The sequence below is a fragment of the Lytechinus variegatus genome, chromosome 9 (assembly GCF_018143015.1).
Source record: "Lytechinus variegatus isolate NC3 chromosome 9, Lvar_3.0, whole genome shotgun sequence".
NCBI lineage: Eukaryota > Metazoa > Echinodermata > Echinoidea > Temnopleuroida > Toxopneustidae > Lytechinus > Lytechinus variegatus.
Window position 1 is genome coordinate 24,526,376 of NC_054748.1, and position 72,089 is coordinate 24,598,464.

The 72,089-nt window shown below is 36.6% G+C and overlaps 3 protein-coding genes across 3 annotated transcripts; 2 read left to right on the top strand and 1 right to left on the bottom strand.

The window, feature by feature from the left end:
- Nucleotides 1–7,391: 7,391 nt before the first annotated feature.
- On the bottom strand, nucleotides 7,392–21,189 carry LOC121421504 (protein SPT2 homolog). The gene is made up of 6 exons (XM_041616235.1): nucleotides 21,000–21,189; nucleotides 18,565–18,688; nucleotides 16,005–17,381; nucleotides 13,279–13,444; nucleotides 10,244–10,321; nucleotides 7,392–7,697 (listed from the first exon to the last, which is right to left on the bottom strand). Exons 1-6 carry the CDS (start codon nucleotides 21,057–21,059, stop codon nucleotides 7,604–7,606), a joined length of 1,899 nt encoding a protein of 632 aa, XP_041472169.1. The 5' UTR covers nucleotides 21,060–21,189; the 3' UTR covers nucleotides 7,392–7,603.
- Nucleotides 21,190–23,665: 2,476 nt separating this feature from the next.
- LOC121421898 (tetratricopeptide repeat protein 17-like) lies at nucleotides 23,666–54,013 on the top strand. The gene is made up of 22 exons (XM_041616699.1): nucleotides 23,666–23,806; nucleotides 24,626–24,885; nucleotides 26,859–26,970; nucleotides 29,254–29,370; nucleotides 29,984–30,093; nucleotides 30,556–30,703; nucleotides 31,808–31,947; nucleotides 33,544–33,701; nucleotides 36,180–36,355; nucleotides 36,892–37,229; nucleotides 37,461–37,635; nucleotides 38,761–38,844; nucleotides 39,253–39,477; nucleotides 41,900–42,064; nucleotides 43,370–43,537; nucleotides 44,584–44,668; nucleotides 45,304–45,430; nucleotides 46,506–46,671; nucleotides 48,361–48,435; nucleotides 49,355–49,474; nucleotides 50,708–50,851; nucleotides 53,746–54,013. Exons 1-22 carry the CDS (start codon nucleotides 23,693–23,695, stop codon nucleotides 53,878–53,880), a joined length of 3,342 nt encoding a protein of 1,113 aa, XP_041472633.1. The 5' UTR covers nucleotides 23,666–23,692; the 3' UTR covers nucleotides 53,881–54,013.
- Nucleotides 54,014–58,828: 4,815 nt separating this feature from the next.
- Nucleotides 58,829–66,259, top strand: LOC121421621 (choline/ethanolaminephosphotransferase 1-like). The gene is made up of 6 exons (XM_041616382.1): nucleotides 58,829–59,090; nucleotides 60,071–60,218; nucleotides 61,226–61,367; nucleotides 63,359–63,443; nucleotides 63,911–64,042; nucleotides 66,047–66,259. Exons 1-6 carry the CDS (start codon nucleotides 58,833–58,835, stop codon nucleotides 66,242–66,244), a joined length of 963 nt encoding a protein of 320 aa, XP_041472316.1. The 5' UTR covers nucleotides 58,829–58,832; the 3' UTR covers nucleotides 66,245–66,259.
- Nucleotides 66,260–72,089: the final 5,830 nt, after the last annotated feature.

Genomic DNA, 72,089 nt, shown 5'->3' on the forward strand with positions numbered 1-72,089 from the left:
TCACTGCGTTAGTCTAACGTTACTTTGATATATATAGATCAAGATCTAATGTTAGATCTACTAAACCAGTTCAATCGATCACTTTGAATATCATAAACATGCTGCACGCATCGTAGGCCTAACTTTATCTTCATCATTAGAGGCTATCTAATATAACAGATATTGACTGATGGGATGTGTAAAAAAAATTCTTTGGACCACCTAAAGGATTAATGTTTTCCCTCATGATCATATTTTCCCTCAGCGCTGCGCGCTTCGGGAAAATATAACCCCTCGGGAAAATACAAATCTGGCGGTCCAAAGAATGTTTATATTACACACCCCATTAGTCAATATCTGTATAATATTTAGATTACTGCCCCAGGGGAATGGGTACTTAGGGAAAAAACACAAATCACTGATAACAAAGTACATGGCCTGTGGGAAAGTTGCCCTTGCCCCTTGTCATAATTTACATACCCAGTTGCCAATTTGAAATCTACATAGTCTTAGGGATTTCAATTTTGAAGCAGCCATAACTTTCTTATTGGTTGTCCGATTGCTTTCAAACTTTCACAATTCTGTTTTATTTATTTTTTGTCCTTTCAAACACAACACTTTATGACCAAGGCTGGATTCCCTGTTAATAGCCAACTCATTCCAGTTTTAAATTAGAAGACATTTTAATTCCAGTTGGAAGACATTTCCAGTTACTCAACTGGTTCCAGATACTAAGTAGTATTTCCAGTTGCTCGACAGGGTCCAATTGGTTTAAATTGTACATTGTTATTTTCCAGTTAAAACAGATTGAAACCAGTTGGAAATCCAACTAGTTTTAATTGGATTTTGGACCTGGGGATATTTATCTTTTTAAGACGAGTGCTATTAACACAGTATAAATTATGCTTGAGTCTCACTTTTACCAAATTATGTATGTACCGATCAGGACTAAAGCATTATGGAATCATGAAGTATGATTTTGTCATTAAACCACTCAAATGATTTTTTTAAATTAACAGACTTGTACAGAAACCTCTAGATCAGCGCTTCTCAAATATGGTGGGCCGCGAAGCTCTCTCAGGTGGGCCCGCGAGAAGCCCCGTAGAAGAAAAATAGTAGGGGGAAATTGTGGTATATTTAACATGTTCTATTGAACATGTTTAATGTCCGAAAATGGTATGTTTGATCGGTCTCCGTGGGTCAAACAAAGCTAAAGGCAGGCCTATATAGGTAGCATGTTGTGATATACATAATTTATACATTGTATTTTTTGTATGATGGTTTCGATCTAACGTTGATGTGAACCTCGGGCCTGATGTATGTATATTGTGTATGTAGTTAATTATCGCCCATTCACTGGACCTTTGTAATTGCATTTATTTCTCAAACTGATTGCTTCGAATGTGCTTAAGAGCTTTATTTTCAAATTTCACGAAACATACTTTCATCACAATGGCCCTTGTTTTAAAGCTAAAGGGTGAATATATGATATTTTTTTAATATTATGTCAAAGTCTATCACGAACTTGGATTTTTATAATAAAAATGTCGATTTTTTTTTTATTTCTCGCCATGCTTGCTCGCAACATTTTATCATTGATGTCAGTTGTACGGCGATACGCCATATCAAGCCCCCTCAGTTTTTGGCTCATTACGCCACTGCAGCAGAAGATCATAAAGTTACGCACTAATATGCTCTTTATAATTGTCGAGACAAGTAGTCATATCCTTTTTTTTAAGTTAAGTAGGTGGGCCTCGAAAAAAAATATGTGAGTCAAAGTGGTCCTCGAGTAAAAAAAAAGTTCGAGAAGCAGTGCTCTAGATCATGTGTAAATGTATAGTGAAATCAAAATATCGAACATTGTCATATAACTCGATCGGTGTCTTCTTTCAAAACAAATTGGAAAGTAAGTCTACCGGCTTGAAAATGATAACTAATGATATTCTTGGTTTGCATTTAGACAGTTTATCAGCCTGGTATTCACATTTTTTATATTCATTTTTATATGAAATCTGCTGTATACATATCATTTTGTATCAATAAAGTACAAATTGTAAGAGTATTGAAAACTGTGCGCATGTCTTCCAGTAAATTCAATATAAAGTAAAGACATGCAAACTACAAGGAGGCACTGATGTAGGCATATTGTTAAAATGTCAGTTTTAGCCGTGATGTACAACTTGCAGTAATGTTGTTTGAAATTATTCAGAAGTGTGTAAAAAGAAATGAACATCCATGAGAAGGCTGTCCTATGATAGTTTAGTTTTTGTTCAAAGTTTGGAAATTCAAAGTATTCCCGTTTATCAATATAGAAAATTGAAAGTCGTGTTTAACATTTTATTTGTAAAAAAGCAGAAAAATATTTTTACTAGCAAAATGCGTTGTGATACCAGGATGAACAATCATTCCCTGATATGATTAGATGAGTTATTTATGAACCAAATTTCCATTTTGAAAAAGTGTGGAATAATTAGTAGGCAAAGTGGAAATTGGACCATCTAGACAATAGACTAGTCTTCAGATACAGACCCTTGTTAGTGAGACTAGATTCACTGTGCAGTCTGAATCGGTGAGACTAGATTCACTACGTACTGTGGTTGGTGCTTGTTTGATACAGTCTTTGGAGTCTAGTCTTCACTTTAGACCTGTTATTGGTTGAAGTATCGAATATGTTTGCAGACTAGCACAAACTAGCAAAGTGAAAAATCTAATGGTGGTTGGACTAGAAGGAAATCAGATCAAATATAATAGACCAAATAGGTTAAGCCATGATCGTGTTAGACCATTTACTTTGAGACCAAGTAGATACAAACTCCAGCATTGTCCAGGGGCTCATTTCATAAAAAGCTACAACTGTTGTAACTTTGCCATTATTGCAACTACCATGGCAACCTTGATTCTGATTTGCTGCTGAGCCCTGTTACCATGCTAGTTGCCATAATGTTCTTTATGAAACAGTCCCCTATACATTTATAACTCCCCAATTTGAAAAGTGCCTCCAGTATTTTTTTATTATTTCCTGCCCCATTGGAAGTTGGAAGCAGGTGAATCGAGTCCATTTACAGCAAGTGCAAATTTCACCCATTTATATTGCATCTAATAAAACTTATTTTTAAGAGAAATTATGTGCTTTTTTGCTTTCCTTACACTGTATGGTTTTTTTTTCAAATCTTAAAATCACCCCCCCCCCCCGACACACACACGCATGATGTATGAAATCCGGGATCCAAAGTTAAATATATTAAATGAAACATATTGGCATCCAGATATTTGAGAGAAGTTTTACATGGTGGCATTGGATACGGTTTACCGTACAAAATGCGGTAACTATGCGGAGTGGACAAAGAAAAGTGAATATTGGGAGACATAAAATGAAGAGGCAAGAAAGTGGAAGTTAGGAAGGAAGAGTACATGCTTTTCTGAAATAAGTGCGGTCCTTAAAAATGACTGTAACATACTAATAAGAAGAAAAGTTGAGAAACTTGAGTCATTGGAAAATATGAGAGAAGCTATAGGCCGACTCGAGTCGGCAATTGGTGAGGTGTATTTTGACAGAGAGGAAGCAAGTACTACGAAGTGTTATTTCCTGAAAGAAGAAGCAAAATGTATCTGCCATTGACTTGCAAGAAACTTGCGATCAATTACAAGTCTATTTTTGGTCCCTAAATCAATCATATGTCTTTTAAGCAATTGAAAATTAGGGATTGTTAATCTGCTCCTTGAAAGAAGAAGTTTAATCTGATTTGCTACAGCTAACGTTGATCTATCATTTGTAAAATTGCAACATGATATTTGCAATGGATCGCAATAATTTTCTTGCAACACCCCCCAAGTCATATTAGTTCACAGCACGATCAGTGTTGGGTTTTTTTCAGGATCAGTGTCTTTTGATAAGTCTCCCTCAAGAAGAAATTAATTTGTTAATTGTCAACACGTGATGCAACTTTGATTTATGTGTCACTTCTTTTCTTTTGCCAAAGTAGGGCAGCATGTAATTTAAGTACACCTGATCTCTGACCTTGCAAAACCATCAAGAAAAAAGACTGTGAGATTCTAAATATAATAATTCTGAAAATTTAATTGCACAAAATGATAATTGGTTTACAGCAGGAAAATAATGAGCAAAAAACAAGAGAACTAGAATAACCAAAAAATATCTGCATTCCAACAGAAATTGCCTAAAAAATGAAAAAAAAAATGCAAACAAAAATGTTGAGTGAAACAATGCAAATAAGAGCAATATGTTTTGTTATTAGGTTCCTTTAGGACAGTCTATTGCAAGACTTCATTATGTTTTGACACAAGAAACATTCACACACAAAAAAAAGTGTTTACAAAACAGTGGGGGAAAAACCCTGTTTTTTATAAAGTATGGCTGATGACCTGTTCTTATGTTAAATAAGGTAACTAAATTTCCAAGTGCTACACAAAAAGGGATATTATTGAGAAAAAAACTTATAAATAGCTTTATGAAACACCATTCTATCTTCCATTAGGTTTTACTTTCAGATTAGGATAAAGCAATGGCATCAAGAATACTATCATTCATAGATTTTGCAAAATACACTATACCACAGTACTCATTTGAGCTAGGTAAATTTCAAAGCATTTACAATTCAATGAGCATGTGCAATATAATCATAACAAAATGAAAATAGTAAATACAAAATGCACTTCTAAATGGAAAGATTATAATAAGGATGTGTTAAAAAAAACAATAAAAGGGGAAAGTTAAGAAAAACATCATGGAATGGCAACTTTATTACCCTTTTCTCACTTTGATCACATTTTCAGTTCTTTAATTTTAACCTGCATACTTTTGCAGGACTGTTCCTACATAATCGTGACTTGGGTATAACGATATTCCCATTTATAAAGCGCCTTTTGCCTGAGGATACAAAGCACTGCTACATGTATTATTACCCCGGCTTTAGCTCGAGCTACCACCACCGGCGCTCAGTGCATGCAAGGAATTACAAAGATCAGCATAAAACAACTGCTTGTTGTTCATAATGACAAATAAAGGAAAAAGGAAAATACTCTATTTTCACTTTTCAATCGACAATGTAGTAAACGGTCAGATTTTTCTTTTTAAAAACCCTGACGAAAAATTGTAAATGTATCGCTTACCCAGAATCAAAGACAACTGCTAAGCTGGGGTTTTTTTTTGTTCTCCAATTTTTGGCAAAGACTTCCTAGTTGCTTTTTTGGTCATGTGACATTACATTAGTCTTCTTTTTACTTCTTCTTTTTTACGTCACTGAGCACAAAATCCATAATGCCAAGTAGATAACATGTTAACTACATGACTGTACAGTAGATATTAAATATCAAAATTAATTGACATAATTTGTAAGTACACATGTAGATAAGTATGAACTTAAATGTAACCCTTCTAATTTTCAGGATAATTCTTTAGTCATTTTTTCCTATATTTTCTGTCATCTTGCTTAACATTGATGTTACAATATATTTGCTTTTTCATCACAATCCAAACTATTTATTATCTTTTAATAAACTCCTCAAGTCTTACAGCAAAATATATTAAAATAACATTAAATGAAAATAACCATAAATGAATTGTTTGTTAGATCACATAACTTGAGAGGAATAATGCGAAATACTTCACAATAGGTATATGAAAATGACATTTTACACCAAAGGCAATCGATATCCTTTTAACTTAAAATATGCATGTTAAAGCAAGCCATACAGCGCATAAGGCACCCTCATTTCCAGAGTTAAAACAGTTCACAACAAAAAGACATAAAAGAGCACCAAAGTGAATGAATTTCAATATTTTTCCTGTAAACATGATTTCTTTGACAAAATGAAATGTTATTTTCAAGAATGAACAAGGCATGCTTTATGCTTGCCTGCATATCTAAAATGCAGAAATAAATATTAAAGATAGTGCTTTACATTGGATGATTTCATGTTTGGTGTTGGTGTTGAGAGCGTGAAAATGCTGCTGAAACGAGCTCCAACACGGAGCTGGGTTCAGAGGAACGCTACCGCCTGGCTAATAGTATGCAGCGCTTACAAACATTGTATTAAGCACCATATAAATGTTACATATTATTATTACCACTTCATCTTTGACATATCTATCCTGGTGGGTGTTTCATAAAGCTGTTCGTACGATACGAAAGATTTTACGCATGACTGGTGATCCTTTCTTGTGCTATGTGATATCCCTCTGTAATTGAGTTATGACCTAAGAACATGTTCCAGTCGTGCGTAAATTCGTTCGTAACTTTACGAACAGCTTTATGAAACACCCACCTGTTCAAGTGCCCTAGCATGCAACAAATTCCTTACTACCGGGCACCCATTTACTACCCCTGGGTGGAGAGTGGCAAACACAAGTGTATTCATCTAGTTCATACAGCTACTAAAAAGCACATTAATTACTCTTGTCAACAAATTGTTTTGTTCTTCCTGATACATTTAAATTCATGCAATAGATAATCATAAGATCATATAGACAACAGAAAAAAAAAGCTAAACATTGTCCACTAAACGAGATGAAACACATATATATATTAAATCAAAATGTAAAATAGTATTTTTTTGGCAAGATGAATATATTACTCTGGCAAATAGGATCAAGAAAATCAAAAATTATTATCATAATATCACAAATGAAATACACATACTTCAAAACCACATGAGAACTCTCAATTATAAATTAACATTAACTCAATTTTTTCTACAAAACCTACTGGGTAGCTTCCAAACTGTTTACACGCTTTTATGTCCAGATTAAACAAAAAAGTTTGATCACACTTGCATTAAATGCTACGTTTTATCTGAGATTGTCATACATAGATTAAACAAAAAAGTTTGATCACACTTGCATTAAATGCTACGTTTTATCTGAGATTGTCATACATGTTTTTAATGGAGACATCTTTTTAGATTCTTTGATTTTTAGAGGTATACATTCCAAGGATTCAAGAGGGCGCTGTTTCATAAAAGCTATTATCATCGGCTTTAATTCACCATCCAATGGTATCTACCACGGTAACGAAGCCCATTAGCCAATCAAAAACAGTGGCAACATATCATGCATTGTTGAAACAGATAGTGTTGTCAATCATAACTTGCAATCAATACATATATCTACAAGACCTTGGCATGCCTTATACACCAGCTCATAGCCCAAGATCATCGCACCAGTAACTTCTTAAGACTCCCAAGACACGTGTAGCATATGGTGCGCGACCTTTCTCTGACTCAGCACCTTCTCTCTGGAATAATTTGAATTTCAGAATTATACCATCAGTGGAGACCTTCAAATCTAAACTGAAGTCTTATCTTTTCTAACAGTATTAGTTATTGGCACTTTGACACTCAGCCAAACTTTCTCATCCTTTCTTTTCTTGTGCACCTCGGAATAGAATATTTCTAGATAGATGGCGCTATATAAATGCCTATTACTATTATTATTATTGGCAACGGGTCTCCCATCCCTCAAACACCTGAAAATGACATGAAATAACAAGTTACCGATTGCTTGTAGCAATTTATCGCAAGTGATGTCGTTGGCGACCAACAGCACTATCCATAGCCAGTGGTGACAACGCGTGAAAAGACCGCAATTGTTTTTCTCTTCCCTCTATCACCTCTTCTTTCCTTTCTTCATTGCTTTCCTCTTCATCTCTTCTTTTTCCTTCCTCATGTCCTCTAGATCTTCTAACATCCCAAGACGGGTGCTGCAGAAAGAGACAAAATTGAAAGTAAAAATAGAAATAATATTTTTGCATTTACATTGAGATCTGGGGCCAGTTGCAGATAGAGTTGCGTTTAAACGCAAGTCAAAAAAATCAATCGTAAGTCCCAAATGCCCGCTGTTGATTGGTTGAAAATCAAGTTGCGCAGAGTTTTAGAGAATTTGCGATTGGTTGCAACTCTTTCTGCAATGGGTCCCTGGGCCCATCTTATAAAGAGTTACGATTGATCCAATCAATTGTAACTCTATGGAAATCCATCAATGTCAAAATTTTTTCTGCAGGAAATTTGCCCAATGTCCATTGTCAACAAAGGAGAACACACATAATTGTCAAGAAATCAATCAATTTGTGGATATTCACTGATATCTAGAAAAGTTTTTGAACATCCATGCATTTTCTATGTTGACTTTGCTGGCTTTCCATAGATGTGATTGATTGGATCAATCGCAATTCTTTGTAAGATAGGGCCCTGTCGTAACTCTATGGAAATCCATCAGTGTCATAATTTTTTCTACAAGAAATATGCACAATGTCCTTTGTAAACAAAGAGAAGCACAGTGAATTTTCCAGGAAACAATGAATGCATGTATATACATCATAGTTAGAAAATATTTTGAAGAAACATGCATAATAGATGTTGACATTGCTGGCTTTCCATATGTGTGGTTGATCGGATCAATGGAAACTATTTGTAAGACGGGCCCAGATTTCTAATTGCTTTGCAAACACATTATTAATCCAGTCATCGGATCCTTGCTTGCCTTCACAAAATGTAAGCGCTTTATCCACTCCCTGGGAAGCATTCTAAAAAGAAGTTTTCAAACTCAACTGCAAGCATACTTCAAAGACTTTCTTATCCTGCTGGGTAACCATTTAACACCTGGGTAGAGAGTGGCAAAGGATGCATTGCTATTAAAAGAGCTTTAGGATTTAGTGTGATTTAAAATCATGACCCTCTGATAAGTAGTCAGAACAACTACACCACGGCATTTCCATTTAATGATCATCTCGAGATTCCATGACATTTGCTCCTACGGAAAATCCACACACTAGGTTGTTTCAGACCGCCTCGAAGATCGTCAGTTCCAGGTATTTTCTGATCAGGAAATTTACCCGATCAGAAAATACCAGGCAATATTGGCAATGTGAAAGCAAATAACGCGTAATATCCTGAAAGAAAATACCCACTAAATAGTAGGTACTTGGCAAGAACTTGACGAGAACTTTTGCGGGGATTTTTCCAAGGTCGCAGGTATAAAGCAATTTACGGGAACTATTAGCCCAGTATTTGGGCGCGGGCGCCGTGGGTGGCTGCTGAGCTAGTGGTTTTAAATCTCACGCCTTGCCTGCTTATCACACCGTACTGCGCATGCTCCTAATTTAAGGAATTTATCCCGAAGGGTATGTATCGGGGCGGTGAGAATGCAAGAAAAATTAATGGGTATTTTTTAGCCTAAAAAAGTTCTCGTAATTTAACTGAGATTCTTGTGATCGAGGCTGTTTGAAACCACCTATAGAGCCAAATATAACCCAAACCTCAAGCCTAATCCTGACCTTCATCCTAATCCTCACTTGATTGTGAACTTAAAACCCTATCACAACTAGTCTGCTGGGCAAACCCTTCACTTGAGTACAGGGTCTGAACAGTGCAGCCTACTCATGCCTTGTGTACTGAAGGCCCTCTCGCTCAGGTATTGGAAGGGGAAGTTTTGTATGTGGTAGTCTTTGCGTGGAGGCACACTTTTTATTGATCAAAGTTCCAATCAGGGTCTATATCACAACCCTCACTCTCAACCAATATCATCAGAGAGATTAGCAGAGGAACAACTGTCACAGGAGCAAATGCTGCATCACCGTACACGAATGGAGTTTCAATGCGATGATGAAAATTTACTTTTGAAAAATAAATTTTGTTAATGCTCAAAATGAGATCTGAAATACTCCTAAAATTCTTCTTGCCCAATTTATCGTGGGCCAGGCAGCCACTGCATAGCACCAGATCCACATACACTGCAATAACTCCGGTGTTGATTTAACACCAGCCCGAAATCTATATATATCCACACCAGAGAAGTATTGATTGTATTATTGGTATTGTATAAACACCTATCTGGGGAGCATTTCATCAACATTTTTATCTGGCAAGTTGTCAGATCTGACATCTTTCCTTGATTCTGATTGGCTGAGGGGCACTGTTACTAAAGTAACTGTTGGATAAAATGGGACTTGTCGGATAAAATGTCTGACAAGTCCTTTCATGAAACGCTCCCCAGGTGTTACACCAAAACGAAACTGGTGTCGTTTAACACTTCTCTGGTGTTCACATATACAGATTCCGGGCTGGTGTTAAATCAACACCAGACTTTTTGCAGTGTCAATCTGTCCCGTGAATCGTTGAGCACTAAACAGACTAGCAATAACTTCCATCATTAACGTCTTTTGGTCTGACGCAGCCAGGGCTTGAACTCCCGACCTTCTGGTTTCGAGACGGACGCCCTACCTACTGAGCCAACACACAAGTTACTTACCTCCTGGCCTCCTCCCTTTGGATATCTTTGTAGCTGGCATCCATAGAACGAAGAGCAAAGTCACTCTCATACCCGTACCTGTTATGAAAAATTGAAATAAAAAATTGTGAAGACAGAAAAAAAGAATTAAAGACTATCTAGCAATAATAATAATAACAAAAAGGATGATGATGATGATCAAGGTGCTACATAAGCACTTGCCAGATTGCCAGGAGTAATTTAAAGTTAGAGTCAGGTAAGTGTTTTGAAGTAAAGACCAACACTACTTGCCCAAATTGGGCAAGCAAAATTCTCACAGTACAATGACCAAAATTTGGGTCAATATGATATATTGACCCTAATTTTGGTCATGGAAGGCAAGATAAAAATCACTTTGGAAAGAGAAATGCAATAACAAAGTAGATCAGTTCATGTCAAAAGAGAGAAAATGGTCAATGGTTTATAAAACCGCAAAACTTCCTTTTGAAGAGGTAAAACTTTTTTTTCAATGATTTTTTGGGGCAGATAAAAACAGATTTTTGGGCAAGCCCAGTATATTCCAACTATTTAAAAATTTACTTGCCCGACTGGGCAAGTGCTTCTAAAAAGATATGTAGCACCCTGATGATAGTTTTAATACCGGTAATGAAAAAACATAAAGTTAATTCCTGTAGTGCCTCTTACAGACAATGCAAGAAAATGTTTCAGGCAGGAGAAAATATTTTGAACAAACATGCATAATAGATGATGACGTTGCTGGCCGTCCATAGTTGCGATCGATCAGATCAATCACAACTCATTGTAAGATGGGGCCCTGAATGTCTTTTTAATTTAGGGCAAGTCCAAGAAAAGGTCACCCTGGAAGGCAAAATTTCATCTTTAATTTAAGAAGTTATCTTTGGTGGGGTAAGAAAGCCCAAATGTTGAATTTTAAAATTTCATTTAAAAAAATTTGATAATATGCATATTTATGCTAATTTGGGGCACCTAATTTGCATAATCAGTAAAATGGGCGTTACGTATGGGACAATTATAAAAACTCATAGAAAATGAAAACAAAACTTCTGAGATTTAGTCATAGGTGGGACATGGACCCCCTTACATCTTATTACTTTTGGCAGAAAAAAGTGGTGTCATCTAATTAATTATGCAAATTAGGTCTTGTCCAAGGATGGAATGTCCCATACGTAACATTTTGAGGATGTTTTTTTAAGTTATTTCTCATAATACAATACTTGTATTGTTGCATCTCTGGGAAGTTCTAATTTATTAAGTATGAAAATGTTATACCCCAAAAAGTTTCAAAAATGGAGTTTACTTTTTAATTAAAAGTTAATTAAAAAATTGTTACGTATGGGACAACATGTTACGTATGGGACATTTATACACAATGTCAATGGGGAGATTTGTGTACAAAGTGAATGGAGAAAAACAAATTTCAAGAGTGCTCTAAAAAGTGATTATTTACCTTTTCTTTAGTTTTTAAACACTGATTTGTTATGAATACTGATTAATGAATACAATCCAAGCAAAAAAAAATTGTGAAAATGGAAAAATATGAAAAAATAAAAACAATAGAAATACATAAGAAATTCATAAAACCATGAAAAACAAGGAATAAAAAGGTTGAAATGGCTAATTTCCCCTTCAGTCATATCAAATATGTCTCAGTAAAACATTTAAAAAGAAAGAAACTCTTTTGTTATTTCCATATTTTAAATTATTTCAATTTTTTGAATTATGGGAAAAATTGTGTACGTTCTCTATGGGGACAAAATGTCCCATACGTAACTGTCCCATACGTAACATGTCATTAATTTGTTTAATTAGAGTCTGTAATTAGAGGGATTTGGCTTATGACATGAAACTTGCCATAAATATACTATAGTATTGAGACTTCTATCACACTAACTTTTAAGTTGTCAAGTGAAATACTTTAAGAGAATTCTCAACTTGAAAAAAATGTATTAAAAATTGTCTTTTCTCTGCGTCCCATACGTAACGGCGCATCTTTTCACTCTAAAAGGTCAAGATCAAGGTCATATGTCACAATTTTTTGCATGATTATTCTTCTCCTAGATGTCTACCATCATTAGGGTATTCAACCTAATCAAAGTCATTAAACACTATTTTTCAGGTCATTAAAGCCTCTGAAATGTCCCATACGTAACGCGCGCGAATTCTTGGACTTGACCTTTACTTGAATTTTACCATCAAGAATTCATAATCGGAAAATCATTTTGCAATGTTTCCACTTAGCAATTCTCAATTTCATATAATAGGGTACTAACTGCTTACTTCTGCTTGATATTTGATTTCGATGTTAGTTGATTATCGCCAGCAAAATATCACTGATATTAATGATAACACAATATATCTCTGACTCTAAAAATTCATGAGCTTCAATTCTTTGAGAGCAGAGAGGAAGAGAATAAAAGCAAGGCTTTCATCGATACTTGTCCTTAAAAAGCAGCATTTGGGCATCAACCTATGTCTTTATGAATTTCTGAGTTAGCTTGAATCAATACACAGCAGCATTTTTGGTCAATAAATAGTGATTAACTCTTCAAAATTGACAATATACCGGTCTTATATTGTTTCTGCCATATGTCAACATAATCATAAACCCATTACTGAATATTCAATATTTTGGGTAGAAGAAATAACCAGTTGTTTCACCATGTATCAAACGTAGCTGCTAGACTTCGTCAGGCAATGAGCAAAGGCGCTGTTGCGCGCGGGTTATATAGCATCGGCATGATGGGTATGCCCGGCTGCACGCTATGTAACCCATGCACAGCAGCGTCTTTGCTCATTGCCTGACGAAGTCTAGCAGCTTGCAGACGAAACGTTGCTTTTCTACTACGTTTGATACACCGTGAGACAACTGGTTACTTCTACTCAATCCTTCACCACGAACATCTTCCACATCATTCAATATCTTTTTCAATATCGCATAATCTTTATAATATTGCCCACCATGTCCGCATACACCAACAAAACCGTCAAGGGGAGATGTCTCCTTCATATAATTACCCAATCACTTTAATACTCACTTTGATTTGTCATATCCAAATATTTCCTTGATATAGCTTGATACATCACCACTCCCCGAGTCATCCAGTGGGGTATCATCGATGAACCCATCTCCGTCGTCGTAGTCGCTCTCCTCGTCACTGTCAATCAAACGCCCTCGCTTGACATGCATTATTGGTGGTTTAGCTGTCAGGAATGAATTGAATAAAAGAATGAACGTATGAACAGATAGATGAACAAATGAAAGACTGAATGGATGGATGGTTAAGATTGATGAACAGATGGAGGGATGGAGGGAGAGAAGAAAGGATGGAGGGATGAATGGATGGATGGATTGTTGGATGGATGAATGGATGGAGGAATGGGTAGATGGATGGATGGGTGGATGGATAGATGGGTGGGTGGACAGATGGGTGGGTGGATGGATTGATGGAGGGATAAATGAATTAATGAATGGACAGATGGATGGATAGATAGATGTATAGATGGATGGACTGATGGATAAATGGATGGACGGATGGATGGATGGACGGATGGATGAATTAATGAGTGAATGGCGGGAGACTAGATATGAATGAATGGGTGGATGAGTGGATGGATGGATATACGGACGGATGGATGGATGAATTAAGAAGGAATAAATGAATGAATGAGTTTATTACCAAAATCAAAACAAGATAAAAATACATTCAACAGAACAGGGCAAGTGATGGGTAAAAATATAGGCTTGGGGGCCTGTTGCATAAAATTTTTGCTATAAATAAAACACTCTGGCAAATTAACAAAAACCCTGGCAAACAAAATTATGCCAATGACAATTTAGCACATTGAAAAACTCTGTCAAAAAATTGCCATAGTTTATCGTTTATTTCACAGGCCCCTGTTATACATTTTTTTTTATACATGTATATAAAAGTATAAAAAGGTGGGCATACCTTGTATCTTTATTGATATGGAATGCTTAATCAAGATCTTATTGATGAGTATTATTTGCAGGGTTGGCGATTTTTTTGATTTTTTTAAAAAAATCAAAAAAATCGGATTTATTTGATTTAAATCAGATTTTTTTATTTAAATCAGATTTTTTTGATTTTTTTGATTTTTTTAAAGTTCCTTCGAAAAAAGGGTAATTATCCCCCCCCCCCCTTACTCTTACAATGACATCAATATTGATGTTATACATTTCACCCCTAATATTGTTCTTAACCACATATTTTGTAATTAAAATCCAGTAAAAAAGGACAATTAAAAATAAATTTGAGGAATCATGTATCTGAACTTAATTCTATCATACATAGGCCTATGAAGGAATATTCCATAGGGAATTCCCAGTGAGTAGAGAAAATTCCCCTCTGGGATTTTTCATTCAAATATTTAAAAAAATCCAAGAGAAAAAATCCCTTATCAAAACTGCCAACAAACCCTTTGCCAATTACTAGTATTCATGTATATTGTAAGAGAAATATTTCTCATCAATGATTTTTTTCAATTAGTCACAGCTTTACAATAGTCAAAGAGAGACTACAACTGTATATGTTAAGGATCTTTTTGATAAAAAGCTCTTCTCTTGCTACAGATATAGATGCAAAACTCTCAGTTTTGGAGAACAATATAGGAGATAGCTTAGTCAAAGGGTGACTATACTACATTCTGTTACTGTGATTTTTTTACATTAATCTACAATATTTATTCCCATATTCTCTACAAAAAAAATCTGTTTGATCCATGACGTATGAAAAAAAATCTACTTACTTTTAACTTAAAGGATAAAAACTGCAAAACTGCTTAAATTACAACATATGTATTACAAAAAGAAGTATTTTATTTTAAATGAGACACAGCTTACAACTGCCAATGATTGTAACTGAAGTACCTGCATCTTAACGTTAAAATACAGTGTTAAATGTTTATTCTGAGTTTTGCAAATTGTTGTTATAGAGCTCTTTCCATTATTACATGCAGATACAAAACTTCCATTATTTGTAGCACTGAACATAAAATGGGCTGCAGTGACTTAAAAGGTTTATAAGAGAAAGCTTTTCTCAACAGTCAAATTATGACTGTACTACATTATGTTAATGTGATTTTTATAATTATGTTATTCAAAACATCAAATGTATGATAAATGTAACAATACGAAATAAGAGGCATGTTAAATATGTTGATTACATGCAGATATCATTTTTTATTTTACATGACAGAAGTAGTTATGTGTAGGCGAAGGATCAAAACTGGAAAACTGCCAACAAACCTTTTCTCATCGACTTTTATATATTATATTTTTTTTTTTTACAAACTGCTCTCTGAAAAGTCTTTGGATTATGTGAAAACTTTACGTTAAGAAAGAAATTGACTAATAATAACTGACAAAGAATGTAAAATTTCAGAAGAAAAACTCGACATAATTTACAAAAAATGAGTACCTATTGACAACATACATCTGTAGTTTTTAAGGAATTACCTGATTTTATTAATTTGATTTTAATTTGTTTTAAGTAGATATGAAGACTTTGTTGATCTTTTATTGATATAAAGTTAATTCAAAGTTTTTCAGTTGACTTGAAGAATTAAAACTGCATTGAACAAATACTTTGTCCATGATTTGTACATGTTTCAATGGAAGTGATTTAAATCAATGATTTTTTTAAAAAAATCATGGTGATTTAAATCGCGATTTAAATCACGATTTAAATCAATGTGATTTAAATCCGCCAACCCTGATTATTTGTATGATGAAGCACTATACCTGGTCTTTTCCTACTGACTTCTGGTCCCCTCGGTGGTCCCCTTGGTGGTCCCATTCCAGATGGTCTTGGTCTCTCTCGGATATGATTCCCTGGTTTGTGTTGGTCTCTGGACCTCGCATCTTGGATTGGTTTGGTTTGCTTGCTGGAAACCGGTCCAGACGCTCTCCCAGGAACAGGTCCAGAAGATTTACCAGGAAGAGTGTGAGGTGGCTTACCTGGGCCAGGTCCAGGAACAGTTCTGGGTGGCTTACCAGGGACTGATTTGGAATGAGGTCTAGATTCATGTCTGGTGGATTCAGTTCTCCCTGCTGAACTACTTGGCCTTGCTCCTGGCCTATCAGATCCCTTTCCATCAAGCCTCTGGGGCACCTTATCATTAGTCCTATTAGCTGGTCTGTCGTTAGGTTTCCCTGTTGGTTTGTCACCACTTCTGCAAGACCTATCCCCTGCCTTTGGACGCTCTCCTGCCCTGTTAACATGTTTCTTATCAGAGCCCAAAGATGCCTTGCTTCCGGAACCACTTTTCGTCCTGTCATGCCCAGATGACGTTTTATCTCTGGTAAATTTCTCAGGATGGTCACTTCTTCTTTCATTCCCCAACCCACCTACATGTATACTTGTATTCATTTGGCCATTGACCCTTTTCACACTGGTTCTTTCAAGATCGCGAGAATGTCTATGTCCCTTATTATCTTTAATATTATCAGGTAACTGTCTATTCTTATCTTTCTTGCAGCTTTGCAATGGAGGTCTTCCACTTTTGTCAATTTTGGTAATAGGAGTTTGTCCATGGGATATTTTCGCAGGCCTCTCATCTTTTGATCGATCCTTCATTTTAGGGATTCTCATCTGGTCTCTGCTCCGGTCCGACGGTTGGTTGACTCGTTCCCTAGGTCTTCTCTCATACTCTTCTTCCTCCTCGGACTCTTCTTCTTCCGAATCTTCCTCTTCTTCATCCGTCCTTCCACCGCTCCTTGATGAACCAACTGTCTTCTGCTGTTCTGCAAACTTCAAGAGTTCCTCATAGCTCATCGGCTTCTTCGGAGCAGGTGGTGGCTTTTTAGACGGCTTTGGTCTTGAAGGCCTCGCTTCCATTTCTCTCTTGTCTTTCTTAGCCACCTTCTCTCGATGCCTCTCTGAATCCTTCTCCACTTTCTGCATGAATGTTCTATGGACAACCTCATGCTCCTTATCCCGGTATGGCTCTTGTCTCCCTGATGACTCTTCAGAAGCTGCGCAGGGTTTTCTCTTCGCCTTCTCCGGAGTTTTTGCTTTTCTGGACGCCTTCCGGTTGTTCCGCTTCTCTTCTGCAAATTTCCGTTCCGCCTCTATCTGTCTTTGAGCTCCTTCCTTCCTTGCCTGTTCTTCATCTATCACTGAGTGGTCCAGATTCCATGAGTGTGTGAGAGAGAAAAGGAAAGAGTGTGTGAGAGAGAAAAGGAAAGAGAGTGTGAGATCATAATGGAAGGAAAGGGAAAGAATGAGGATAGAGAAGGGAGATAAGGAGAGGAAGAAAATGATGGAGAAGTGAGGAGCGGGGAAACAGAGAGGATGGAAAAATGGTGGGTAAAGAGAAAGGACATGAACAATAAGAGGCCATAGTAATAACAGAGGGGTGTGAAATAGAGAGAGAGAGAGAGTAGAGGAGAAGAGAAAGACACAGAAAAAAGAGAACAAAGATAATATAAAGACAAGGAGACAGAGAGAGCATTACGGGGGGAGATTTGGTGGATAGAGAGGGAAGACAGAAAGGATAAGAGCAGAATATGTAAAAATAGATGGGAAAATGAAGGAATAGAAAGAGAAAAGGAAATAAAGACAGGGAGAAAGTAAAAGAGAGTTCACAAGAGGAGGGATGTGGGTGGATCGAGTAAGAATGCAAAAAATGTGAAAGTATAGGAGTAAGAGAAAGAGACAATGAGAATAACAGGGGAAAGATTAATTAAGGAGTTTGAGATGGATAGAAGAGTGTGAGAGAAAAGAAAGGAAGAGAGGACAGAGAGGGATTAGAAGTAAAAGGAGAGAGGCAGAGAGAATGAATGATAATGATACACAAGTAATACACTGGACATTGTATTTTTGTCTCATATGGACATGTAACTACAATACAATCTTTACATGTAAGGCTACATCAATACACAGGGGCTATGAAATGGGGGTCACACTCTTTTCAATAAACATGTAAAATAAGAAACATGGAATTGGACCATTAAATTGCGATGTTATGTATGTTTGAGTCCCAATTTGGCTCATTCCCCACCCCCCCCCCCATCAAAAATCTTTTCATAAGTCCCTGATACACTCAGGACCCTGCATCATAAAAGATATAATCAATTACAAATAAAAGTGAATCTCTTTTTGAATTGAATTGAAATTATTTTCATACTTCACAAGATAGCAAAATAATAACATAATACAAGAAATACATTTGATTACATACAAAATACAAAATCTAACATGTATAATGGCAGTAAATAAAGTGAAATATGAAGGAACCTGCATAAAAAAGCAGAGCTTAAAATGTCTGCAGGTTCCTTAAAGTTTGTTCCCTGTACTTACATTTTTGTTTTCTATCTTTTTCTTTTTTTTCAATCCTGGCCCTTATTGCATCAGGATCAACATTGGGTCTCGGCTCTTTCTTTGGGGGTGGGACGGCAGAACTGTATCTCTTGGTTTCTGTAAGCTGTAAAAGAACAAACATACAATGGACAATTCAAGCATATAATTTCCATACAGTTGCAAATTATGTTTCATTAATAACTTTGGGATCATTTTTGTATTTGCTAATTATTTATGTAGGCATCATGTTCCTACAATCTGGAATTCACTCCCTACTAATTTTGTCCTCTTTCTACTCTCAGCTTTCTATTTTGTGAGAACAGTCGTCATGAATATTCATTAGGCGAGCTGATGATGTCACATCTCCACTTTCCGTTTTCTTATGTTATTACATAAAATCATGTTTTTTTCATTATTTCATACTTGTGTGAATAAAATGTCTCCCTTATTATAATATAATAAAATGTGAATAAAATGTCTCCCTCATTATAATATAATGAAATAAGTTGCAGCAATAAATATCTAATGCACTAAATCAGTTGTCAATCCAATTTTTCTAGTTCTTGGAGGAAAAAATTTGAATAAACCTAATTTCATTTAATAAAATACAAAAGAAAAAGTGGAGACGTGACATCATCAGCCCACCTAATGAATATTCATGACGACTGTTTTTTATGAAATGTTACTAAACTTTAAAATTCAATAAAGTTCTTTGCTATTTGTTGTCCAATTTTGACGAAATTTTCGGCATTTTGCTCAGTGAATTCTACTCTATTTATTAAAGGACAAGTCCACCCCAACAAAAACTTGATTTGAAAAAAAAGAGAAAAAATCAATAAGCATAACACTGAAAATTTCATAAAAATCGGATGTAAAATAAGAAAGTTATGACATTTCAAAGTTTCGCTTCATCTCACAAAAACAGTTAGATATATATGAACGAGCCAGCTACATCCAAATGAGAGTCGATGATGTCATTCACTCACTATTTCTTTTGTTTTTTATTGTTTGAAATATGAAATATTTTGATTTTCTCGTCATTGTCATGTGAAATGAAGTTTCATTCCTCCCTGAACACGTGGAATTCCGTTATTCTAACATTTTGTGCTTCAGGCAAGGAGGTCCTAATCATCAAATTCGTAAAAACTGAAATATTGTATAATTCAAACAATAAAAAACAATAGAAATAGTGAGTGACATCATCAACTCTCTCATTTGGATGTAACTGGCTCGTTCATATAACTATTTTGTTAAAAATAAGCGAAACTTTGAAATGTAATAACTTTCTTATTTTACACCCGATTTTGATGAATTCTTCAGCATTGTGCTTGTCTGATTTTTCTATATTGATTTAAAATTAAAATTTTTCCTAGGTGGACTTGACCTTTAAGCTATAAATACATTCAGCCTGGACCACCCCTTTGAAGGACAAGTCTACCCCAACAAAAAATTGATTTGAATAAAAGAGAAAAATCCAACAATCACAGCACTAAAAAGTTCATCAAAAATCGGATATAAAATGACAATATTAAGTTTCGCTTTATTTCACAAAAACAGTTATATGCACATCCGGGTTGGTATGCAAATGAGGAGACTGATGTCATCCACTCACTATTTCTTTTGTATTTGATTATATGAAATATGACATATTTTAATTTTCTTATTGTCAAGTGAAACAGTGATCCTCCCTGAACATGTGGAATAAGCATTGTACATGTATTTCAGTCAGGTCGGTCCCTATGCTATGGTCAAATCTGTAAAATATGAAATATTGTATAATTCAAACAATAAAAAACAAAAGAAAATAGATCTAGAGTGTGATGGACATCATCGACTGACTCATTTGCATGTCACTGAGTTGTGCATATTATCACTGTTTTGTGAAAAATAAGCGAAACTTTAAAATTCCATAACTTTCTTATTTTACATCCGAGTTTGATCAAATTTTCAGTGTTACTTATGCTAACTAGTAACTTAGTTCAATAAAAGTTGTATTTTATTTTGATTTTTAATAGGGGCCTAACCCTATGCCCTAATCATCAGCCTAGCCTAGGCTAATGTCTGAATTTTAAATTAAAATGTGTGTTGACTTGAGTGCGAGTGAGTGTTGACAACTGTTGTCATGAGTGTCATGTCTCATGAGGCCTAAGAGTAAATTCCCCATAGGCATGGTGGTTGCAGTAAACTAGTTAACAAGACTGAGGTAACGTGAGGATGGGGATCATAGGGATCAGTAGAGATAGAGATCCATCGATCGAGCTCGAGAGGCCGCCGCTAGCGCTAGCTGCTGTGCGCCGCTTGCCTAGGCCCATAGCTCCCCGCGGCCGCGGAGCCTCTGCTCGCTCGAGTCTAGCTTCGCTCGCGCTCCGGCTCCAGCTGTGGGAGGCTGGCTCTTCTCCAGTCTGGTCAGAGAGACAGTCGTTTGAGTTTCATACCTTTTTCTCGGCAACTTTCTGATTCTTTGTCGCAAGTTCGAGGATTTTCTGGAAGTCCATGGCGTCAAGACTCTATATCAGCAACTCTGGAATGACAGAAGCGAAAAATTCACACATTATCATGAATTTTTCGACTGAGGAAATCAAGATGTTCAGATCTGGATACAGCTAGCTCGTTCTGCTTAAAATTTTCTGTAACGAACAATAGAGGGCGTCAATCATTTATTTGCAAAGCATACAATAGAACCATGGACCTATTATATACCATGATTGAACTTGCATAATTATGGTTAATTGAGTAATAAAGATGTTTATAAATTCGTGCAGAGACATGATTACTTCCTCACTCTTCTTGAAAAAGAAGGGGGAAATCCCTTGCACATGGAAAAATTAATTAACGGGAACCCCCCCCCCTATTGTGGTATGATTTACATGTTTTGTATACATTATTGAATTGAACTGGAAAGAATTCAAATATCACTTTATTTAATATCAATTCCAGGCATTATTATGCTTAAGTATTATGCTAAACGATCATGCATGCATGAAATATGATTTGTATTGATAGTGAACTTATAGTAAAATCTAGAAGATTCGGTTATATTTTTCTAATGCCAGTACTATTACCTTGTTCTTGCGTAACTTAATTGAACAGATTGTGGTACTTTAAGTTTTTTTAATCCCATATTTGGCAGGGAATAATGACCGTGCTCACCATGCACTAAATTGGAAATGTTAAATTGATAGGGCAGCCCTGAGCAAAACAAAAACTTTTATATTAGCCATGCGGGGTGCCACATTTTCCCGTGCGTAATTGATTTGACCTTTCATGAAATTTTAGTTAAAGAGATTTTCAGGAATAACTTCAAAATATTATTTTATTTATTTATTCATTTAGTTATTTAATCATTCATTCATTTATTTATTATTAAAAACTGCTTCAGAAGAAGCCTGCACCATTATATATTGTCAGTGGTGTACTTAGGATTTTCCACAGGAGCGGGGGGGGGGAGGAATCGCCCGCCAAAAAATTGACAAGAAAAAAAAGTCTTCAATAAAAAATAAAGATCTTCGACCCAGAAAAAAAAATTGAGAAGCAAAAAAAAAAAAAGATCTTCAAATCTAGTCAGTGGGGCAATAAATGTCTACAAGATCGTCAGGGGGGGGGCAAAGGTCTTTCAAGCTCGTCGGGGGTGCAGGGATATGTCGTTTGTATGGGTTGTGGATTGTCAGGGCCGGGGCAGACTGCCCCCCCCCCCGTAGGTATACGCTAGTGTGTATAGTGAACCATAGGCCCTACTATAGAGTGAAATACAAATTAAAGTACTAAAACCAGAAAACGGTACATACTGAATAGTAACACAATAATTATGAGATATCCGTACAATCAGTGAAAACGCAAATATGAAAGAGAAAGCATTCACATAGCTGCAAGATATATGTCGATCAATATTATATGGAGCTAGATCTTTTTAAATCAAACTGAAAATACTAAATGTTATGCGAGTTCATTCCAAGGCAAAAGAACGGCGGGCCTAGATTAATACTGAAACATAACACTATCGTAATGATAAAGTCGATCCCCATATAGGCAACCCGGAAGATTTTAAAGAATAGGCCTAATATGGAGAAAATGAGTTGAGATTCGAAAACCTTGATATAAGGCCCATATTGTGTTTTAAAAAAAACGAATTTTATTACAAAAAATAATTTGTTACAATAAAAAAGAATTGAAAAAATAAATAATTGATGGATATAAAAGGGGAAAAGAAAAGACACTGGTAACAAATGAAATAAAGGAAAAAAATAAAGTAGGGATAAGAACATAGCGAGAAGAAATATATGAATATGCGCAGAGCAAAGAAAAGCTATATAGATGAAAGACAACAAAATAACTTATTAGACTAATATTCAAACAAGCCTATAATTTAGAAAATGACGAATATTTCTCTAGTAGGCATACTATAGAGAAGGAATATTCAAATTAGTAAATGCAAGAACAGTTGTGACAATTGTCACTCTCATCATGATAAACAAATAGATGAAATAAATGAAATGAAATATAAAAGAGAAAATAAAGTAGAATATAGTTTTTAGGCAATTTAGCCTGAAAGAGTTCCGGGACAGTGGTAAACTTCATTCATAGCCCCAGTAGTGGTGTGATGATGGGCCAAAAATTTTGAGGAGTGCAAAAATTTAACCATGGCATGATGCAGCTTGGGTATAGTAGACAAGTACTGTTCAGAAAATAATGTTACAGTTTTTTTATTATTTTTTTTTCTATTCTCTTTTTTCTTTATTTTTTACTCATAAAAGCTTTCGGGGGGCGTTGTGCATGACAGGCCCACGAATTACCCCCCCCCCTATATGCCTTATTAAAAAGGGAATTAGAAAGCAAATTAGCAAGTTATACAGACAATCGACAATACATCCCAATCCAATTTTGTTATGGGTGCGCTATATTAAAGCGTGTCAAAATCGAGAAAACGTGACCAATTTTCATTTTTGTCATAAATTTGTAATTGCTATCACAGAGCGCCGAGCCTAATTCCCGGCTTTATAATTGCGATGTCGCATATATATATGCCTAGCTAGCTAGGCTTATAATTATCGCAATCAATTTTCGATCTATATACCGGTACGTACGGTATTTTTTGTACGTACGGATCTCATAAATAAATGGGAGTGAAAACATGGCGGATTCTGTACGCGGAGTTCTGCTATTGGTTACAATTTCTGCTTTATTTTCATCATGTCAAGCAACAACACATTGGGTAGTAACAGAAGATGGAATGATTACACAACAGGTAATTGATTCTAATTGGATATTTCTTTAATTTTATTTCTAAAACTCTGTTTTTTTAATTACTATTTTCGATGAAGATTCTGGCTCTGTGTTATTGCATGTAGACCTTTATGTGCAGTCCCACTCGCAGCTTAATGTGTTTGTTGGTTGTGTTCTTCACGCAAGGAACACGAAAAGATTTCGGGGGACCGGCATTACTGTGAGTGTGAAAAATTGTCGGGAATATCTTTTCACTCAATTATATCATCATTTCTTGAGATTAATATTGTAATACATGGGCTTGAATGAGGTTGTAATATATGTCTTGATTGAATTTGAAAAATTATAATTAGCAACAACCCAACATTGCTCCTGCCAATTCTCATTTTGTAACTTTTAATTTAGCCCCAACGGCAGAAAATAGCCAAATAAAAAGTCCAAGCATGATGAAACCAAATTCTCATTATTATTAAAAATGTTCACAAACTTGCATTGGAATCATTCTTTTTTTCAAGAAATTCAAGTTTTGATCTAGTTCAACGTTTAGTTGTTTGAACTCATAGGCCTACTCCAATACCGAAAGGTGTCGGCATAAACAGGATTATTATTTACTCTTTTTTTCCTTTGGGGGGGATATTGTACAATTTATTACATGAAATTCAGTTTGTGTGCTGAGTGAGATGAATGCAATTTGATATGAATCAATTCATGTTTTAATTATCTACAATACATGGCTTTAGTAAGGAAATGGAAATGTGTAGTGTTTTTATCACAAATTTTTATGTGACCGATAAAAATGTTTGCATTCATCCAATTTTATATTTCTACTTTCCTCCTACAGTTGGATTCAGTGTTCAATCTTCGAGAGCCCTACAACTTGATCGCAGTCCTCGGGCAGGAGAAGCGCTCCAAGGAGGTGAATCTCTTGGAGGAGAGTCTCCGGCTCCAGAAAGTCAGCATCGAAGCCAATGAAGACAAGGATACGGATCTGGAGCAGCGCTTCCTGGAGACAGATGGAGACTGCGTGGCTGCGGGAAGACCGCTGTCTGAATTTGAGCTTTACATCAGCACAGCTCTGTCGCTAGAACAAAAGGATATCAAGTGAGTGTTTTCCGTGTAGAACAGACTAGAAAGTGTTGATGAGTGCTTGATAAACTTAAAAGGAACACCACACTTAAAGGGGAATGAAACCTTTGGAACAAATAGGCTTGTGTCGAAACAGAAAAATCAAAGAATAAGAACAAAGAAAGTTTGAGAAAAATCGTACAAATAATGAGAAAGTTATGAGCATTTGAATATTGCAATCACTAATGCTATGGAGATCCTCCAATTGGCAATGCGACAAGGATGTGTGATGTCACATGTGAACAACTTTCCCTTTGATGGATCATAAAATACCCCCAAAATGTTTCTTTTTGCTTTTTCTTGTGGTGATACAAACTCTTTATCCATGATGTATTCTTTAAAAATCTGTATTAAATGCCCTCCTATAGAAAGAACACATCATCTACTGATACATGTAGGTGAGATAAAAGAGGCAATTTACATGTAAGTGAAATATATACTAAAGCGATGGAGAGAGTTGTTCACAAGTGACATCACACATCTTTGTCGCATTGCCAATGGGAGGATCTCCATAGCATTAGTGATCGCAATATTCAAATGCTCATAACTTTCTCATTATTTGTCTGATTTTTCTCAAACTTTGGTTGATCTGTTTCTTTGATTTTTCTGTTTTCACACAAGCTATCTTGTTCCAAAGGTTTCATTCTCCTTTAATTTGAGTTATTATCAAAGCACAACACTCTCATTAGAACAAGTGATGGAGATGAAAAAATTGTAAACGATGAATATGAAAATGATGATGATGACTATGATGATGGTGATGGTGATGATCTTGATCATGATGATGGTGGTGGTGGTGGTGGTGATGATGATGATGATGATGATGGTGGTGATGATGATGATGGTGGTGGTGATGATGGTGATGATGATGATGATGTTGATGATGATGATGGTGGTGATGATGAAGAAGATGCTGATGAAGATGATGATGGTGGTAGTGATGATAATGGTGATAGTGGTGGTGATGGCAATGACTACGTCTTAACCCTATCTAGGCCGGGGGGGGCCTCGGAGGCCCCCCCCTCAACGAATCGCGTGATATTTTCGCCGTGCAAAATTTTTTGACCGCGCCGCTCGCTGACTTTTTACTTTCAAGTCTTGCGCAACTTTTGAGACCAATTTTGCGTCACCCGGGTACGTGGTTCCGAAATTACGCAACATTAAGTAAGTGCATGTCAGACTGAAAATTGCTCAAAAACGTGATTTCGTGTACAAAGTCAATGCAAATTGTGTTTTCAACCAAAATTCATAAATGTATGATTATTTTTAGTTTTGCTAGTCTAAATGTATTCATTTTATGCTTTTTATGATCACAGAAGAGTCCCCAACAAATTTCATTGAAAAAACAATGAAAAACAAAAGGTCCAAAAAACAAAGAAATACATAAGAAATTGCCAAAAACAATATAATACATAAGAAAATGACTTGTTATCCCAATTTTTTTCATGTACATTTGCTAAGGACACCACAAAGAGTTTCTATACCAAAAATTAGTACATTTGGAGCTTTATTTAGGGAGTTAGAGGAAAAAGTATGATTTCGCATACTAATTATGCATAAATTAGCATAATCACTTTATAGCGATTCGCATGAATTAAATTACTATACAATCTTGTAGATTATGTCCCAGGCAACCCGTGTGCCAATTTTCGGCGCGATCGTGTGGTCGACGGCCAAGATCTTGGGGGGGGCCTGGGAGGCCCAGGCCCCCCCCATAAGAACTCCCAAAATACCCCGGCCTAGATAGGGTTAAAGATGATCATTTCCCAAATTCAAGTTCGATGTTGGCACAGCTCTCTCAAACTTAACATCCAATGCCAACATGAAAGACACAACACTGTCCTTGAAAACTCAGTGATCAACCATGAAATACAAAGGAATAATGTGATTCTGGATTCTAATGCAGAATGTTAAAAGTGTATTAAACACACTGTTGACCTTTTTTTCAGCCCGTTGGACCACATGAAGATGAAGATCGGTGAAGTGAAGAAGTTCCGTCAGCCAAACTGCTCCAGGGTACTAGAACTGACTTACAGCATACATGCATTTGACCATCTAAAGGTACATATTTATTTATTAGTTATTTATCTATTTATTTATACATTCATTTATTTGTGTATTTATTTATTTGTTTGTTTATCTATTTATTAATTCATTCATTCATTTGTTTAGATTTTTATTCATATATACACATATTTATTAATTTATTATTTAGATATTTATATTCATTTATATATATTTCGTTGTTCATTCATTCATTCTCATTGATATCTTAAATCTAAAGAGTTGAGATTCAACTCTAATTCAGAATGAGTTACTCTCAATTTTTCTCTCGTTATTACACAATTTTGGATCTATTTAATCCATTTGACTTTGTCAGGTGAGCCCCAATATTGAAAATAGACAAATAGAAATAACAATGTTATTTCCCCACATAAACTTAATTATTTAACTTTGGATATCATCTTTAACAGGTTCCCAGGCCATCAGGGAAAATTATTTTACTTTTTTCCAGTCAGGGAAAAATCAAAGAATGTGATTAAAAAATACCTCAAATGAAGGGGGAAAAAATCAGGGGATTTGGATCTGCCCAAAAGCCAAAAGCACATTAGTCAGTCAGACTGTTATATTTTGTTGCATATCGAATCAACATATCGTTTTTATACTGAAAATACATGTAATTTACTGCAACAACTTAGAAAACATGCAAAACTTGGAATGGGTTGAAATAATTACCAGGGAATTTTTAAACTTCATCAAGGAAAAATCAGGGAATATACATATATGACTTTAGGCACAGTTTTGTTCACAACTCATTTTGTGTTCTTGAGCATATGAGATGCTGAACATTCTCCTCTGGTTTTTGTCTCACCTGCGAAGCAGAGTGAGACTATAGGCGCCACTTTTCCGACGGCGGCGGCGGCGTCAACATCAAATCTTAACCTGAGGTTAAGTTTTTGAAATGACATCATAACTTATATAAGTTCATAAGTATATGAACCTAGTTCATGAAACTTGGCCATAAGGTTAATCAAGTATTACTGAACATCCTATTAGAGTTTCATGTCACATGACCAAGGTCAAAGGTCATTTAGGGTCAATGAACTTAGACCATGTTGGGGGAATCAACATCGAAATCTTAACCTGAGGTTAAGTTTTTGAAATGTCATCATAACTTAGAAAATATATGGACCTAGTTCATTAAATTGGACATAAGGTCAAATATGTATCACCAAACATCCTGCATGAGTTTCATGTCACATGACCAAGGTCAAAGGTCATTTAGGGTCAATGAACTTTGGCCGATTTGTGGGTATCTGTTGAATTACAATCAAAACTTTAAAAGTTTTTGGATCTGATTCATGAAACTTGGACATAATAGTAATCAAGTATCACTGAACATCCTGTGCAAGTTTCAGGTCACATGATCAAGTTCAAAGGTCATTTAGGGTCAATGAACTTTGGCCGAATTTGGGGTATTTGTTGAATTACCATCATAACTTTGAAAGTATGTTGGTCTAGTTCATAAATCTTGGACATAAGAGTAATCAAGTATCACTGAACATCCTGTGCACATTTTAGGTCACATGACCAAGGTCAAAGGTCAATGAACTTTGGCTAAATGGGTTATCTGTTGAATTACTGGTCATCATAACTTTGCAAGTTTATTGATCTGACTTTTGAAACTTGGACATAAGTGTAATCAAGTATCACTGAATATCCTGTGCAAGTTTCAGGTCACATGATCAAGGTCAAAAGTCATGTGAAGTCAATGAATTTTGGCCACATTGGGGGTATTTGTTGAATTACCATCCTATCTCTGTAAGTGTATTGGTCTAGTTCATAAAACGTGGAAATGAGAGTAACCAAGTATCACTGAACATCTTGTGCGAGTTATAGTAGTTTTCAAAGTCAGCAATGCTGCTATGTTGAATCGCGTGATGCAGGTGAGACGGCCAGAGGCATTCCACTTGTTCATCAAATTGGAACTGAATTTCCATAATCTTAATCAAACCTCTGTACATCAGTGACACTGTTCTAGCCAGAGCGTAATTAGTGATGGTCGCAATTTCCCAGCAATAAAAAGATTTTTTAGGTCGAGTTTGTGGTCTCAAATCCGAAAGCGAATGAACATCACATTGTGACGACAACATGACATTAATATTTAAAAATAAGTGCAATTCTTCTTTGCAAGGAGTTGTGTTTGAAACACTTCATTTGAAAGTGGTTGGGCCGACCACTGCTGTCCACTGTAGCTATATCTCTGTTTTACATGTATTATGAAATTCTTGTCACATGAAAGTAATAAAATTTTTTATAAACATGAATTTGTTTCTATGACAGGCTATACAGGAGAGACATAACATCAGTAGCTTCCCAGAACCTGAGCTTATGTATCTGCTGCCCTCTGTTGGTAGCTTAGAGAATGCTGGTCACATGATCTACAAGGCCATGTCTAAGGTGTGTATCCATTCTAGGGGGGGGGGGCATTACAACATACATGTAGTTAATTCACAATGGAACAAATAACAACTACATTAGTGTTCTAATAACCATACAACTTGATTTGGGGACATATTGCTCGATTAGGAATTGAATGTAATTTCCTTGCACCCCCCCCCCCCCACATTAGGCCTTGCAACTATTTTGCATTTAGAGGAAAGAGTCCAAACAAGATGTTGCTTTGATTTTCCAATTGAGTAGAGTGAATGCAATTAAATTGATTGAATTGAAAGGAATTCAAAAAAATTGAATAGAATGTTTTGTATTGATCTGTTGACCATATTACTTTGCATCATTGCTTATTTCATTGAATGGGATGGAATATGAATGAATTTATAAATATTTTAAATGTAATAAAATGAATGGAACTGGATTAAATCAAGCTGAATTTGTAATTCAATCGAATGAATTACATTGAGTGAAATGATATTGGATTTGAAGTGAATTGTGGCGAATCCAGCAACGGCCCTTTTGAACATATTGATATATTTAATTCAACCTGAGACGTCTGTTTTCTTTTTAGAAATCCCAGATTACGAAAAATTATCAAATCAATAATTCTCTCTCACAGAACAAAACCTCCTGGGTTCTCTTCAATCTGGCAGCCTACTACTGGCGGGTCAAAGGTCGTCCGGAGCAAGTCATCGAGTGCTCAAGAAGGGCACTGCACTTCTCACCCCAGTAAGAAATTATTCTCTTTCCATCATTTTTTTTTCATTTGTAAATTTAAGGTATAAAGATAAAGGTATGTTCCTGTTTATTGAAATTATTGCAAGATTTCAAGTTCCTTGCAGTCTTCAATTTTAACCTAATTGGAGACTGAAAGATTCACTGTAACACATGTTTTCCACAGATTCCAGCCCACATGTATGCAGGCTGTCTCCGAAGGATTAAGAAGACTATTCAATTAGAAGGTCCACTCTAAATAATTGCTGTTCAGGGAACTGTTTCATCAACATTGGTCGTCTGACAAGCTGTTAGATTTGAAAAATATCCTTGATGTTGATTAAGCGAGAAGAACTCTTCCTCATTGATAAATGTCGGATAAAACAGACTTTGTTGGATAGAACATCCTGCAAGTCCTTCCTTGAAATGCTATTCAGATGCTCTATAACTGAACTTCTATTTTGTATATAATTGCAGTGAGCACAAGAATGTTGCATTGATGAATATGGCTAACGTCCTGCACCGAGGTCATCTTTCTGCGGATGCATCGGTTTTGGCGGAAGCAGCCTTAGAGGGAGATCAGGAGCTTGATATTGTCTACTTCACTCTCGGAAATATCTATGCAGTAGGTTGGATTGAGATTGTACTGAGATGGGAAGGGGTGGTGGTGGTGGTGAATATTCTTATGGTAATTGTGATGATGATGATGAATTATGAAGATGATGATGTTGGTTAAGATGATTATGTTGGTTATGATAATGATAAAGATGATTATAATGATGATGATGATGATGGTGATGATGATGACGGTAGTGATGGTGATGTGGTGGTGGTAATGATGATGATAAAGGTGCTGATGATGATGATGATGATGGTGATGGTGATGATGATGATGGTGATGATGATGATGATGATGATGGTGGTGATGATGATGATGATGATGATGATGGTGATGATGATGATGATGGTGATGAGATTGATGATGTTGGAAAATGATGATGAAGAAGATGATTATGATAACTACTTCTATTTGTAATGATGATGATATTGATGATGATGGCAATGATGATACGGTTGCTGCTACTGCTGCTAATGATGATTATGGTGAATTTAGGATTATTCTACATAAAGCTGATCAATGCTAGTGAGTTCAACAGTTGAAAGAAGGACCGAAAAATAAAAATGTAAAATTTCACCATGTGTTTCAAAAAAATTGTTTTTGCCAGAAGGCAAACAAAAAAATGATCTCATGTCTTGGTACATCTTCAAATTCAAATTTTGCCTAAAAGTGGACAAAATATCTATGGTCTCAATAGGATGATAGGATCTGCTGAGGCACATTCCTCTGTATTATGATTCTGGCATCTAAAGCAGAAACAAACCAATAGCGCCATCTCGAATCCTCAACTACTCATACCTGGCCAGTTTCCTGACCCATAATGCTAGTGCAGTCTAGTGATATAGACCCACTTGAATGATAACATTCTAATTAAATACTCGATACATTCATACCGCAATTATTATGTTACCGATTAGGTAAACAATTACTTTTCCTCTCAAAACGTTTTAGTTTTCTATACAAATACAATTATAGGTCAATATATTCTCTGTAATATTTAGTAGATATCTGAAAAAGTATATTTTAAGACTATGTATTTATAACACACAGACAGATAATGCAAGACAACACACAGTTGACTCCCCCTTTTTACCTTTCGTATTTGAACAGGCTATAGGAGAGTACAACAAGTCGAGCTGGTGTTTTGGTCATACCAGTCGCATCAATTCGGCCTTGGGGGCAGCAGAGAAGAGACAGCATGCCGTCAAATGCCATCAGAAACTAGAGAGGGCGCTGGAAGCTCAGCATTCGTAAGTTCCTACAGTCATTTACATGTAGAAGTTGGACAATCTGGGGCTCTTAACACAAATAATAATAATAATCCGCTTTTTTATATAGCGCTTAATCCATCGGAATGACGTGTCTAAGCACTTTACAGATATATTGCCACGGTCATCAGATTCAATCAGTCATTCCCGCACACAAATGTGTACACATCCTCCACTCCCTGGGGAGTATTCAGTCAGTCGCCTGTGAGGTGCACACAGTACTGGACAAGCTACAATGACTTTCACATCCTACCGGGTACCCATTTAGCACCTGGGTCGAGAGTGGCAAAGTGTGGATTAACCCCTTGCCAAAGGACGCCAGACCGAGGTGGGATTCGAACACACGACCCTCTGTTTACAAGGCGAGAGTCAGAACCACTACACCACGGCTCCTCCACACAAAGCTTATCAATGATCGTAGAATGTTTTGCTTACGATTGATTGCATTGACTACAATGTCCAATTGAATGAAATCAAGTGTATGATTAATCGCTAACTTAGGTTTGTGTTACGGGACCCAGATTAGATTTTTTTGGTCTATTCATTTCACTCTATTTCACTCATGAATGAAACAACATGGCATTTAATTGACTCAGAAATATTACCTTCTGCTTTTATTTTTAAAAAATCAAGTACATATTTATTTCTTTGAATCAGTAATTTACAAAGCAATTAGTTTATCAAGTCAGTTGCTTCACAGATAAGTTTAGGATTTAAATCATTGTTATCAATGTAAATTTGACCTGCCGGCCAACCTAATATTTTGCTGGGCCGGTTCTTGTTATTCTTGATCTCTAATTAAGACACGATGTACTACTACTAATATTGAATGTTTATGAGCCAAAATATTTTTCCTAGCAATTGGCTCTTTCAGAGTTATTAAACCTAGTTATTCTAGAATTCTGGGCCCCATCAATATAAAGAGTTGAGATTGATCCAATTGATCGCAACTATGGACAGCCAGCAATGTCAACAGCTATTATTCATGTTTGTTCAAAATATTGTTGTCCTGAAATTTCACTGTGCTTCTCTTTGTTTACAAAGGACATCCTGCACATTTCCTGTAGAAAAATTATGACACTGATGGATTTCCATAGAGTTACGATTAATTGGATCAATCATAACTCTTTGTAAGACGGGGCCCAGAAATCACTTTTCCTTACAATCAATTCAGAATTCTTGAAACTCCATGAAAGTAATGATATTTGTTCTATTATTTACATATAGGTTATTGCAGTGAAACCTTTCTCAATTGAAAGACTCTCAAAATAAACAAGAACACTTTCTTACATAACATTCCACAATAGGTTAGATCACTGTTACGAAGTTATTTGATTGAGTAATTCTTAAAAATCAGAAATTGATTATTAAACTTGATATAAAATTCAGGACTTCGGTGTTTGTTTAGTTCATTGAAAATTAATTAATTCCTTTACGTACCCTATTTTGTTTTATGCAGGTCATTGCAGCAAACCATGTCTGAATTGAAAGACTATCAAGCAGATCACTATAATTTCACAATTTTCCATTATAATTTTCTAAGTTCTTTAAATATTAATCCTATTATGCTTCATGCAGTTCATTGCAGAGAACCTTGTCTGAATTGAAAGACTACCAAACCAAGCAAGAATACTTTCTTGAGCTTCAGAAGAAGATGTTGAGCATTCAACGCAAAGCTGAAGAGCAGTACGAAGCAAACCTGAGCTACCAGAAGCACCGGTTCCTACAAGAGATGGGTAAGTACATGTGTGTTTTCTTAGGGAGATGGCACCAGTCGGATGCATATCGCCCAGAGTAGAACAAGATGTTTGACCAGCAGACGTTATGTAATCAGGGATGGCAGAGTTCTGGCTGTAACAGAAATTCCAGCTTTTTTCATTTTTTTACTGTAAGTTCCAGCTGGTCGAGTTTTCTCAGGCTAGAGAGAACAGTCACCAACCAGGCACGGCTGGCCGTTCAGAGAGCACCGGCACTGCATGCGATATGCAACCCGAGAGTTGCAGCGGACATTCACGCTTGCATTATGCTCGAAGCATGCCGTCAACTTGATTTCTGTGCAAATTCAATGCGGTAGACCTACTCCATTTTTTCTTTTTTGATTGATCATTTTGAAGGTACGATCCTAAATTTGCGAGAACGTTCGCAAACTCGGCACAAAACCACAGATTTCTTCATATTTTGGCGACTTCGCTTCTTAAATATGAGATAAGCTGCTGCATAGTCTGGAAATATGGCACAGATGCTGATATTTGGATTTTGAAAAGATTTTAAAATTGATATCAGGACATTAATAGGATGAGTGATAGTACCTGTGTATATAACAATGTGTTAAGTTTGTGTTGTGCACTGTGGTGATTGACTGCTGCACTTACGAAATGAGTTTACCATGTCAAATGGAGGCATATGTCGAAGAATTCTGGGCATATTACTCTACATTGCAAACTTCATCAAGACATCATTATTATGAATTACATGTATGTCATGTCAAAACTTGAGCTAAATTCTCGGGAAAATAGTCCCTCAAATAGTCTTAGATTGAATCAAAGACCATTTAGAACCCGAGAGCCCTTAAGCGGACCCTGGACACCGGCCAAAAGAGGCTTCGCACTTAACGTTCACGATGTGCGCTTTACGCACATAATTTACCCTTCAAAAAATGTTCAAGCCTTGAGATCCTTTGCCACTGTCATCCCTGTATAATGCATTTATGGTGAAATCATTGTCTGACTTTCCCTGGCCTGACAATTGCACAATACTAAGCAGGGGTAGCTGAAGAACTTCCTTCCTTCTGGGGCTCTTTCATAAAGGACTCTAAACTGTTGCAACTTTGCCATCATGGCAACTACCATGTTAACCTTCATTATGATTGGCTGCTGAGCCCTGATACCATGGTAGTTGCCATAATGGCAAAGTTACAAGAGTAATAAATCCTTTATGAAACGGCTACAGGTTCACCAAGTTTGCCTATCCTCAGATATATCTCTGTTACAGACACTTTCCATTGAATTTCATCTAACAATGAATAATAATAAAAAATAAAAATTAGTATTATCTTAATGTGGCATTAGACCAAGTCTATATAAGACAAAATGGCCCTTACTCTGAAGTCGGGTTTAACTTAAGCTCTGATTTATTTATTTATAACGTTTTAATTCAACAAGGGTGTCATTAGTGGCTAAAAAGCCGAATTGCATTACCCTTTACAATCATTTACATAACAATACAATCAATATAAAAAAAACAACTAATTTACACAAATTCTACATCATAAATACACTTATATCATGATATAAATTAAATGATATATTGATACTGATAATACCTGCATTTGTTGTAAAATGTTGTAAAAAAATTCTAACAGATTAATTAAAAATTCACATCTGAAAAGTTGTGGCTGAAGTATGGATAGCCAATTGTTACATAAATCAATAACAGTAGAGATATCATATTTCAGCTCATTTGGCTCTCAAATCATTCATAACTGTCTAGGAAGTATAAATAGATGATTGTCTTTACCATCGATGAATTTTTCCTCCAAATTTTCATATGAATAATTCATTCATGAAGATGTCATGTAACAATTCAAACTTCAAATTCATTTATTTCACATCTCTTAAAAAGGTACAATACATAATGAGTTAATGCAATAGAGAAAAAGCAACAATGACAATTGCACAATTTAGACAAAAAATAACAAGAAAAAAAATAGAGAAATGAATGGGATGCAGTGTGCAACATAACTGTTTAGAAGCACTTGCCCAGTCGGGAAGGAAATTTTCAAATTCCCATTAGTTGGAATATACTTGCCCCAAAATCTATTTCACTTGCCCAAAAAAATCCTTGAAAAAAAACTTTCACCTCTTCAAATTAAAGTTTTGCGGTTTTATAAACCATTGATCTTTTTCTCTCTTTTGACATGAAATGATCTACCTTGTTATTGCATTTATTTTTCCAAAGTGATTTTATCTTGCCTGCCATGACCAAAATTAGAGTCAATATCATATCATCGACCCTAATTTTGGTCATTCTACTGTGAGAATTTTGCTTGCCCAATTCGGGCAAGTAGTTTTGGTCTTCAAAACACCTGCCCAACTTTTACTTTTACTTGCCCCGGGCAATCGGGCAAGCACCCTGGGATGTGAGGGAGTAACAAATGCCATTGGCCTATCTAGGCTACTCCCTTTTTACATTCATTACTGATGTTTTTACAACAGGTGAGAACCCCCGATGTGAGGTGAGCCAGCTAGGTTCAGGGACTCAGTTCTTGATGTGCCGGAGGGACGGGATTCCAGAGACTGATGTTTATGGCCAACCGTTCGATGACGAGAAGGAGATAGAAGTACTTGATGAGTCTCGTTTCCAGAACAACTGTGTAGTTTTCCCCGATGGGGTAAGTAGGGGTGTGGAATATTTGTTTTTGTGAAAAATTGAATGGCACTTTATTTCTTAAAAGTTTCCAGTTTTCTGTTTTCTATAATGCAAATTCTGTTTTTTTCAGTTTAATGTAGTTACATGAAAAGTCCCAACCCTTCCTTTAATGAACATTTTGTGTAAATGCAAGTTGTGAAAAAGCACCCTTTCAACAAATGTGATTGTGATTGTGCGATTATGATTACAATCACGGTCATGACCACAAATGATATTAATATTGTGATGATTTATAATACTGATCTTGATTATCAAGTAAACATGGCAACAACAAGGAATATTTTATCCTTTATTTCTGTAGAATTCCAAAGCAATTTGAGAATTCACTCTTATTATTCACATTTATCCTTTATTTCCGTAGAATTCTGAAGCATTTTGAGAATTCACTCTTCATTTGCTTTATTTTCACTATTTGTAATACCCTTTAAAAACACTCTTCAGATACATGTATAGTAAGTACTGCAACTTATTATTATTATCATTCTATTGGTCCTGTAGGACAAAAACTGTTTAAACCTTAGCGGAACTGGAGGTCCACCGGAGCAAAAGCTATACATGGCCTCACAGGACACGGCCCCACATGGTACGGCCCCTCAGGGTTCAGCCCCACATGGTTCTGCGTCTCAGGGTACGGCCCCACATGTTTCGGCCTCTCATGAGTCAGCCCCACGTGGTACGGTCCCCCATGAAACGGTCCAGAGAGATTCGGTGTCTTTGACACATCTCCCTGATAAAATAGAACAACCCAGTGATTCGGAGTGCGCTAGATGGAAGGGCATCAACGTGAGTTGGAAAGAGTTTGCCCAACGACTGGTGCCGATGGGACTGAATGAAAGGTAAGATAGTAGGAATTTAACTGGGATTTTGTAATTTTAGTCGTAGTACTTGTAGTATTCATAAATTAATTTGCCATTTCTTAAAATGGGAGTGAAGCTTACCCTTCCTGATAGCAATTTTATACTCAACATTACGTTTAACGTAACCAACTGCAAAGTATTCTTTTTTGTCTCTAGTTATTCCTAGCCTTTACTTTTAAACTTTGTTTGCATCTGATTTTTTATTAACAGTCTTGAAGCATTGAAAAAGAATGTAGGAATGCCGGCTGACTACCCACACTCGAACGCTCCCAGTTGCTCCCATAGAGCACCACTCTTCAATGGCAATACAGGCGTAGACTTCATCGAAGGAATCGCAAATAGGGAATTCCTACCAAATGTGGGCTGCCCAATTAAACTCATGATGGTAAATAGCAATATTATCTAACTAGTATATATTTACAAGGGCATTAGTCAAAATTATCCTCCCTTTTGTAATTTCATTAGGATTAACAAATTGGGAGTTCCTATAAAATGTGGGTTTCCAATCAAACTCATGCAGGTAAATAGCAATATTATGTAACTAGTACATATTGGCAAGGGCATTAGTTATTAAAGTTATTAATTGAAGAATAGCAAATAGGGAGTTCCTATCAAATTTAGGCTGCCCAATTAAAGTCATGCAGGCAAGAAGAAATATTCCCCAAATAATGCACATTAGCAAGGGCATTATTCAAAATTATCCACCTGTTTGTAATTTCACAGAAAACAGTAAATAGCAGAATTCCGAAAGAATGTGAACTGCTCAATTAAACTCGTGCAGGTATAGCATATTTGGTTGCACTTTTCTGGACACTAAAAGGATTTTTAGTTTCCTCGTACAATTTAGAGCTGGAGATGAGATTAGATCTTTATTCCAGAACAAATTTTAAATCGTTCAATTGATTGTTCAATCAATGGAACATATTGTTCAATGGATGTGTGCACATCACAGTTGTAATACAGTCCAACCTCTCTTATCCGGACACATTGGGATCAGCACCAATCCGGATAGGGGCTTTATCCCGATCTGGGAGACCCAATATTAAATACACATAGCTGCCTCCCCTATGGTAGCTACACATAATCTATTATAGCGGCGTACAGACACTATTCACTGCAGCAGTGTCAGTGCAAATTCTAGGTGTTTTTTTACGGAAATGAAATTGATGGTTACCAAAACTCTTGGATAATTTACCTGCTTAAATAATTGAGTTATATATCGAGTATACTTTGAAAGAAAGGGAATGACTCGATGAAACTTAATTTTTTTATTTGGATCATCGCGGTGAGCCTTGTGGGCTTAATAATATTGGAAGTAATCATATTGTAATTCTATTTTTTCATCTTTAGTTTATTGTTTTTCAGGTGTTTGTATATTTTTGCTCAAAGTAATGCTAATTGCATGTTGAACAAAACAGTACCTAACAGCTAGCCTTGTGTATTCCATTTTTTGGCAGTGTGTATATCAGATTGTGCCTTAATATCTTGTAATATTTAATTTTCTTCTTAGGTATTCAGAAAGTATCTGGATGCTCAGAATCTGATGGGCAGAGAGTTTGATTACCGTGTAACGTATGCCATGTCAACGAGAACGGTAACAATCTATTTTTTTTTCTCTCACACTCTTAGACAGACTTTGTTACAAAGAAAATTCTGTATTTTTAAAAGGGAGCTTGGAATAAATGAAAAGTTTTAAGAAACAAACATGATATTGTTTTATTGGCAGTTTCAAGATTTTAGTCATTATTTTCCTTCTATTTTTTTTCCATCAAACAAATTATACTGATGCAATCGAAATTGGCATAGGGTGTATAATTTTTTTTCAGTATTTGACAGCATTGAATTAATTCTTAGATTTTGAGTTTTGAAGTTATGGACAGGATTAGATTAAATCTTATAATTGAGTGTTTAGAATATTCAATTTGATTTTTTTCAAACATTTTTGACAGGATTACATTTGTGTTTTAGAAATCTTTATTTGAATTTAATTTTTCCTTGACAGGATTATAAAGACATATGGCTGATATACAGTGCAGCGGCTATTTACTGGCGGGTTCACCCGGACGATGGTAAATCTATTGAATGCCTACGGAGGGCGCTTTTCTATGCACCAGTTGACCGTGTTGATGTTCCACTCACCAACATGGCAATGGCGATGGTCGACCAAGAACGCTATGAAGATGCAATTCAGATTCTGCGTATGGCACTGGTTGTGGATAGCATGAAGGTATGTGACATGTAAAATATAGATAAGGGTGTAAAATCAATCATTGAAAATAATCAAATATTATTTTGAAACTATAGGCCCGAATTCACAAAGGTGGTTTTGAAAACCCACGGTTGAATCCATGGTTTTTGCAGATTTCCTGTATAAATAACGCTTATTTTACCGCATATGTAAAAAATAGTCCAATGCTGATGCATGCTTTTGTCACAGTGCGCCAAAGTGACGCCTGTTGCTGTGGTTATCCACGCTATTTTATTCATGAGTCTACTGTTTTGAATAATGAGTCCACTCATCAAACAGTGGACTCATGAATAGAATAGCGTATCTAACCATGGTAACAGGCATCAATTTGGCGCACTGTGACAAAAGCGCGCATCAGCATTGGACATCTTTTATACAAGCGCCGATAAATTAAGCATAATTTGTACAGGAAATCTGCATAAACCATGGACTCAACCGTGGGATTTCAAAACCACCTTTGTGAATTCGAGTCATAATGTATTATCAAATACAATTGGAGCAATATTCTTATAAGTTTTATGTGTATATTTGATTCATTATTGGTAAAATAGGATCTATAATAGGCAAACTTACTAGAGATGTTGTTCATCGCTGACGTCACAACTTTGAACTAACCTCGCAAAAAATGGCGATCTTCAAACCTGAAGAAGCCCAACTTTTAAAAGGCAGTAATCCATACAGGGATATCGGATTGGGATATCAGTGGATTCATTTTGATTATCCTGTATTTTTCAATAATATTATGTGGTGTTAGATTTTGTGTTTTATTTTCCTTTAACAGTCATCTAATATACCTTTTTCTGGGCCCTGTTGTACAAAGAGTTACGATTAATCTGATCAATCGTAACTCTATGGAAATCCATCAGTGTCATAATTTTTTTCTACGAAAACTTTGCACAATGTCCTTTTTATGCAAAGAGAAGCGCAGTGAATTTTCAAGAAAACAATGAATGCATGAATATACATCACAGCTAGAAAATATTTTGAACAAATATGCATAATAGATGTTGATGTTGCTGGCCGTCCATAGTTGCGATTGATTGGATTGATCATAACTCTTTATACAACAGGGCCCAGTTCCATATCTATAGCCTACAACCTGCTACCTACTTTGCTGTCTGTATGCTTTGTTTGGTCCATACCCTCAGGCCAGATGGGAAAGTTCCCTAGGTTATCTTAACTCTTGCACTGATAATGTAACAATCATAAAAAATACTTATTCTGGGCCCCGTCTTACAAGAGTTACGTTTGATCCAATCAATCAATAGCCTACAACAATCATATAGAATACATATCTGAGGTCCGTTGCAGAAAGAGTTGCGTTGAAACGCAAATCAAAAAATCAATCGCAAGTCCCAAATGTGCGCTGTTGATTGGTTGAAAATCAAGTTGCGATTGATTTTTTGAGTTGCGATTGATTTTTTGAGTTGCGATTGATTTTTTGAGTTGCGATTGATTGCAACTCTTTCTGCAACGGGCCCCTGTATGGAAATCATCAGTGTCATAATTTTTTCGACTGGAAATTTGCAAATGTCTTTTGTAAACAAAGGAAATCATGCCAAATTGTCAAGAAATCAATGAATTTATGGATATACATTCATATCTAGAATTTTGTTTGAGTAAACATGCATTTTATATGTTGGCTTTGCTGGCTTTCCATAGTTGCGATTGATCGGATCAATCACAACTCTTTGTAAGACGGGCCCCTGTTCTTTCTACATAGCCTACAACAATTGTCTAGAATACAAAGATTTGCGATTGATCCGATCAATCACAACTATGGACGGCCAGCAACGTCAACATGTATTATGCAGGCTTGTTCAAAATATTTTCTAGCTATGATGTATATTCATGCATTAATTGTTTTCTTAAAAAATTTCTGTGCTTCTCTTTGTAAAGGACATTATGCAAATTTCCTGTAGAAAAAATTATGACATTGATGGATTTCCATAGTGTTACGATTGATTGGATCAATCGGAACTCTTTGTAAGACGGGGCCCTGTTCTTTATCTGCAGCCTGCAACCCGCTATCTGCTTGGTTGTTTTTATGCTGTATGATTGATGAATACCATCAATCAATGCAAAAAATTCTCTCGCTTATCTTAATGTTTTTTCTGAGAATTTAACAGAGCTATCAAAAATGATTATTCTGTTCTGTATGCATGGCCTGCAACAATCAACTACAATACCTATCTGTTCTTCCTCTATAGCCTACAACCCGCTACCTGCTTGGCTGTTTGTATGCTGCGCTCGGTCGCTACCATCAATCAATGCAAGAAAGTTATCTTGCTTATATTAACGTTGATTCTGAGAATTCAACAGCTATCAAAAATAATTATTCTGTTCTTTATGCACAGCCTACAACAATCAACTACAATACCTATCTGTTCTTCCTCTATAGCCTACAACCCGCTACCTGCTTGGTTGTTTGTATGCTGCCCTGGGTCAATACCGTCAAGCCAGACAGGAGAGCTCTCTAGCCTATAATCTTGATCCAGAGTCCTCGGATGCTTTTGAGGTCTATTCCAGGATCAGATGTTTGCTCAAGGCAGGGGAAAAGGATAAGGTAAGAATGTTTTCCCATTTTATTTCTCCTTATGATTTTTTTTAAATGTCTATAGTATCAGGGCTCCCACAGTCATGGGAAAATCCTGGAAAATTAGTGGTCATCGAAAGTCGGGGAAAAGTCATGGAATTTGGTAAATTTGTGAAAAGTCATGGAAAGGGGATTTCGGTCATGGAGAAGTCAGGGAATTTCATTTACCTCTTAGCTATGGCAGCTGTACAGTTTGTCATGCTTTGCAACTCTCATACTCTGTGATCATACTCTGCTATTATTATTGGTGTTCATGGGGGGAGGTGGAGGGTGGAGGCCATCATAGCGTGTCTGATTTTGGAAACCGAGGCAGAAAGGAAGCGAAGGAAAGCAGCAATTTAGTCATGGAAAAGTCATGGAATTCTGTTTTCAAGGTTGTGTGGGAACCCTGTATAGGTATTTGACAGCAACTACCAACCACCAAACTTGTATATGAACATCATAAGTCCTCAACTACTCAAATCCAGCCAGGGTCCTAAATCATAATCAAAGCTCCACTTACTTTTTTCTTGATGGCCCGATTCGTCCTCCAAAACCATCAATTTCATATTTTTGGTGGCCTGCAAAGGGAAATTTGGTGGCCCTAAAACAATAGAAAACATTACAGTTTATCAAAATTTTGGTAGCCTGAAAGGGCCAGCAAGTGTGGACTTTTACAGCATTTTGGTGGCCAGACTCTTGTTTTTGGTTGCTTCGTGCCACCGGGCCTCTGCTAATCTTGACCCCTGCCATAATGCAAGCTTTTGAGCGGTGTAGTCTTGTAGTATAGACCCACTTGAAATTACTAATTGACTTATTGAGGTCAGTCTGAACAGCAGCTTCATTTTCATTCAGTACTGTAGATGGTGTTAAAGGTAAATGCCAGTTGTGATAACGATATCAAAATAAAAAGTATGTGCCAGAGGATTCTTGAAGAAATTGTGTAATTGCTGAGAAATTAGCAAGTAAGCACAGGATTCGAGTCAAGTGCCGGGCCGACATTCAAAGCAATAATAACACACTGTCCCACGTGCGCTTATCTGTGTTGGTGATCTTCAGTGTGAACATTTTCAGCGTAGATTTCAAAATTTCACAAAGTTCAGTTTATGTAACTGTACCAGATCTAGATCCTCGATATACTGACAATTAAGCCTGGTTTTACAGACTTTCTCATGAAATCCGTGTTTACTGCAACTACTGGCATTTTTCTTTAAAATTAGCCCAATCCCAGCTGTCTACGCTGAACCCACAATCACCACCTATCCATTTTGATGTTTGTATTCATTTTCTCAACAGCCCAACCCGATGAATGAAGCCAAGACTGGCCAGGGTATATTGGGGAAGTCAGGGCTATCTGGAGCAGTTCCTGCGTGCGTCCAAGGCCCGCCCCAAGGGGAGCAGACGGGCCAGAGACAGCCTTCGGGTGGACCCCCAGGGGCGAGTACTAACCCGCTGAATAATCAAGTAAGTGAAGCGGATATCCTGCACCCATCTTCCTAGGAGTTGTGATTGATCCAATTGATCATAAGTAACAAATGCAAATATCTAGAGTGTGTATATCGGTTCTAAGTGTTTTATACTTTGAGTATGGTCAGTTCCCCCATGTCTGCGCGGTCTCCCAAGTCTGCGCACCCGCATATCTGCACGATTCTAGTAAAAGAAGATACGCAACGAGCACGAACTTTACACATGCACATAGACGGTATTCATTAAAAAAATCTGACTCAAAATGGTGGAAAAATAACGAATTCAGGGCATTCCATGTGACAGCCTCAAAATGCATTCTTTCTCATCAAAATCCCTGAATGGTGTGCAAAGTGAATGAGTGCGCAGACATGGGGTACCATTTTTATTTTCAAGCTGAAAATGACTGCCCGAGGTTTTTTCAAGAAAATCTTCTTTTCTTTCATTTTTTGATGAGAAATTTGATACACTTACTCTTAATAATATAAGGAACACTATTAACCAAAAGATTTTGTGAAATAAGAAGAAATTCATGTTAAATCTTAACTTAAATTGTTAGGTGCGCAGACTTGGGGCCCACCATCATACCACTGTCTTGACAAATCAGTATGCTCGTTTTAGGGATGTAATCGAGGCCAGCCTCAGGGACACATTTTGCCAGCCTTGACCTTGATACATGTTACATGTAAAAAGTCTTTGAGAGAACGTTTTCTCCAGCGCCCTCGTGAGTCAGAATTACCGGCCTTGACTACATCCCTGCTGTCTTTATTTCCAAAGGACGGTTAAATAACTTTCTCAAATGAAGAAATATGACATTTATGGATGGCAATCCAATGAGCATTCACAGCCATGGCCTTGATATCCTTTGATTACTTGATTAATTTAAACCTTGCGATGATATTGCTTGTCAATATGGATGATAAATTTTATCAAGAATCTAAGGCTAAATCCTCCATAGGTTCTGGCAGCATGCTGTATCAATTTTTCCTAAATTATGACAATCCTTGCCAACGTCAAAGATTTTTTCTTTCCTCCCATCTCTGTAGGTTGATTTCAAGTCCTGCAATGCAGGCTCAGTGCCTTCAACAGCTTTCGGTCCTCAGATACCAGCCGCTCCCGCTCCTGATGTAGGTAGGTACCCTGGAACATAAGGTCAGGAGTTCAAACCCCCTTTTCCTCTCATCTTAAAAGGATTTCAACCCCAATCTGTCACTCGTCCTTCCTCCCATTTTCATACGTTAACTTCAAATTCTTTAATGCGAGCTCAGTGCCCTGTTTGATCCTTGCCACTCAGATTCAAGCCATATTTTTTTCCAGGTGAGTTTCTTGACTCAAAGTTCCTTTGGAATATTGGCCTTAAGAATATAAATCCAGCAATTAGAGGAATACAGTTGTGCTCAAAATTAAGTGACCCCCCTCCACAAAATGCACTCCTTCATGCCGAGTGTTGAATGTAGACAACAACACTACAATGTTTGGCGAGCCAAGAACAACAGACTGTATTGAATGTAATAATTTGTCACCTGACTTCACAGTGATATATCTAAAACATGGCAGAGCTTGAACACTTTAAATGTGTTCATTTTCGTTTGGGGTTTACTTTGAGCACTACTGTTTATAGAGGCTGCCAGTTTGAAAAATAAACACAGATCCATAAAGTCCCAGTGAATTGATTGTTTCACAATGATTTCACTAAATATTTGCTCATCTACATTTGCTTCTTGTTGATATCATGAACATTTTTTTGTTCTTTTATTGTGTTTTAGATGTGAATAAACTCTTTGCGAAAAGAGACAGTCACTGGCCCACACTAGAAGAGTGCGCTGGATACAGGAAACTTAATCTCAAGGCTTTTTATAGTACATGGATCTCCATTACTGCGAAAGATATGAGGTAATAATTATCTCTTGTCATTTCTATTTTTTGCCTATTGTTATCATTGTCCTCTTCAGCATTTCTATAATCATCATCATCCTTATCATCATCATTATTATCATAATCATAATCATCATCATCATCATAATCGTTAGCATTGTCATTATCTTCATATCATTGTCATCATCATCTTATCATTATCAACATCATCATCAGTATCATCTTCATCGGTAATATCATTATCATCATTTTTATCATCATCATCATCAATGTCTTCGCTATCATCATCATCAATGTTATCATTCTCATCAACATCATTATCATCATCATTGTTAAAGAAGTGATGCAGTCTGTAACATGGTCTTTTATGGCAATCATCTTTTGTGTTTTGTTTTCATAAGTTACAGACGTGCGTATTATGTCTTTTATATGCGTATTATATCTTTTGTGTTTGGTGTTTTGTTTTAATTTTGTTTTTATAAGTTACAGACGTGCGTATTATGTGCTCGCCTTAGCGACACTCCTCTTGGTTCTCATTTTACTTATAAACAACAAGTAGTATTAAACAATTTTACTGTGTTATGCCCACAACTTTTATGGGTCCAACATGATACATTATAAACAGACTTAATGGTGTGAAATGTTGAAATGTTCTGAAGATACTAAAGGAAATTTCAAATGGATATCTATGTACACTGTATGATAGAGTCCACGTGCTATAGACTCTGACCTTTCACAGATGAAATATAATTGCCAAAGTCCAAGCATTTTTTCAAACCAGTATATGCAGACCTTTGTTTCCAGGGATAGAGCTGTTCCGTTAGTTGCTTCTTGTCTTAAGAATTTTCACACAATCCAACTTTGTGATTGTATGAACATTGAGACCTTCCATCTAAAGAAGAGAAATATCTTTTCCAGTAACTGTGTAAATGATATGTTGGGGACCTTTGAATGTTTTAACAGGTAAAATTTGCTATACAAATGCTTTTCATCATCATCATCATCATTTACATCTGGTAAGTCAAATCTTTCCAAAGTGAAACATTTTTGAGTTCCAGAAAATAAACTTATCATTTTAAAAATCTCTCTTCAGACTGGATGACTTCATTGACTTCCACACTCAGCTAACACGGGAGGAGTTACAGATCCAACCGTACTGCGATGCTAAACTTCCGGCCAGCATGCATACATTAGATCATATTCCAGCCATGGCTCTGAGAGGTACTCTGACGTATGAAGCAGAACAGGGCCTTAAAGAGGTAAGCAAACTCAGCTCGTACCTTGGAACTTTTTCATGAAGTCCTATATAAGGCAAAATAAGGTTTGCTCTAACCCACTGACACTAGAAAAAAGCAGCCAGCCTTTTGTCTTTAATTCAAGTTGCTTGATCCCTCCCTCCCCCCCAAAAAAACATAGATAAATGAAATAAATGATAATTATAATAACATTGATAATGATAATAATAAACAAATAAATACATGAATGAATGAACAAACAAACAAACAAATGAATCCCTACATGTATGAACGGACGAATTACAAAACAAATAGATATAAATTTAAAAAAATAATAAAGAAAAAACACAGAAAATTCTGGACCCCTTGGCCCATGCCTAGAACTCAAGATTTATTCAGATTTTGGTCTAAATTCCAGGTTAACTGTGGAGTGCCAATTGTGACACAATTCTCTAAGAGTAGACATTGAATCAGGTTATTTGGTACTCAAATCATTTACAACTGTGAGAGAACTATAACTGATATAGTTTTGTGTGAAAGATGTTGATTATAGTGGTAGTAGAAATAACTGATAAATTAATCTGATGTCACAAAGAGGAGCAAACAAGAGTTGCTATGTTTTAACGTTAAGTGCAAGTCTATGGGGGGTTGCAAGAAACTTGCGATCGATTGCAGGTCTATTTTTAGTCCATGAATCAATCATATGTCTTGCAATTAAATGTAACTTTACGATTGATTGCTAATCATCTTCTTGAAACATGGGAGTGTAATCTGATTTGCTGCAACTATAATTGATATATTGATTGTAAAGTTGCAACAGAATATTTGTGTCCCGATTTGCGTTTGATTGCAGATATTTCTTGCAACACCCTCTAGGTCAGGGTTGAATGCACCAATCGCAGTGCGGCAGTTCTGGCACCCTTGGAATGTACCTGATGCCGTTTTCAGTAACTCATGATTTTTTGGTCCGTACCAGGCCAGCGCTAAAATAGTCCGCACCAAGCGATAAGATATACTTTCAGTAACTATAGCATAGCTGCGCCACTTTTACGATCACCCATTCAAAAACTCGGGCACGTAAGGGCAAACTGTCATGGTAACTGAACACGCCATATACAGAGCGGAAGTGCTCCGTATTCGCTGAATATTCGCGCGGTAAATTTGATGTACACGCGATGCGGAGGCACGGCCAGAATTGTGTGACCTTTGACCGTGTGAGGAATTTTGGCCGGGGCCTGGTGCTGCTATCCGTTCATAAACTCTTTGGTCGGCGCCTGGTGCTGATAAAAGCAGCACCAAAATAGCCTGGGCCTGGCGCGGGCTATTTTGGCCCACGCCATTCATAAACTCAAAATTTTACGACTTAGCCCGGGCCAGCGAGTTACTGAAAGGGGTATTACACTATAAAAGACACTTGCAGTGGTGTTTGTCTACGTTACCCGAGGAAGACTAGCAGTTAGCAACTGAACGTCACATTTGCTCCGTCATGTGACCTTTCAGCTACATGATACTGTAAAAGCTGTTATTTTCGCATACAGAATTTTTCGCGATTATGGGGGTCCCGACATTTTCGCGTGTTGTTAAATTCGCGGCATCAGCAATTCGCAAAATCTGCGAAAATAAAACCCCAGCGAAAATTACAGCTTGTACAGTATTCTTTTTTTCACCATTAAGAAGGCTTCTTAAAAATTGCATATGTTTTGATTATTACAGGTGATTCAGTCTATCAACGGTGGTTACATGGATCATGATGAGGTCGGGACAAGGGTTGCCAAACTCTTGGAGAAGGTAAGGCATAAGTGCTTGATTTCCCACCTTTGTAAAGTCATCTTTTTAAGAAGAAGCATCGACGAGCGGGAATGCGTCTCACTGATCTGCTTAGCGCATCGTTCTACCCCCATTTCGCTGATTGAGACGGCTCCTCCTTTTCGACTCTGTCAACGAGTTTGGGCACAAATCATTCTCTGTTCCCGATGCGGGACCCTGTGTCGGAACAAATAAGAACACCATCGATGATAAATAAACAGTCCCTTAGTTCTCTAAATCAGGGATAAAGTGTCTTGAGCATCTGATTAAGATGGAAATTGTGCTATATAAATCATGTGTAGTAGTAGTAGTTGGGGTCCTTATTTTCCACCAACGCAAATTCATCTTAGTACTCTAAGTTAGGGATGAAAGACCTTATGAATATACCTTTTGGGATAACTATTAATAATACAGAGAATTGATCAATAGATCATTTTATTTGTATAGAGATACTATTTTTGGGCTCGGAACCTGGCCAGATTAAAGTAGTTGAGGACTTGAAGTGCTGCTATCAAAGTTGCTGGTTCGTATCTGCTTGAAAACACCTTCCCATTTGAGATGGACTAACAATTAAAAAGCCTTTGTCTTCTTGAAAGATCTCGCTAAAATTTTCTGAATGTCCTAATCCTGGTTTCATGAAACTTGTTCAATGCTACTATCATTATTCAATTTGGTTGGCTGATAGTAACTTGTAATAAAAATTCTTTCTGTTTGTTGTTATAATAAGTCTTAATGCAACGGGACCCTGATAATTGATCATTATGTCAAGACGGTCAAATTGGATCCCATCGTTGATTAGCGTGTATTTGGACCAAAAGTTTTATTTCAATGAGAAGAGTGACAGAAATAATCAAAGATCTTCTTTATTATTATTTTTTCCTTCTCTCTGTCTCGTTTACAGGATCCTGAATCTTGGGTAGCAACAAACATGGCTGCCCTCTACTGGCGGATAGAGGGAAAGTCTTTGAATGCCTTGCACTGCCTCCGACATGCTCTTCATTACTCCCCTTCAAATATGAAGGTAAAACAAAGAAACCTTCAAACATTTCTGTTCAATTCTTCTTAATTTCCTTCAATTTTTTTTAAGTGCCTTGAGCACTGTCCATAGTGGATTATCTTGGATTCTGGGCATTGTGGCATGTACTTGTAATCCAAGCTATGTAGGAAGTTACAAATTGATGCAGAGGTTCCGGGTTCGAGCCCTGGTCTTAGGGATGGTGACGTTATACTTCGGTCCCAGGCGTAAATTATCATATCTAATCAATGCACGTCTGAAAAACCAAATTAGTTACACATACAATAACATTAGCTATGAGATTGCTTTTAACCCATTCCCTTCCTGGTGGGTGTTTCGTAAAGCTGTTCGTAAGATACGAATGACTTTACGCACGATTGGTGATCCTTTGTTGTTCTATGTGATCTCCTTATGTAATTGAGTTACGACCTAAGAACATGTTCCAGTCGTGCGTAATGTCATTGGTAACTTTAGGAACAACTTTATGAATTGCTGATGTGGTTTACGTTACACCATGTGTGTTATAGAAACAGTGAATAGAAGAAATGGATAGGCGAGAAAGTGGAGATTTGAGAGTAGAGTATTCTTTCTTGAAAATAGTCCTGAAAAGGACTGTAAACCAGAAGGAATGTTGAGTGAAAACAGCTTGAGTAGTAGAGCTGATGAGGAGATGCTGGCTTGAGTCGGCGAGTAGAGATGATGAGTAGTAGAGAGACTCGACATTTCGGACAGGTTGACTGTCCGTCTTCAGGAGTCAACTTTATGAAACATCCACATGTAGATCCCTGACTCCCTGTACAGTCCATCAGGAAATTGCAGAATTCATTTGTCAACAGGTTAACATATTAGTGTCTTACCATATTATGTTAGCATTTCTCGTTTGTTCTATTTATCAGGAAATACCGAAGGTTAACATTGATTATATTCTCACAAAGTTGGGATTTACAATGATGCTGTGATTGTCTTTTAAAAAGATTACTATTAATACCTGTATCAACATTTTTTTTTTCTTCTTCATGTCTTTATTTTAATATGTCAATGTATGTATCGCCATGATGGCACTCGGGGTCTGCCTCGTCAAGACCTTTTGGTCTTTGCAGACTCCCAAATTTCATTTTGTATTTATGTATGTTTAATTGCTTTCTTACCAATTATGTATTTCTCCGATATTGTATCTTGTGTTATTGAACGGAATTTGAATAAATTGAATTGAATTGAACATTTCTTATTTTTATACAGGACCTTGCGATGGTCAGCATTGCCAATATTTTTCACCGAGTTGGTATGTACGAAGATGCTGCGACCGTTGCGAAGATGGCCATTGATATCTCGCCACAGCTTGTCATTAATCACTTCACCTTGGCTAATATCTACTCGTCGAAGGTATAAACAATTATTATACTTTATTGAAGTGGATTTGAGTAACTTTTAGTATCTTAAATGGTCGGATGTTGTTATACCTAAAGTCTGTCTTAGGCTTGGTAAAGGTGCAGTGATATAAATCATTATTGATCTTACAAACCTGTATTAGCTGTCCAATTCTTTTTTCACTTTTTTCAATTTTTATTCTTAGCAAAAATTTGAACTGTAATGTTTATACACCTAGCATTCTCTCCCAGAAATTCCTTTTTTTTCCTTTAAAATAGGCATTGATCACTTGTCTTATGAATTTAGTTATTGGATTTCAGAAATCTATGGACAAGATTAAATTTCACACCCATTAAATGCTGAAAAAAAAATTTTTATTAAAAAAAGGAAAACATGAAGGTATTCTTTTTTGATCAGGCACCTACTCCAAATAGATTTTTGTCTCACCTGCGAAGCAGAGTGAGACTATAGGCGCCGCTTTTCCGACGGCGACGGCGGCGGCGTCAACATCAAATCTTAACCTGAGGTTAAGTTTTTGAAATGACATCATAACTTAGAAAGTATATGGACCTAGTTCATGAAACTTGGCCATAAGGTTAATCAAGTATTACTGAACATCCTATTAGAGTTTCATGTCACATGACCAAGGTCAAAGGTCATTTAGGGTCAATGAACTTAGACCATGTTGGAGGAATCAACATCGAAATCTTAACCTGAGGTTAAGTTCTTGAAATGTCATCATAACTTGGAAAATATATGGACCTAGTTCATGAAACTTGGACATAAGGTTAATCAAGTATCACTGAATATCCTGCATGAGTTTCACGTCACATGACCAAGGTCAAAGGTCATTTAGGGTCAATGAACTTTGGCCGAATTGGGGATATCTGTTGAATTCCCATCATAACTTTGAAAGTTTATGGATATGATTCATGAAACTTGGACATAATAGTAATCAAGCATCACTGAATATTTTGTGCAAGTTTCAGGTGTCATGATTAAGGTCAAAGGTCATTTAGGGTCAATGAACTTTGGCTGAATCGGGGGTATCTGTTGAATTACCATCATAACTTTGAAAGTTTATTAGTCTAGTTCATTAAACTTGGACATATGAGTAATCAAATATCACTGAACATCCTGTGCACGTTTCAGGTCACATGACCAAGGTCAAAGGTCAATGAACTTTGGCCGAATTGGGTTTATCTGTTGAATTACCATCAAAACTATGAAAGTTTATGGATTTGATTCATGAAACTTGTACATAAGAGTAATCAAGTATCACTGAACATCCTGTGCGAGTTTCAGGTCACATGATCAAGGTCAAAGGTCATGTATGGTCAATGAACTTTGGCCATGTTGGGGTTTTTTGTTGAATAACCATCATATCTCTGTAAGTTTATTGGACTCATTCATAAAAAGTGGACATAAGAGTAACCATGTATCACTGAACATCTTGTGCGAGTTAGAGTAGTATTCAAAGTCAGCACTGCTGCTATATTGAACCGCGTGATGCAGGTGAGACGGCCAGAGGCATTCCACTTGTTTATGCAAAATAAATCCAACAAAATATTTTCATTTTATATTCTTCATATCAATACTGATTTCCGGTAAACAGATTCATTATTGGGCACATTGTGGTCTAGTGGTTCTGACTCCTGCCTTTTAAACAAAGGGTCGTGGGCTCGAATCCTAGCCATGGCATGTTTTCCTTCAGCAAGAAATTTATCCACACTGTGCTGCACTCGACCCAGGTTAGGTGAATGGGTACCTGGCAGGATTCATTCCTTGCATGTAAAGAGCGCCGGTAATGGTAGCTCGAGCTACAGCAAGGGTAATAATAGCAGTGCTTCTTATCCTCGGGCAAAAAGTGCTTTATAAATCCAGCTATTAGTATAATAATTATCATAATGCACAGTTATGCTCAAAAGTTAGTGAACCCCAACACAAAATGGACTTGTTAGTGCCGAGTGTTGAATGTGGACATCAACACTACTCAGAGAAACAAATTTAATAAATGTAATATCTTTATCACCTGACTTCACAATTGAGTATCTAAAACATGGCAGAACTTCAACATGTTATGTATTCATTTCCTGGTGGGGTTCATTAACCTTTGAGCACCATTGTATTGGAATGGCATAATTCACTTTTGACAGATTTATGAAAACATTAAAACAAAATCTTTTTTGTCTTCATGTTCTCCTCTTTCGTCTTCTTTTTTTTTTCTTTCTTCTTTTTTCTTTCTTCTTTGTTTTCCTTTCTTTTTTTTTTCTTTCTTCTTTGTTTTCCTTTCTTCTTTTTTTTCTTTCTTCTTTGTTTTCCTTTCTTCTTTTTTTCTTTCTTCTTTGTTTTCCTTTCTTCTTTTTTCTTTCTTCTTTGTTTTCCTTTCTTTTTTTTCTTTCTTCTTTGTTTTCCTTTCTTCTTTTTTTTTCTTTCTTCTTTGTTTTCCTTTCTCCTTTTTTCTTTCTTCTTTGTTTTCCTTTCTTCTTTTTTTTCTTTCTTTGTTTTCCTTTCTTCTTTTTTTTCCTCTTCTTTGTTTTCCTTTCTTCTTTTTTTCTTTCTTCTTTGTTCTTCTTTTTTCTTTCTTCTTTGTTTTCCTTTCTTTTTTTTCTTTCTTCTTTGTTTTACTTTCTTCTTTTTTTCTTTCTTCTTTGTTTTCCTTTCTCCTTTTTTCTTTCTTCTTTGTTTTCCTTTCTTCTTTTTTTTCTTTCTTTGTTTTCCTTTCTTCTTTTTTTTCCTCTTCTTTGTTTTCCTTTCTTCTTTTTTTCTTTCTTCTGTGTTTTCCTTTCTCCTTTTGTTTTCCTCTTCTTTGTTTTTCTTTTTTTTCTTTCTTCTTTGTTTTCCTTTCTTCTTTGTTTTCCCTTTTTCTCCTTTCTTCTTCTTCTTCTTCTTTCCTATTTATAATGTAGGGTCAGTGGGATCATGCTTTGGATTTCTACCAATCCACCCTGAGGCTACAACCAGACTTTCAGCCAGCGGTGGAAAGACTTAGAACCATACAGTGTAACGTTCTCCAGTTGACTGCCAACAAGAATCCAGCATAGGCTACATGCATTATCGTAATAGACACCGTTCTCATTATACTTCCTAAAACTGGTTTTCTGGAAACCGGTTCAGGAAACTAATTTGGAAGATCGCTTTGCTAGCGTTCCCATTCGATCACCCGAAAGTGGTTTTCAAAACCACTTCACGTAAAGCGGTCTTGTTGCTATGGGAACACTCAGTTGGGTGTAATTTTTTGTGCGAAATTTGAAACCGCAGCATTGGCATTCCGCATGCAGTGTGTGGAGTAACGCGCTCAAAATGTGCGAAGATTGCTTCCTGAAGAACGGTTGTGTCCTTACGCTAAAACCAGTTTAACAAGGCAAATCGAACTTCAAAACTACACTGCAAGGTGGTTTTCTGAACTGGTTTGGAAGATCGCTTCCAAGACTGCTTCGACCGTTCTCATTACACGCTAGACTAATTTCTATAGTTTCCAGTAAACTAGTTTTAGGACGGTAGTGAGAACGGTGTCTTAGATTATTTGACAGTCCTGTTTTTTATATTAATATGGAAACCACAAATATTGGAGGCAAACTTATATTTAATTACCAAAATTTTATTGTAAAAATCTTATTTTTCATTAGCAGAGATGTCGTCGAGGCCGACCTTGAGGCTACATTTTGCCGGCCTCGGCCATGAGTCACGTGTTCAAAGTCTATGGGAGAAAGTTTTTTCCAGCGTCCTGGTGATTCAACTGCATGCCTTCATTGGACTCTTAACATTAAACTTTAGTGCCGTCAACTATACCATTCTCATTGCATTCAGATTTAAGTGGTAAAAATTGTTATCTTTACAGTCGATTTGAATGACATTTCAATTTTAAAGGTCCTCTTGGATCTTTATTTTGATGTATGAGAGTCATTTTGAAAAAGCCGCTCTTATTTGTGCACTGAGCAATTTGAGGGCATTTTATTAGGAGGAAGTACAATTTGTAATAATTATTATGAAAAAATATAATATTTTTATATTGCACTATTTACGTATATCTAATATCATTATTGCAAGGGGCTTTATTAGACACAGAAAGGTTTAATAGAAGGAAGAATATTAAAGGCTGTCTAAATTAGTGAGAAAATTAGTGTGCACATCAAATCAGATTCTGCACCTTCTCTTTCAATTTTACTAAGGAGATGATGTCGCTAAAAACCTTTTTTGCATTTCAGTGTTTTTTATGCCATTTATCGGCAGGGCATGCAAAAGAATTATATACAGCCTATATTTCGTGGAAATAGGTTCATGAAATTATGACCTCATGAATATATAACAAGCCCCATTAAAGTCGATGTATCGTCATCCTGCTTCTAAAAGTTTAGAATCACGTCAACCAATCGGTGTTTATTGTTTTGGGAGATTTTTGTGACGTCACACTTCGGTAAACGATTATTATTTTCTTAATCCTGAAGGCATCATTTCAAATCTAGTTATCATATATTATAAACTGATGTGTAAAATGTTTAAAAGCATATGTAAGTGAGGAAGCCAATTCCAGTTGTCCAGCTTAATGCATTTAATCTTATATAGTTCGAGTTGTATGTACAAGTTTAAAAGGCATCAATGGAAAACAGGAAAGCATTCTTTCATATCCAGTTACATTCAACTTAACAATATTTTGATCAATTTTTATCATCAGTTATCTAGGTTTTATTAATTGCCTTTATTTCGATCCGTATTGTATTGCTTTGTGGATGAATTTCGTAATATTATCAACAACTGACCATTTGTTGTCTAGTGGAAAAGTATTTTTACCACTGGTTTGGGGAAAAAATATGTTAAAGGGTATGCCAGGCTGAAAATAATATTGTTTGAACAGATGAAGAAAAATCACACAAACAAACCACTGAAAATGTGAGGAAAATTGGACAAGAAATAATAAAGTTATGGCATTTTTAATGATTTGCATTATTCCTGTGAAACAGTTCTAGGCATGTCTTCATTAATATTCAATGAGCAAACTGATGATGTCATATCTCCACGACTTGTTCTTTGTATTTTATTATATGAAATAATGTTTATTCATATTTTCCAATCAAGAACAAAAAAAAGTTTGAATGACAACTGATTTGGTGCATTAGATATTCAGTGCTGCAACTTACTTCATTTCAAGGGAGACGTATCATTCAGACATGGATGAAATAACATAAAGAAAAAGGAAAGTGGGCATGTGACATCATTAGCCCACCTAATGAATATTCATGATGACGTACATATAACTGCTTTCACGATATATTGCTAAATTTTAGAATTCAATAACTTCCCTATTTGTTATCGGATTTTGATGACATTTCAGCATTTTGTTCTGTGAATTTTACTTTATTTACGTAAATATTTTCAGCCCAGAGTTTAAGGAGGCTTATTCTCTTACCATTACGTTATACATGTATATTCATTTGTTATTGCATTAGTGTCTTTTGTTCAATGGTAAAATCATGTGTAAGTGAATATAAATTGGCAATACAATTGATTTTACGTTTCTGGTCCAAATAAGCAAAGTTATTCAATTATGTAAGTTCTAAACTTTCAATCGCTATTTATTTCTGAGGCACGAGCTATAGATAATCTATGCACCAAGGAGATGTTGCCATTTTGAAGAAAGTGAGAAGATCGATTCATATAATTCAGTGTCTAAAATGAGTTGCGTCAGAGAAGTAGGGGGGGATGAGAATGCATTCATTCGCCGGGATAGCTAAATTGAGATTGTCTGGATAAGGTGCATTGAGGCTTCATGAAGCTAAATCTTTGCGCAATAACAGTAATAATCATGATGATGATAATAATGGAGATAAAAATAATAGTATTAATATTGATAAAAAAATAACAACATTAACAATGATAATAATTTGATGTATGCATTATTTGTCAATTGGATGTGTATTTGTTTAGTTTATGTTGGTAGTATCCACGTGTTTACCGGTAATTAGAACGGACTTTCAAAGTCTAACACAATACTGATAGTCAACCTACACAGGCCGCAGACACTTGATACTTAAGACTCTATAGCCTGTATTTTATAAAGAGGTTTTAATTGTACCATGGTACAAAACCACGGACTATGAAGATGTCTGCTATTATCGCACTTTAATCAGGCGCCCTTTCCCAAGAGCGTGGATTTGTAATTGGACTTTTATTAGTGTACGCGATGAAATAAGGTTAAATGGTTAATTATGTACACCAACCTGCATTGTCTGTGATTTTGTACCATGAAACATTTGGAATCCCCTCTGAGAGTACAGGCCTATGGGACTCTATAGTCAGTTTCATCATTATAGTGTGTGATGATTTGGAATCATTGTTTTAATTTCATCGTTTTATGATGAGGTCTAGTACTGAAGCGAACTTGTCCTTTTTATGAGACACATTCTTATGCGATTAAAGAATCACCGAATAAATACTGAAATTTGATTTCTTCAAGTATAAACAATGAAATGCTCATTGGTTTTTTTTTGTGTGTATGTGTTGGTCCAGTTGTTAAAGTGCTTTAAATTTTAATAGGATGTTTCATTCCTAGACCCACCCCCCTATCCACAAGATTTACGGCCTGGCACCCTGTTTCATAAACATTATTGTAGTAATGTGTTTACAATCAGCCAATCAAATTGAATGATTTCAGTAGTTTTAAACTGTAATTGTAAATTTGTTTTTATGACAAGTTTTTTAAAACATGTCCTGGGCTCCGTAACACAAAGATTAGCGATCAATCGCTAAAATGAAATGACCAATCGAAATCAATGTTACACGCGCATTTGGTTTGAAATACTGACCAGGGACCAATCAGTGCGGTTCTTTCATATTTTCAATCCATTGCAAACCTTTGTGTTACGGAGCCCTGCATCCTGGCTTTTCCATAGTCAGGATAAGAACCATAGGTTGATTGGGGGATTCAAAATTAAGTTCTCGGAAAAAGGGAATCCCAAAGAGGCAGGGGATCAGGACAGGACCTCTGTCCGGCTGCCCTGGCTATATATGCCCTGTCACCTCCCCCATGAACATCCACTAAAACTTCTGCGCTAATTGGGTTGATTCCGTTGAGAATTCTCGCTGGTCAATTCCCAACTAGCACACAATATTTTCTTGGAATATTTTTGTAAGGTATCAGAAACGTTTTGCAGTTACTGTTTTCAAGAACATTTCCATAACAATACTGTACAACATTATCTTTGGTCCAAAATATTGTTGTGGTATAAACAGAGCTGCCAACCTTTAAAAGTGGAGGTGGAAAGTTGTAATCTGAAAATTTTCCACTTCAAACATGATTTTGTGAGATATACAGGACCTTTAAGGCCATGATTTTCCAATTACATACTATTTAAAAAAAAAATCATAATAGGGATTAGGTATCAGAAATGTTTTCCAATTATTTTTTTTCATTGTTTCTATAATAGCTTGTAAAAAAGGAATCATATCTCTAGTCAAAAATATTGTTTTGGATTTTAAATTTATTTTTTCAATATTACAGAACGCCTAACTTCCCACTTAAAAACGTGAGTTTGTATAAGAAAGCTATATCGTTTTATCAAGGATAGTTTTTAATTCTTCATTAGCCCTATCCATGGGATCTATGAAAACTCAATATAAACCTTGCAAACTCATGACAATACACGTTGCCAAATCTCAGAAGTCGAAGCACGCACTATACATAGCGATATAATATAGGCCTATTAATTTTTAGTGTTGTGGTGTCGTAAATTAGTATGATTGATAAAAATGGACTATATGAGTTTTCTAGAGTGGTGGGTCGGGTTGAAGGTGGCCACGATGGATCACAGCATAATACGCATTGCTGCTGAGCGCGAGCTGCTGCTGCATGGAGGATCTAGACCGAAAGGACGAAATGTCCCAAATTCCAAAAATTGGTGCGATTGTGCAGGCAGGTGAATACCTGCATTTACGCCCCCGATAAATCCTTTGGAAATATTATTCAGGCGCAAAATTCGTGGAGTTTGTCCCTTTCAAAATGTCACCAGCACCGGTTCTAGACAGTTTTCTAGGCATGGAGGTGCTTTCTCAGCCCCAACTCAAGCGGCTGAAGGAGCACAAATACAGCGCCGAGGGGAAGTCGTTCGCGGAGCCCGTCATGCAAGTTTTCTGGTGCTGGCTTGTGGAGCAGATCCCGCGGACCATCGCACCGAACAGCATCACGATCATTGGGCTAGCCGCTAACATAATCTCCACTTTGATACTTATTTTCTATTGTCCAACTGCAACAGAAATGGTGTGTAACTTAAAATCTTTCATGCTGATTTCGTAGTCTTACCTTTGAACTTTGGCTTTGACTTTAAACTCAAGTTCAGGTTCAACAACTTGGACTATGATTAATAATAAAAAGATAAGGAGATCTGAAAAGTGAAAACAAGACCAATTGTATGACATTGATATTAAGTTTATAGGAATTGCAATTTTGCATGAATGAAGAATTTGTCAGTCACTTTAAACTGTAGTGTATGGCAGATGTCAATTGGCTGATCACTCAACTGAACAATCAAAACACTGGTTTAATGATCATAGAGGTATTTTAGTGTGAAATTTCTACGCGACTTCTCAAGAAAACTCAAGTCTTCTTAGTACTTGCCTTGAGTACAATAATCCTGAGACTACTCGTGTCAGGTTGTCTGGCTAGTGATTATCTTAACGATCTTAATCTTATTCTGTTTTTTTTTTACTGTAATATTCTAAATCTTATCTAAAGGTTTTTAATTTTTCATTAATGTTGTTAAATTAAAAAGGGGATAAAAATATTTTGGAGAAAGCAGTTTAATAAAAAAAAAAGAGTTTTTCAAAGGTTTGAGTTAAAATATTTCATTCCTGATACAAAAAATACAAAAAGTTTTTTCTGATTAAAAATCACAAAATCATAATCAGTATTTGCTCAATATTCCATTTTTGCTTTTTTCATATTAAAATCAGAATGTATACCTGGTAAATGAAATATCCGATACTTCATGTCTACCCAGTTGTATGTCCGGACAAAGCAGTTTTCAGGACTACATGTATGCGAATAATGCGGTTACTATGTATTGTTTGAAAGTATATAACAACTCATAAAACTTTCACAATTATTTCTGATATTTGCTGCATGCCCAGATCAAATGTTGATGCTTTTATTTGCTTACAATGTAAGTGCCCAGACAATGGACCCACATCATACTTGATTAATGTCCTAAATCAATATCAATTTTTTTTTTTACTTTACAGGCTCCACGATGGACGTATGCCTTTGCAGCTTTATGCTTGTTTGCCTACCAAGCATTGGACGCCATAGATGGAAAGCAAGCGAGGCGAACGAACTCCAGTACACAGCTCGGAGAACTCTTTGACCATGGCTGTGATGCAGTATCCATTGGTGATTACGATCTCATATTCTCATTAACCCCTTCGGGGCACAAATTGACTGGAGACTATGGCTGTCAATGCCCTCAGAATTGCCTTGTTACCTATCCAAATATTTGTAGACTTGAGGCCAAGATGAGTGCCCCTTTTTCCTGAGGTCTTGATGCCAGTTGGTAATCCTGGGGGGCGTTTCATCAACATTTTTGTCTGACAAGTTGTCAGATCTGACAACTTTTCTGGATTTTGATTGGCTGAGAAGCAATGTTACTATGGTAACTGTCGGATAAAATGGGACTTGTCGGATAAAATGTCTGACAAGTCCTTTCATGAAACGCTCCCCTGGGCATGTGTTATAGATTGAAAAGTACAATTTAGTATTGTATTACTGGTATGCCTTTTTGTCTTACCGACTACGGCGGTGTGGCGGCGTCAACATCAAATCTTAACCGAAGTATAACTTAGAAAGTTTATGGACCTAGTTCATGAAACTTGGCCATAAGGGCAATCAAATGTTACTGAACATCATGCCTGAGTTTCAAGTCACATGACCAAGGTCAAAGGTAATATAAGGTCAATGAACTTTGGCCAAGTTGGGGGGGTATTTGTTGAATTACCTTCATAACTTTGAAAGTTTAAGGATCTTATTCATAAAACTTGGACATAAGAGTGAGTAATCAGGTATCACTGAACATCCTGTGCGAGTTTCAGGTCACATGACCAAGGTAATTATTAAATTGCTATCATAACTTTCAAAGTTTATGGATATAGTCTATCAATTGTAGACAAGGGTAATCAAGTATCACTGACAAGTCTAAAGTCACATGATCAAGGTCAAATGTCATTTAGGGTCAGTGAACGTCGTATTGTATCTTTATACGAATGGTGTTTTTTGTGGATAATTATTTTATAGTAGTTTTCAAAGTCAGCACTGCTGGTATATGGAATCGCGTAATGCAGGTGAGACTGTCGGATGTGCTCCACATGTTTTATTATTTTTTTTTTCTTTCCAATCCTCTGCAGTTTATGTGAGTATAGGAATATGTACTGCAATGCAGCTTGGGACCCATCCATGGCTATCCTTTCTGACGTGTGGAACAGCTTTCTTTGTCTACTTCACGGCCCATTGGCAGACATATGTCTGTGGAACTCTCAAGTTTGGGAAGTAAGTTCGGATTTGTTCGAGTTTTTTTTTTTTTGGGGGCTACTTTACAGCAACCTACTGCTTAGGTCTAGGATATTGGATAAGCTTTGACTTTGTGAGGGATGGTGATTTCCGGAGTCCCGTAACATAAAAGTTAGCGATTGATCTTACGCTTGATTTACGATTGATTGTACATTATAGCCAATGCAATCAATCGTAGAAAAATGTTCTACGATCATTGCTATTTTTGTGTTATGGGCTGGGCTTCTTAATTAGTTTCCAGTGCTCTTTTGAATATTTTCGGGGGCTAAATCATCCCCAATTTACAAAACTCTTAAACTGTGGGGGCTCTACTTGCCAGGTAAAAAATTTGTTTTTTTCTTTTCAGGGGCTACTTTTCACAACACTGCGTAAATCTGCAACATTAGAAAAGATTTAACATTGCAGTGAATGGCGATTTTCCATGGCTGTTCTGAGCATTTTGCGAGCGAGATCGCTCAGAGACCCTGTGGAATGGTTTCTCTCGCTGCATGCTGTCTGTGGAGGCAATAAGGTTAACCCGCTGCCAAATGGAACTGGGTTACACCTGTACAAAGTCTATGGGAATGACAGAATTCAATATTCAACAGGTTAAAAAGTTTTATGTTATAAACAAGAGTGAGAGCGATGCGCCAACGTGTAGCTCCTCAGATTTGTGCTCTTGTAATTGTGATGTTTATGATATGTTCCTGGTGATTATGAACGATATATACTAAACAAGGTGATTTCCTACCACCTTAGGATGATAAAGGACTAACTTCGAGCACCCTGATTTATTGCTCGCTAACAAGTAGCATCCAATATTATATTATTTTGTACTGTATCACCTTCGGATGTTTTTCATGTATATTTAAGTATATGTATTTTATGTTATGCAGGGCCTCCTAGTATAACAGTATTGTAATTACTGATGGGGCTACCCTGTTGAATAAAGACGAAATAAATAAATAAACATAAACATTAAAAGTGAAGAGTGATTATTTTCCCTCCATATCCTACAGTATTATTTTGAGCATCCATATGGACACTTCTGACTGTAGTCAACATTATGGCAACAATTAAAGAAACCAATTAGACTATTCTTCTCAGGTGATTCCTTTCCATCCCAAGGATTTACACGAATGATTAGGACAGTACATATATTTGTAAGAGGAAAAATAATTTTACACCCTGAATGAATTTTAACAATCTTTTTAAGAGGGCTTATTTACATCATAGATGAATTCATGCAAAATATCTTAAGCCAGTCAGTCACTTGCTGCAGTAATGATGACGATGATGATCATCGAGCCCTTCATGCTTGTATGGCTGCTTCTAAGGCATCAAAGAAGGGTTCTGCTTGGATTTCAACCAAGTAGCCTACAGTATATTCGAATGAAGAGGGTAGCCAGCAATTAAAGAATATTTTTGCTGTGACCAGAGGGGAATGGTGCGTTGCACTGCTGGCCCACCACCAAGAAATCGCTAGTGACTGGTGGAAAACAATTGATGATTCTGTTGGTAATGCATCATGAGGCTAACTTCTCATGTTTGTTTAGCACAAAGACACCTGGCCCCCGTCTTACAAAGAGTTGCGATTGATCCGATCAACAACAACTATGGATGGCCAGCAATGCCAACATCTAAAATGCAAATATATGTTCAATTTTTTTTTATATATATGAATGTTCAAAAATTTTCTAGATATGATGTAATAATCATACATTCATCGTTCTCTTTTCTTGAAGATTCAGTGTGATTCTCTTTGTTTACTCTTGTGCAAATTTCGGATAAAAAAAATCATGGTGTGCGTGGATGGAATTCCATACAGTTGAGGTTGATTGGATCAATCGAAACTCTTTGTAAGATAGGGATGTCGTCTCATAGAAGCTTGCAATGACGCTTGACACCTGCCCTTTTTTCTTCAGTTCTGTTACCCCAAATGCTATGCACATCTTAATTGATCATGCATAAACTTGGTTTCTACTCTACAGATTAGATGTTACAGAAGGACAACTAGGGTTTTGCGCTGTTTATCTCACTGCAGCTTTCTTTGGACCAGACATCTGGATTAAAAAGGTATTAGTATCTATATACAGATATTGCCTTTGTATAGTTTCACCACGGAGTTATATTTTTCCCAAGGGATTATATTTTGCCCGAAGTGCGTACATGTAGCAATGAGGGAAAATATTCTCGCTAGGAAAAAGTAAAGCTTCGTATTTGGTCTTCTCAGAGGGTCGTGTGTTCAAATCCCACCATGAGCTAGCGTCCTCCGGCAAGGCGTCAATCCACAATTTGCTACTTTCTACCCAGGTGTTAAATGGGTACCCGGTAGAATGCCTATGTAGTATGTCAAGCAATTGAGTCTTGGAACTCTTGTTGAAATGCTCCAAGTGGAGAAAGTGCCTACATTGAGTGCGGCATGCCAGGATCCGATGACCGGGGTAATAATTATTGCAATGTTAAGTGCCTAGTAACAAAAAGTAATAAGAGCTATATAGATTTAACTATTATTGTTATTGTAATGCGTTGTATTATTTCAGATCCCATTTTTGGATGCAGAGGTGAAAGCAGTAACCACGTTATCCGGTCTCTTAGGTTCATGGTTTGGAATCTACAATCACGTAAGGGTCATTTTTGGAGGGGGCAAAGGTCGTAATGGATCCACAGTCGCGGTAAGTTTTCACAAATAGAAGGTTTAGTGATTAAGTCATACTTATTGCGCCTCATGTCACCAGTTTTCTAGCTAAAGACTTTTTAACGGTAGTCGCAATTTGAGAATAATAATTTTTTTAGGCTGAGTTGGTGTATCTTAATATAGCTGAAAGTGAATTAATATCATGTAATAACTATCTTACATTGGAAAGTCTGAAAATAAACTAACTCTGTATTTTTGTCTCACCTGCATAGCAGTGTGAGACTATAGGCGCCGCTTTACCGACGGAGGCGGCGTCAACACCAAATCTTAACCAAAGGTTAAGTTTTTTAAATGACAGCATAACTTAAAAAGTATATGGACCTAGTTCATGAAACTTGGCGATAAGGTTAATCAAGTATTATTGAACATCCTGCATGAGTTTCATGTCACATGACCAAGGTCAAAGGTCATTTAGGGTCAATGAACTTTGGCCAAATTGGGGGTATCTGTTGAATTACCATCATAACTGAAAGTTTATGGATCTGATTCATGAAACTTGGACATAATACTAATCAAGTATCACTGAACATCCTGTGCGAGTTTCAGGTCACATGATTAAGGTCAAAGGTCATTTAGGGTCAATGAACTTTGGCCGAATTGGGGGTATCTGTTGAATTACCATCATAACTTTGAAAGTTTATGGATCTTATTCATGAAACTTGGACTTAATAGTAATCAATTATCACTGAACGTCCTGTGCAAGTTTCAGGTCACATGGCCAAGGTCAAAGGGTCAATGAACTTTTTCCATGTCGGGGGTATTTGTTGAATTACCATCATATCTCTGTAAGTGTATTAGTGTAGTTCATAAAACATGGACATAAGAGTAACCAAGTATCACTGAACATCTTGTGCGAGTTTTAGTAGGTTTCAAAGTCAGCACTGCTGCTATATTGAATCTCGTGATGCAGGTGAGACGGCCAGAGGCATTCCACTTGTTACACTTTTACAGGCTGAGGATGAGTTGTGATGACCTTGAAATGTTCTGTTTATTGATATGTTCTATTCATTATTTTTGTCTTTGAGTTGATATTGTGTTGTTCTTTTGGTAATATTCATGAACCATAAACATTATCATTGAATGAACCATGCTGAAGCAGTGGACTGGTGGGCAAAGGCGAATGGGGTACGTTGGTATGGGCATGTGCTGAGGATGGATGAAAGGAGTGTTTTAACCCCAATTTTTCCAGAGGGGGGCCATAATGCCCCCCCCCCCCTCGACCAGAATTTTTTTCATTCACAATTGTTAGGAATGCTATTAAGAATATTTTCACCCCAAAATAGCATTCTAGGATCTTTATTTAGTTAATCAGAGCAAAAAGTATGATTTCATGACTAAATTAGCATAATTAATTCATATAAAATAAAAATATATGAATTCAGTGAAATTTACAAATGCAACAGCATAAATTACGTCATTCTCTACCATCATGCACATTTTTGTTGTGATCTCGCAATCCGCGGCTGAGATCTTAAGGGGGGGCCATAATGCCCCCCCCCGACAAGAATCAAAATATCCCGGGAGATTTAGGGTTAAGAAGGGCTTTTGAGTTCGAGGTGGATGGTTCGAGGAGGAGGGGACGGCCAAAGAAGACACGGAAGAGGCAAGTGGAGGAGAAGAGTAGGAGGGTTAGGTTGAGGATGGAGGATGCACTGAATCAGGCAAAGTATAGGGAGGGGGCAAGGGCGACTTGCTGCGAGTGTGTGGTAAATCTGGCTACCCTTGTCCGTGGGAACAAACCCGGGGGCCGTTTCATAAAGCTGTTCGTATTAAGTTAAGAGCGACTTTAAGAACGACTGGTGAACCCTTTCTTACACACTAAACCATTGTCAATGAACATTTTGGTGCATACAACTAAAGGATCACCAGTCGCTCTTAACTTACGAACAGCTTTATAAAACATCCACCTGGGTTTAAAACTTTTGATTGATTTGAAGATGATGTTGTATTGTTATTGTTTTTTCTTTTTATTTCCTTTCAGGATACCAGTGTAATAACTCCATTTTTCCACATTGGCGCTGTCATGCTGCTCTACTTTACCATATGGCAAAAGTCAAAGACGGCCATCTTCGAAAGACAGCCTTGTTTGTACATGTTAATGTTTGGCATGCTCTCTGCAAAAATCTCTATTAAATTAGTGGTAGGTATCACGACTATAGTACAATTGACTGTAATCTGAAGGCCAATTTGACTTGGGCATTGCTCTAACTCTGTGATGACATTATGGGAAGCCTACATGTATAATGTTAAAACGTTGTTTATATTGTATGTTTTGGGGAGGTTTTCTTTCCACTGGCGTACTTTTGTTTCCATGCTGCGAAATTCCTTTGTGTGGTAAACGACGGTATACTAACAATTATGAAATTCAATAGTATGATATTGGGGGCGTTGTATTGTAGAGGTTATGACTCTTGGCTCCAAAAAATTAAAATTTGCTCTATCTGTAATACTACTTTTGAATAATACATTTGACATGTCATCGATATTAGGGCAAATAGAAAGTGTCGTTTTGCAGAGTGCGGGTTTAGTCACAAAAGAAACAATACAAAAAATATGTGATTTCTTGTTGTAAATATCAAAGACTAAATTACAGTAAGTAACGGTGTATTAACCGCACCCGTGTATTAACCGCACCCCCAACTTTGGACTAAAAAAAAAAAAAAAATCTTACATTTACATGCATATTTGAGGTACGAAGAAACAAAATCTAAGTTTTTAAGATTTCAAAGTATCCAATTCCAAAGAGATTACCGGTATGCGGAAATCTGCTGTTCTTGATCAATTCATCTACAAATGTTAGAAAGAACGGTCCCGACAATTTTGGCAACTTACATACTCACTCACCTCACAGTCACAGTGTACACGCACACACACACAGCACTGCCATTACATTGCAAACTTCGATACAGTACCACTCATGCCAGTACATCAAATTATGATCTGTGTCTTTCCCAGCGTAGGAGGAAGAAACATTCACATTTCTTGCATCACAACCTCACAATCACTTTCAGAAATTTGATGTCTTAGCATGAATTTTGGATACGGGATTACAGGAAGGTTCAAGAAACAAAGAAATTTACATTTTTCCAGTTGTTTTTTACGGCTTCGTGCCGTCTCTCTCGTGCGTGGTTTACATGGTATCTTATGAAAAGCAAACAGGAAGGGAAAAAAAAGCTGGCGCGAAACGGGACTTTGAATAGCGCCAGCTTAAGTCGCACTATAACCACATTACAACGCAATCTCTAAGCTCACTCAACTCTCGCTCATCGGTGACAAAATATTACCGAGTATGCTTGGCGTCTCTTTTAAATTAGCCACGGAACTTCACTACTTTGAATCGAGAATAAAGTCAAAATTAGTGTCATGAAGGTGGGTGCGTTTGTTATGGACAACATTTAATTAAGATCGTAATAATCGCTTCCCATTACCCGCGGCTCATACCCCTCTAAACGACATTGCCTGGGCGGCTACGCCCGGCCACTCCATGTATTGTGAACTGGCAGACATCGTATATGTACGGGAGGGGTTACGGCGGGCTGGCTCAGACCCGTCACCGTGTATAAACCGCACCCCCGACTTTTGCTTCTATCCCGCCGAGAAAAAGGTGCGGTTAATACACCGTTACTTACGGTATACAGTAGTCTAATCGTTCAGTCAGACGGGCATTGGTTCAAATCCATGGTGTGTTTTCCTCCAGCAAAAAAATCACCCATATTGTGCTGTACTCAACCCAGGTGAGGTGAATGGGTGCCCAGCAGGAATAATTCTTTGAATGTACCGAGCGCTGGAAGGCAGCCTGAGCTAAAGCCGGGGTAATAATAGTAATAGTGTGCCTCGGAAAAGATTATTTCTAGATAGATGGTGATATATGAATGTGTATTCTTATTATGTCATATTATTATTATAACCAAATACCTCTGTCCCCCTTCCCCCCCCCCCCCAAGGTTGCAAGTAGTCTGTGCTTTTGCATATGACAAGAAGTGGGATAAATTTCTTGGATACAGCATTCATAGGACCAGGTCTTCTCTTCTTAAACCAGTACCTGGATACATTGATCTCAGAAGACTATGTATTATGGCTAGCATTGGTGAGTATGCTTAACGCTGTTCATATACACCAACCATGCAATATTATGCAATATGACACTCTTCATATACACCAACCATGCATTATAATGCAATATAACACTCTTCATATCCACCAACGAAGCAATGTAATGCAATATGCTTTGATACATTGATCTCAGAAGACTATGTATTATGGCTAGCATTGGTGAGTATGCATAACGCTGATCATATACACCAACCATGCAATATGATGCAATATAACACTCTTCATATACACCAACCATGCATTATAATGCAATATAACACTCTTCATATCCACCAACGAAGCAATATAATGCAATATGCTTGGATACATTGATCTCAGAAGACTATGTATTATGGCTAGCATTGGTGAGTATGCATAACGCTGATCATATACACCAACCATGCAATATGATGCAATATAACACTCTTTATATACACCAACCATGCAATATAACACTCTTCATATCCACCAACCATGCATTATAATGCAATATAACACTCTTCATATCCACCAACGAAGCAATATAATGCAATATGCCTGGATACATTGATCTCAGAAGACTATGTATTATGGCTAGCATTGGTGAGTATGCTTACCGCTGTTCATATACACCAACCATGCAATATTATGCAATATAACACTCTTCATATCCACCAACCATGCATTATAATGCAATATGACACTCTGCATATCCACCAACGAAGCAATATAATGCAATATGCCTGGATACATTGATCTCAGAAGACTATGTATTATGGCTAGCATTGGTGAGTATGCATAACGCTGTTCATATACACCAACCATGCAATATGATGCAATATAACACTCGTCATATCCACCAACCATGTATTATAATGCAATATGACACTCTTCATATCCACCAACGAAGCAATATAATGCAATATGCCTGGATACATTGATCTCAGAAGACTATGTATTATGGCTAGCATTGGTGAGTATGCTTACGCTGTTCATATACACCAACCATGCAATATAATGCAATATAACACTCGTCATATACACCAACCATGCATTATAATGCAATATAACACTTCATATCCACCAACGAAGCAATATAATGCAATATGCTTGGATACATTGATCTCAGAAGACTATGTATTATGGCTAGCGTTGGTGAGTATGCATAACGCTAATCATATACACCAACCATGCAATATAACACTCTTCATATACACCAACCATGCATTATAATGCCATATAACACTGTTCATATCCACCAACCATGCATTATAATGCAATATAACACTCTTCATATCCACCAACGAAGCAATATAATGCAATATGCCTGGATACATTGATCTCAGAAGACTATGTATTATGGCTAGCATTGGTGAGTATGCTTAACGCTGATCATATACACCAACCATGCAATATTATGCAATATAACACTCTTCATATCCACCAACCATGCATTATAATGCAATATAACACTCTTCATATCCACCAACGAAGCAATATAATGCAATATGCTTGGATACATTGATCTCAGAAGACTATGTATTATGGCTAGCATTGGTGAGTATGCATAACGCTGATCATATACACCAACCATGCAATATGATGCAATATAACACTCGTCATATCCACCAACCATGTATTATAATGCAATATGACACTCTTCATATCCACCAACGAAGCAATATAATGCAAAATGCCTGGATACATTGATCTCAGAAGACTATTGTCTTATGGCTAGCATTAACACTAAGAAGGGCTGATTCAAGCCGTAATCAGCCATGCATTAAAGAAAAGAAATCCCCCCAAAATCGCAGTTGCGTATCTTTAGGGATTTCTTTTCTTTAAATGACAATACTCAGGTGCCATGCTCATGATTTACAGGATTGCCATAAATGATGGTTACTAAAAACAAATTATTTTTTGCTTCATTACTTCATGTTTAGCTTTGTGGGGGTATCTTAATGATAATACTAATATTGGATGACCAATTTTCATGGGATGCATAGAAATATTGTTACGAGCTGAAGAACAATATTTGATTCGTCTCTGACTCATCCAATATTGTTCTTCAGCTCAAGACAATATTTCTTTGCATCCCACTCAAGGCTATCCAATATCCTAATTTTTACCTATACACGTCTGAGCAGGTCATTGACAAAACCATATTGCTCAGATTTCATGAATATCACAAAGGGATAAGTATATGAGTTGTATCTGCTCGGTCTATAGGATCCACTGCTACAAAATATTCTCTCATTTTCTTTCTTTCAGATTTGGTGTACATGTGACCTTATTCGCTACTGCATCGGCCTCTGTAATCAGGTATCTCAATTTCTCGGTATTTACACATTCGACATTACGAGTAAACCCGTTCCATCTGAGCAGAGAACGGGAGTCACAACGAGACGTCAAGCGAAGCTAGCGGCGCAATGAGGTCATCTCCATGAATACATGATCTGCCACCCCTAAACCAACAATGCGTCACCTAAAACAAATAAGCCAGTTCACGGTTAGCTCATGATCAACTTTTCTCAAATGACCTTTGTGATATTTCATTAGAATAAGCACGATCATTTTCAAATATAGATGTTGTGAAAGCTTTACCGGTAGAGTATTCAAATTCTAAAAAACAAAAGGCATTGTATAGACCAGGTGACTAGAATAGTACATCAGGGATAAAGTTTGGAAATCTGTTTTATTGTCTGCCTTTGGCACATTTGACTATTGTTTAGGCTAATGTCAAATACCAGTGATTATGAAGGCTCCATTCATTACTCTTCAGCTTGGATGTGATCAAATGAATATTTTGAAAGGAGTACATGAATAATCATCAAATCACAAATGCCTATGTCAGTGAATTTGAAAGCCACCTTCATGGTTTATCTCAAATGACCTGTTTCTGCTCGTGCACAGTTTACAACCGTGAACAGGGTTATTATGAGATTTCCATTTTCAAAAAAGCACATCTTAGGCTTTGACATGATATATATAAATTGGTCAACAATAACCCACTCAAGTAATTGATTGTCAAAAGAAGAATTTTGATGGGAGATTTTATAAATGAGAAAACAAGGTTTGACGTTGGGGTGCACTCAAGCACGAGATGTGCACATTGTGCAATCTTGATGAAACTTCGCAGCAGTCGGGGGAAAAAAATAGTGTCCAAATTCTTTTGTATATTGTCTCTTATTTAGCTTTGCAACTTCGAATTTTTACAGTATGAGGGAGAAATACTCTATCAGCTAATCTATTTTACTTTTTGAAAACTAAATAATTATTTTGGCTTTTTACAGAAAATCTTCCTTGGCAACCTATTGCGAGTTTGGGGGTGGCTGGTCATATATATCTTTGTAAAGCAGTTCAATGGCTGTTGTAATGTGTGATCATTCTATGTACAGTTTATATTATATTTCTGGCAATTTGAAGAAAAAAAATTCCAATGCTTTCGCATCGTGTAATTATTCTTTAGACTGTATCATGTTGATTGTATTGCAGGCATTTTTTTCTCTCTATAACCTTATTGAATCAAAGGAAATTATTTTGAAAATAATGGGTGTGATGAAAATTACTTATTTTAATTTAATCTTTAAAAAAAGAGAATTTCTATTACAATACCAATTTGAATCAGTTGTTACTCTTTAATATTTTAAAGGTGCACGATCCCCAAATTCAAGAGGGCACTTATAGACATATGCACGTGCTGCGGACAGCGCTAGTTGCCCATGGACACCGCTGTTATATGACGTGTACGCAGATGCCATGTTCCGAATGCCCAAACTCAATTATTCTCGGTTTGCGTATGCTTCGGCTGCTGTTCGAAGATCTGGGCAGAATGGCTCGACCTCGTTCTGCTGTGTGAGGTGATGTCAGAAGATGTTTGGACCAATGTAGCCAAAAATAGAGCAACATATGTGCACTGTGCTGCGCAAAGGCTGATGATTGACAGCTGCATG

What these genes read in the sequence shown, in the direction of transcription:
- LOC121421621 (XM_041616382.1), top strand. Translation starts at nt 58,833, where the DNA reads ATGTCACCAGCACCGGTTCTAGACAGTTTTCTAGGCATGGAGGTGCTT. An exon ending in GTCCAACTGCAACAGAAATG is followed by an intron (nt 59,091 to 60,070) that starts GTGTGTAACTTA and finishes TTTACTTTACAG; the next exon opens with GCTCCACGATGGACGTATGC. An exon ending in CAGACATCTGGATTAAAAAG is followed by an intron (nt 63,444 to 63,910) that starts GTATTAGTATCT and finishes GTATTATTTCAG; the next exon opens with ATCCCATTTTTGGATGCAGA.
- LOC121421504 (XM_041616235.1), bottom strand. Translation starts at nt 21,059, where the DNA reads ATGGACTTCCAGAAAATCCTCGAACTTGCGACAAAGAATCAGAAAGTT. An exon ending in AGAAAGTTGCCGAGAAAAAG is followed by an intron (nt 18,689 to 20,999) that starts GTATGAAACTCA and finishes GTTCTTTTACAG; the next exon opens with CTTACAGAAACCAAGAGATA. An exon ending in CAAAGGGAGGAGGCCAGGAG is followed by an intron (nt 7,698 to 10,243) that starts GTAAGTAACTTG and finishes CTCTTTCTGCAG; the next exon opens with CACCCGTCTTGGGATGTTAG.
- LOC121421898 (XM_041616699.1), top strand. Translation starts at nt 23,693, where the DNA reads ATGGCGGATTCTGTACGCGGAGTTCTGCTATTGGTTACAATTTCTGCT. An exon ending in CTAACCCGCTGAATAATCAA is followed by an intron (nt 43,538 to 44,583) that starts GTAAGTGAAGCG and finishes CCATCTCTGTAG; the next exon opens with GTTGATTTCAAGTCCTGCAA. An exon ending in CGCTCCCGCTCCTGATGTAG is followed by an intron (nt 44,669 to 45,303) that starts GTAGGTACCCTG and finishes ATTGTGTTTTAG; the next exon opens with ATGTGAATAAACTCTTTGCG.